Source organism: Chelonoidis abingdonii, chromosome 22 (genome assembly GCF_003597395.2).
Source record: "Chelonoidis abingdonii isolate Lonesome George chromosome 22, CheloAbing_2.0, whole genome shotgun sequence".
Classification (NCBI taxonomy): domain Eukaryota; kingdom Metazoa; phylum Chordata; order Testudines; family Testudinidae; genus Chelonoidis; species Chelonoidis abingdonii.
In genome coordinates this window covers 29482164-29551346 of record NC_133790.1, presented here as the reverse complement: position 1 = coordinate 29551346, position 69183 = coordinate 29482164, and the positions used below count along the sequence as shown (strand labels likewise).

Genomic DNA, 69183 nt, shown 5'->3' with positions numbered 1-69183 from the left:
CTCTAGGAGAACACATGGGCCAGGGCAGCTTGACTTCACTAGCAGGGCTGGTCCCCCCAGTCCCCTGCAGGACAGGGCAAGGGTTAGGGGTCGGACCATTCCTGAGCCCCTGCCTGCCCCAGGGCAACACTCAGGGCTGCCAAGCCCCATGGGCCATGGAGGAGCGTCCTGGGACCAGCTGGAGCTGGGGACAGAAAGTGGAGTGGAGGGGGAGGGGAGGGGAGAAGTCTTTCTGCTGTTAATGGCATTCAGGGCCAGCTCACATGCCCCTGGGAAGAGGAGGGCAAGGACACCAGGGCTTTGCTCCAAAGAGCGCCCAGGGTCAGGTCAGAGATGCTGCACCACGCCAGGGGCTAGGGGAGGGGGCCAGGAGCAGAAGCTGGGGGCTCTATTCTGGGAGGTTTCATCACGTGATGTAATGGCATTAACGCCTGACCTACTGTGCTCTGAACCTCACTCACTCCAGAGCCGTCACTGCCTTCGGCTGAGTCACAATGTCACATTTTAAGCGTATTGCATAAACAAACAATGCTGCAAAATCGCCCGTTGCAATGTGAATCTTATTTTTAAATAGTGAGATGGGGTTCAGGTTCCTTTGCTTGTTAATGCACGTTTAAACGTGTGCACGCGTGTGGGCCCGGGCGCTAGTTAATGCCATTGTTTGAAAATACAGAGAATAAAATAGCATCACCTTAGAAAATGAGAGATACAGCGAAACCTCACTGATTAGCCTTACGACTGGAAAATACTTGACAACACACCATATAAGTTCATTGACTTTGTAAAGCCAGATTTTATAGTCAGGGTCTTTATTGTAACAACACCAGGACTTTGTCTTTTCAATGAGCCTTTCAGAGCTGTTCTGTTCTGACAAGCCCTCACCAGCATCCGTGGCTGGTCCCGTTTCTTGAACGTGAGAGGCCATCGCAGCATAGCGCAGGCACAAGCACTGTGACTGTGCCCCTGTGCATATGTGGCTCAGTTACGTGCACAGACTTTATGGCATGACAAAGCTGCAACCACACAAGGTGAAGAAATGCATGTATGGTGCAACTGCTGGGTAGGCAAATGCACCCCCCCCTGGCATTTTACACCCCAGCTGGCCTACTGTATAAATGGAAGGAGGCCGGTGGCACCTTAAAGACACACATATTTATTTGGGCATAAGCTTTCGTGGGTAAAAAACCCACTTCTTCAAACGCATGGAGTGAAAATTACAGCTGCAGGCATGAATATACTGACACATGAAGAGAAGGGAGTTACCTCGCAAGTGGAGAACTAGTGCTGACAGGGCCAATTCAATCAGGGTGGATGTGGTCCACTCCCAATAATAGATGAGGAGGTGTCAATACCAAAAGAGGGAAAATTGCTTTTATAGTGAGCCAGCCACTCCCAGTCCCTATTCAAGCCCAAATTAATGGTGTTAAATTTGCAAATGAATTTTAGTTCTGCTGTTTCTCTTTGAAGTCTTTTTTTTAAGTTATTTTGTTGAAGGATGGCTACTTTTAAATCTGTTATTGAATGTTAGGGGGCTTATTCCTTCACCCTCTCACTTCCCTGGTCCTTCTCGCATGAACAGAGAGCAACAATGATACCATCAGAGGACCCAGCCACACCATCAGGGACTCTATCACCTGCACATCTACTAATGTGATATGTGCCAGCGATGCCCTCTGCCATGTACATTGGCCCAAACTGGACAGTCCCTACGTAAAAGAATAAATGGACACAAATCGGACATCAGGAATGGTAACTAATACACCAAACCAGTGGAACACTTATCTCCCTGAACATTCAATGTTAGGATATAGATATCAGGCCTGTCTGCAAAGGCCTATACTTGTAAGAATTTAGCTGTATTCTTATCACTTAGGCTAGTTACAGAGGTATAAAAGAAAGATCAAAAATCACTGTCTGTGTAATGGCCTTCGCTTACTGTGACAGTCTGAGGCCCTGTTAAGTCACACTGAAATAAGGACAACCTGGGCTTGTTACAGAAGTGATCCGATCTATCATTCCAGAGAAAGGGAAGAGCTAGAACATGTAAAAGGAAATTTAGTTTGATAGTTTCTGTCTGGTAAAAACTCACTATCAATAGACACAGCTGGAAAACCCTTATGTCTGTGCAGATGTAGTTGTGAAAGCCTCACTCTTGTATTGTTTTGTATGTTTATTTGCATTGGTCTGTCTGGTTCTGTGATTGTCTTTCGTGTCGATGTATAATTAATTTTCTGGGTGTAAACCAATTAAGGTGGTGGGATATAATTGGTTAAATAACCATGTTACGTCTGTTAGGATTGGTTGGTTAAATTTCAGTAAAATGTTGGTTAGGGTATAGCTAAGCAGAATTCAAGTTTTACTACATAGTCTGCCGTCAATCAGGCAGTAAGCGGGGGGGGAGGGAATGGGAACAGGGTCTGGGGATGGGGGAATTGGGATCATGTTTTGCTAAGGGAGGAAATGGGACAGAAACAGGACACTGGCAAGGCTCTGTGTTGTCAGAGCTGGGAAGGGACACTAAGGGTATGGCTACACTCACACTTTACAGCGCTGCAACTTTCGTGCTCAGGGGTGTGAAAAAACACCCCCGAGCGCTGCAAGATACAGCGCTAAAGTAAACGTCAGTGTAATCAGGCGCGCAGCGCTGGAGCAGGCTCCCAGCGCGGCACTCTACACCCGTTAAGGGATGTGGTTTACATGCAGCGCTGGGAGAGCTCTCTCCCAGTGCTTGCCGCTCTGACCATACACACTTCAAAGCGCTGCCGCAGCAGCGCTTTGAAATTCCAAGTGTAGCCATACACTAAGAAGGAAACTTGAGTCGTGCTTGCTGGAGTTCACCCCAATAAACATTGAATTGTTTGCGCTCTTGGACTTCGGGTAGATGTTGCAGCGGTGAATGCAGTCCCTGATGCTGTGTGGCTGGGTCCTCTGATAGGTTATCGCTGGAGTAGATATGGGGACAGAGCAGGCAACGGGGTTTGTTACAGGCGATTGGTTCCTGGATTAGAGGTTGCTGTGGTGTGGTGTGTAGTTGCTGAGTGGTGAGTAAAACATTTGTTCAGGTTTGGGGGCTGTCTGTAAGCACGAGAACTGGCTCTGCTTACCAACAAGGCCTGTGAGAGTGGAGGATCGTTTTCCAGGGATAGGTTGTAGATTCACTGATATTGCCGCCTGAGGGGGCTCTATTGTGATGGCCAGTGGTGGTGTTGGTTTTTTCCTTTGCTGGGCCTGTCCTGTGGTAGGTGATTTCTGGTATCTCTGTGGTAACCTATCTCATTCTGTCAGTCTGTTTCCATCACTTCCCCAGGTGGGTATTTAAGAACACTTGATTAGAGATCTCCACTGTAAGGAAAGGCAACCATCCTTGAACCTCTGGTTCTTCTTCCTCCCTGGCTGAAAAATTGAAGCGGGCGTTTGGGGACTCAAGTCCAAATTTCCAGCTATCTATCCTAATCTAACAACTTGGGGTAAGTGTTTAAAAACGAATTCTACTTGTTATATATCAGCCAGAATGAAAAAGGAAATAACCAAGCATGTTCAAAACTAAAATTCCGTAAGAAGATATCTTAATATTGACGAGATGAAAAGCAGCTCGGGGGGAGGGCACCTATTCTAAATTAATTGACCCTTGTATTTTAACGTTTTTCAAGTAGCCGCTAGCAGTAACGCCATAGGCGCATGGAGAGTGCAAAACATCAGAATAATTCATAAGACGCTAGTGGTTTTTGTTTTTCTATTTTTTTTTTTTATTTTTTTCTCTGTAGATACCAGGGTTTAGTGTGGTGACTTCATGCAAACTCGCGTCTCACTGCAAACGAAACTGGGTCCCCGATTGATCTGTTAATCCCGGTTGAAGTTATTTGAAGCGCCCCAGCTAATGGAGACAGCTCACATGATATTCATTGTATGATTCTCTGATACACAATATACACTGGAAAGTAAGATCAGAATCTCTATGTAGTTCTAGTGTACCATAGTATAATTGATATGTATATTTGCCATTAAGATGGCCCATACAAAAGCCCAGATCCAATACCTTTCAGATCACTGGGTATTTTAAATTTGCATTCAGATCCTGAATTGATTTTGCAGCTAAGGCCCTTCTCTAGTGCATTCCATCAATTCGCCATAAAGCAGAGGGAAGTAGTGAATAATAACGATGATGCATCTGAATGTCAGTTTTGAGTCATTCACATACAGAAGGGACAGTTTCGTTGCAGTGCATGAGTCACACCAAACCCTGTTATTACAGAAAAAACCACTAGGCTGTGGGCTGTTAATTATGTTGCACTCCTGCCTGTACGCTACTTTGAAACTTAAATAAAGGTCAATTAAATAGGTCCCCCCGGCTTTCATCTGTCAATAAATATTTCTAACGGATTTAGTTTGACATCTTGCGTTATTTCTTTTTCATTTGCTATAACAAAGAATTTTTAAACACTACCCCACATGTAGAACTGAATCCCAACGCTTCATTTTAGCCAGGAAAACAAGAGTCAAGTGCTTTCCTCTAGGTTCTTTGTAGAGGTCTCTTCATGCAATGGAGATGCCCAGTTCAGATGACTTCATTGTTACATAAGCAGACAAACATCAGTAGCCTTGGGGGTTTTGCAGTCTTTAAGTAGACAGCTTTCAATAGGAGCAGACAGAATGAATGACATAATGGGAATGAAAATTAACCTTCCCTTTGTAGGTAGTTATTCCACTCATGCTCAGTCTCCATCAATAGGATTTTGATGGCATTATTAAAAATCACAGGCTTCTATGGAAAATGGGGCTTGGATGTCTCAAGGCAGCTCTTACGGCTCTTTTAGTAGGGCCAAATTAGTTTCTGCAAAATGGCTGCCTCTCTAAGCAATAAAATCGACAGGGGTGTTGACAGAGCAAACAACAGATCTGGAAATCTCCTATGCAATTCATGTTTAATGTAAGAATTTGGATTATAGGTCCAATATTTTCCAGAATCTGAATCCCTCAATTAAATGGTACAAAGAGAACTAAATGACACGATCATATCTTGCACCTGACATAATGAGCTAGGTTGCATCACTGTGTGGTGTTAGTGTTGTAACAGCAATGAGTGGTAGATGAGAAGTATTGATAAAGCTCAGAGTCAGCTCTCCCTGGACTGATTAAAGGCAGGTGGTCTTAATCTGGGATTCTACTCAACCCTAGCAGAAGGCACAGCTGATTCCAGCATTGTTATTGTTCTGTAGCTCAGACAATTTCTAAATTAGTTTACTGATCACCTGAAAAAGAAGGGTGCTCTCCCAGAATGTTTCCTGATATTCTGTCTCAAATATGTGTATTCGGTGAGTAACACTTTTTAAATTGGTAGAAAGTGCTGGCTTAATGCTTGCTCTTCCTGTAAAAGCAATGGCCAGCAGCAGATGTCTAGCATCTTATGAGACAACGGACAGATGTTTAGTGCAAGGTGCTGCCAAGTCTGCTCTGTGAGAGCAACAAGGCTGAGGGCCATCAGTACAGCAGTCAAACGTTAAGCTCCAAATGTAGATCTGTCGAAATATCCCTCACTAACTGGTTACCACTTATCCCCCCCCCCCTGATTATGTCTGGGCACAGTCCCTCCACAAGGCAATCGGGCCTCTATTGATGTGCAAGTGAAAGGCCAAATCTGTTGTTACTTTAGCTTACTTGCACATGGTCATCCTGCAAAACACTCACTGAGTGCCAGACAGAATTGCTTGACAAGTAATTCTTCCTGTTGGGCTGGGAAAAGCCCTACCACAATAGATACTGACATTTTACTTTTGTCATAAGGTACAAACGACCTTTCAGGTGACCCAGCAGCACTACTACCCAAGTCCTTCCTCACCACAAAAGCACATAGACCAAATACTCTGATTCTGTAAGTTGGAGCAGCTCTGCTGAGTGAATGGAGGATTTGATCCAGAGCTTCTTTTCACTCCCACCACTACTCTCTTTCCTTTTGTAAATATATTTACCTGTCTTATTCCCAAAGGCTAGCTTAGTTTCCTCTGAGATCTGCATTTAGATTTTGAGTGACATACATGCATGCTTTATCAGAGGAGTAGCTTCTTCTAAGGCACAAAAGGAATACATCTTTTTAGAAGGATGCTACGGGACCAGTTGTGCCTCAGCTTATATTCTTGCAACTTCTGCTGTCAATGCCTCTGATTCAGGAACACACTTAAACATGTGCTTAATTTTAAAGATAAGCACGTGCTTAAGCACCCATTCTGAATACATATGGCCCCCTGAATCAGAGTAATAGAGTTGCTTATATATGAGGGCAGAAATGTCATCAAATTCCTGGAGTCTGGTATCACGTATTGAACATTTTCCCTGTACCATACTATTATTAGCTTTCAGCAATAAATCTGCCTGATATTGGTTATTTGGCCTCTTGAATGTATTTCATAACAAACCAAAGTGTGGTCAAGTAATTCACTATATCATTTATCAACACAAGAGCAAGAAAGGAAGGAGAAACACACACAACCTCACTCACTCTCTCTCTCTTTAAACCATTTTCAGAGAGCAATGTGTTTATATTTCTTTGCCGCAAACTACAGTTTGTTGTTCTCCACCAGCTCTAAGCCTTTGTTCTCTTTTCTATTCTCCTCTGATTTATCTCCTATCAGAGAGAGGAAGAGTCTTTCCATTACATTGAACAGTAATGGATGAGCACTTCAGGGCCCATTCTGAGTTACTTGTTCATACAGCCCTTCACGGTAAATGGCAGAGATGCAGTATATAACAATGGACTTTCGGGGGCACACATACAGGAGAGAGGCAGCCAGGAGCCTCCTTCCCCATTGTGTGCATTAGAAAATGGAATGGGGGATAATGGCAGCTCTTTCACAAGGAAGTGCAAAAGCAGCGTGGCTGCTGTTGGTATCTCCTCTCCATCATCTCCTGGGGAGGCCTGGTAACTTAGCCTGACCTTTCCATTGCCTTCTGATGGTGACAGGTTGTCTCATTCCCCTCTTCCGCTCTGGAGCAGGTTAGGAAATCAGCCTACTCTCCTTCCCAAATCCAAAGACAGGGATTTGTAAGGATAAGCAGCCCACCCACTCTCTGTCCAGTGGGAATGGGGAAATACTTCACCCCTGTCTTCCCCAAAGAGCTCTGTAACTTATACCCCACCATCAGAACAGGGAGGAAAAGGGGAGAAATTGCAACTCTGAGTCACAACTCATTCTCTAGTGTGCTTCTTGGATAGTGCAGCTACCCTTTACTCAAGGCAAATTGTAAAGTACAAACTAGCCGTTAATACCTGTGCCTCAGTTATCTGTACAACTGGGTAATAATAGCTAAATCACGGAGATACTGTGTTAATCAACTAGTGTTTGGGGTCCTGGATGAAAGATGCAAATAAATAGAATTATTATATACAAGATCTATGCCAGAGCAGGGGAAACTTTGTCAATTCCAGGAGAGGCAAAGCTGCTTTTGTAATGAGCCAGCCACTCCCAGTCCCTAGTCAAGCCCAAATTAAAGGTGTTAAATTTGCAAATAAATTTTAGTTCTGCTGTTTCTCTTTGAAGTCTGTTTCTGAAGTTTTTTTGTTCAAGAATAGTTACTTTTAAATCTGTTATGGAATGTCCAGGGAGGTTGAAGTGTTCACCTACTGGCTTTTGTATGTTACCATTCCTGATGTCCGATTTGTGTCCATTTATTCTTTTACGTAGGGACTGTCCAGTTTGGCCAATGTACATGGCAGAGGGGCATCGCTGGCACATATCACATTAGTAGATGTGCAGGTGAATGAGTCCCTGATGGTGTGGCTGGGTCCTCTGATGGTATCGCTGGAGTAGATATGGGGACAGAGCAGGCAACGGGGTTTGTTACAGGGATTGGTTCCTGGATTAGGGTTGCTGTGGTGTGGTGTGTAGTTGCTGGTGAGTATTTGTTCAGGTTTGGGGGCTGTCTGTAAGCGAGAACTGGTCTGCCTCCCAAGGCCTGTGAGAGTGGAGGATCGTTTTCCAGGATAGGTTGTAGATCACTGATATTGCGCTGAGGGGGCTCTATGTGATGGCCAGTGGTGGTGTTATTTTCCTTGCTGGGCCTGTCCTGTGGTAGGTGATTTCTGGGTACCTATCTCATTCTGTCAGTCTGTTTCCTCACTTCCCCAGGTGGGTATTTAAGAACACTTGATAGAGATCCTCTAGGGTTTGTCTGAGGGATCGCAGCAAATGCGGCTGTATCTTAGGGTTTGGCTATAGCCCATGGATCGTGTGATGTGGTCTGGATGGAAGCTGGAGGCATGGAGGTAAGTATAGTGGTCAGTAGGTTTCTGGTATAGGATGGTGTTTATGTGACCATTGCTTATTAATACTGGTGTCCAGGAAGTGGATCTCTTGTGTGGACTGGTCCAGGCTGAGGCTGATGGTGGGATGGAAATGGTTGAAATCCAAGTGGAATTCCTCAAGGGCCTCCTTTCTGTGGGTCCAGATGATGAAGATGTCATCAGTGTAGCGCAAGCAGAGGAGGGGCGTTAGGGGATGAGAGCTGAGGAAGCGTTGTTCTAAGTCAGCCATAAAAATGTTGGCATACGGTGAGGCCATGTATGAACGGGATTCACCATTCTCAGCCTGCCCTACGATTTATCTCCCGGGGGGCTCTCTGCAGCCTCCTGGAGATTTGTATTTAATTCCTGGAGACTCAAGGGCAGTCCTGGGGGGTTGGCAATCGGGTTAGGATCCCAACATGGAGCTGGCACTCCTGGCTGCAGCTCTGCAGGAATCTCTACAGCTCCCCCTGCGCTTACCGTCAGCTGGGCCTAGCAGCTCCCAGACAGGCCTCAGGATGCGCTAGACACAGCGCTACGGTGAGCCTCTCCAAGGCCCTGAGGCCACTAGGAGAACTAGCTGGAGGCAGCATCGCCCACACTGTCTCCCTTGCACCCCTGCTGCCGCAGAACCGCCTGGGCCTGGTGAGCAAGCAGCCCCACACTGACCTCTGGCTCCCCTCAGAGCAAGGGGCAATCTTCCTACACCAGGAGGCCACGGGCGTGCAACCTCCCTCAACACAGCAGGGGATCCCTGAGACCCTTCAGCGCTGGCTAGAGGGAAGTAACCAGGCCCCAAGCTGGGGGTCAGTAACAGGGCAACATCAACCAGGCTCTCTCCATCCCTGCCCCTGGCTGCCCAGCCCCACCCCTGCTGATTGCACTGGTCTCCTGCAGTGGCACGTGGGAGCTGCCCAGAGCACCCCCCCCAGTATCTCAGCCCTCGGGGGGCAGCGCAGAGCCAAGCCCAGCTGGCAGGGTGGGTCTTGCCCAAGAGGAAGAGCTGGGAGCGTGAACGCACTAACCCCAGCCCCAGGGGGCATGCACCTGCCGGAACCTCTGCTTCCCAGAAAGGGGGGGAGGCAGCGCCTCCCGCTAACTCAATTCCATGGTGCGGCAGGCCCATTAGGGTCAGGTTTCCCTGCACTGTCCAGCCAGCTTCAGTTCCCTGATTCCTGCCAAGGGAGGCAAGGAGCGGCAACCACACTGGTTAATGGGCATCTGGTCCTTGCAAGAGGTGCTCCCTGCCTCTCCCTTCTGGTCACAGCCCCATCCCGCAGATGCTGGCAGCGGTGGGATCATATGTGGGTTTGCAGAGACAGGCCCATCATTAGGGCGGTCTGGGATCTGCTCAAAGCTCCCTGGCTGCCCTCTGCTCCTGCACTCAGTGCAGATTGGGGAGATGGGGTGCAGAGCCTGGGGACAGGAGGGGGCAGCGCCGGCTGGGATGAAACTGACTTGGCAAATGTTTAACTCAAAGCAGCTTCCTGCTCCAAAGGAGCAATGGGTGGGGGCAGCAGTTCTGAGTGTTTATTTTCTTTAATGAAAAAACCAGCAAGACTCAGTTTTCAGGCCACACTTTTGGCTTTTGATAAAAAGCCCATTTGAACCCCGGGCAGTTAAAATATCAGAGACTGTGGGGGACTTTGTCTGAGACACCAGAATTGCTTCCAAATTTCCCACAAACAATAGGCGATTGTTGAGCAGCTCTAGCAATGGCAGCTCCCGCCTGCCCCCGGCCCATCCCCTGGGCGTGGGTTTGCTTAGCAGGACAGGGCCTTGGCTTTCCCGACCAAGCGCGGAGGTGAGCAGGATAAAGAATTAGGGAGCAGGAATGGGAGGGTCCCTGCAGGCTGTTTCCATAACACAAGGTGGGGCGAGACTGGCCTCAAATGCCTGGGCATGTGGCTGGCCAAAGCGAGCTAAAGTGGGTCCCAAAGGGGTGGGGGTGGCATACAATCCAGCAGCTAAAATGGAGAGGGACACAGATGTTAGTCACATGCATGGATGAGAGGTGCCCAGAGACCCCATTGCTAGGAGCCTACAGACCAGACCATTCCCAGCCCAGGCTCCTGCACCAGACAAAGGAGGCTGCAAAGCAGGTCAGCAGCTCCTCCTGCTGGCTGCCAGCTGGAAATGCAGGGCCGTCCCCCCAGCAGCCTAGCACCCCCGGCTGGCTCTGCCCCCTCAAAGGATTCTGCAGGCAGCTGCAGAGGGGGAGCAAGGCATGGGCTGGGGGAGCCAGTCTCCACTTCCAGGAGTGTTTTTAACATCTAACCTCCCCTACCCCTCTGCCCTGAGTCAACAGCCCCGCTCCAGCCAGCCGGATGGCACCATGCCTGGCACAGCCCAGCACCTACCCCTCCAGGAGCCAAGTGGCTTCTCAGACCTGCTTCCAGTGAGACAGGACACCCCATCAGCCCCCCACATGCTAATACTGGGCATTAATCAGCCCTGGCAGTGCCAGGCTCAGCAAAGGCTGAAGATGGAGCAGGCTAGAGCCAAGCACCCTTTCTGGCTAGGCAGAGCCCCTCTGCCCCATGCATGTGGGGTTAACAGCTGATGCTTCACTGCCCCCTTCCCCTCACACACCCAAGCTCAGACCCAGGGCTTTTCAGCAGCAGAGCTTGGAGCACTTCACTAAGGTCAGCAGCATTAACCTCACTTTATAGATGGGGAAACTGAGGCAGGGCCCTGTCCCTTGAGCACAGGCTGGGGCGCCCATGAAGATGGGTAAAGGCTGCCACATGAGCACAAGCCTCGGGCCTGGGCAGGGGGCAGCCTGTGTGAAGAACAGAATGGCCCAGACCTGCAGTCAGTGCCGTGTGCTGCAGCTTCCACTAGGAGAGCTCTGCCAGGGGGCACTCGAGCTGGAGCGAAGAGAGCAAATCCTCCAGCAGCCCAGGCTGAACAAAACGATGTGCCCGAGCCCCTGGGGTCAGGATCCAGGAGGCAGGAGCTGACCTCCCACGGCCAGTGTCCCCTCTGTTCTCCCACACATGTGCGGAATGAATTTTGTTATGTGCACCAGTACGGAGGTGTTGTGTGACACATCACCTGTATATTGGTGTATAAAACAAAATTCATGTGGCAGGGGTGGGGCCAAGGGGTTTGGATTGTGGGAGGGGGCACACTGGGGCAGAGGGTTAGGGTGCAGGCTGTGGGGTGGAGCCAGGGATGAGGGGTTTAGGATGGAGGCTGCCCCAGGGCTATGACAGGGAGAGAGGACTCCCCCCCCCCGTACTCTTCCCACAGCAGTACCTGGGCTTGGAGGAAGAAGCGCCTGTCCCCTCGGGGGCAGTGCCGAGGCTGGGGGTGCTGGATAGGTGCCCCCCTCCCCCAAGCCATGGCAGGTCCCGTGCTGAGTTGAGGACGAGGAGGGGCTCCCCTCCCCCAGCTACGGCAGGTCCCGGTGGGGTGGGTTCCCTGAGCTCCTACGCAGTGCTTAATAGGCTGCTGCATAGCTGCAGTTTACAGTGAAATGAGCCCATGGCTCCTTGGCCCAGGGACTCTGCTGGGAGTGGCGTATTTAATGGGCCACCATCGGGCACCCCGGCGTGCAGAGCCCCAGCCTGCCAGGAGAGCACCGCGGTGCCACCCTGCCCAGGGAAAGCAAGGGAGCTGTAGGCCAGGTAAGGCTGTGGAAGGAGCTAGTGCCCTGGGGAGGGAGGTATGCTGGCTCAGGGATGGGCACAGTTGGGATAGCAGGTGCCCTGGCAGGGCAGGAAGACGTGTATCAGTCATAGACTCATAGACTAAGGTCAGAAGAGACCATTATGATCATCTAATCTGACTTCCTGAACAATGCAGGCCACAGAATCTCACCCACCCACTCCTGTAACAAACCCCTAACCTATGTCTGAGTTATTGAAGTCCTCAGATTGTGGTTTGAAGACCTCAAGCTGCAGAGAATCCTCCTGCAAGTGACCCGTACCCCATGCTGCAGAGGAAGGAGAAAAACCTCCAGGGCCTGACAATCTGCCCTGGAGGAAAATTCCTTCCCGACCCCAAATGTGGCGATCAGCTAAACCCCGAGCATGTGGGCAAGACCCACCTGCCAGCACCCAGGAAAGAATTCTCTGTAGTAACTCAGATCCCATCCCATCTAACATCCTATCACAGACCACTGGGCATACTTACCTGCTGATAATCAAAGATCAATTGCCAAATTAATTGCCGAAATTAGGCTATCCCATCATACTATCCCCTCCATAAATTTATCAAGCTTAATCTTGAAGCCAGATATGTTTTTTGCCCCCACTGCTCCTCTTGGAAGGCTGTTCCAGAACTTCAGTCCTCTTATGGTTAGAAACCTTCATCTAATTTCAAGTCTAAACTTCCTAGTGTCCAGTTTATATCCATTTGTTCTTGTGTCCACACTGGTAGTAAGCTTAAATAATTCCTCTCCCTCCCTAATATTAATCCCTCTGATTAAGTCACAACTGTACACCTTGGTACCCGAGATGGGACCGGGGGATCAGCCTTTGGGTGTGAACAATGCCCTGCCCTCAACCCCCTAGGCCAATCAGAGCACAGAGACCTGTTCCCCTGCCCCCCTAGCCTCAACACCCTGCCCATCCTGCAGGGGTGGGGGCAGACTAGTCACTCAGTCCCTCACCCCCACGGGGGGCCAGGGTCTGGCACCCAGGAGGACACCCAAAGGCCCAGTAAGTGCCGAGTAGCAGAGCTGGGCTCTCCTGTGACACCACCAGCCACATGTGAAATCAAGGCCAGTGGCCCTAGTGCCCCATGCGGCAGCTGCCTCTCCTCAGTCCATGCCAGGGCTGCAGCCCAGCCCAGCCCATAGGGAGCCCTCTTCCCCCACTGCCGGCCCCCATTCCTCACTGCACCACCAGGCTGAGCGGGAGGGAGCCCTGGGCTGCGGGAGGGGAGGGGAGGACACTCAATTCCCAGGTGCTCCCTCCCTCCTGCTGAGGTATGTGCACATGCTGCCCCCCACCCGTCCTCAACAGCCTGGCACTCGTCAGAGCAACTCTTTATTCACAAACATATCAAAAACCCTCATAAAAACCAGCAGAGCCACCCACCTGCACCCAGGACTGCGGGTGCAGAAAGGAGCCCCGCTGAAAGGCAGGGCTGCCCCTGGCTTCACTTCCGCTGCTCCTCTACAAGGGCAGCCAGCGAGAGCTTTCAGTCAGTCAGTGCCAGGGCAGCATGGCGCTGCCCAGCCCTCAGGCTGCCCTGCACCATGGAGAGCTTCAGTCTCTTCAAAGCCTCCAGTGCTGGGCACGGCTGAGCTGGCATCTTGACCTCAGTCACACTACAGGCCTCGGAGCTGGCTGCAGGAAAGCCAAGGGGCAGGCCGGGGGTGCCAACAGCCAGTGGTAAAAGCTGCTGCAGCGCAGGGCTCAGAGACTCCCCTGCTCCTGGGGCCCATGGCAGCGGGGAAGGGGGCTGGTCTGTCATCACCGGAGCTGCGGGTTCAGCTGCAGCAGCCACTCGATGGTCTCGAGCAGGTGGGTCATGCCGTAGTGCCGGGCAATGCTGTGGAAGACGTTGATCTGCTCCACGAAGGCCTGCGGGAGCAGAGGGAGCGGTTGGGAGAGGAGGCTGGGCTGCAGCCCACAGGGGAAGGCATGGCACTGCTGTGGGGGGGGGGGGGGGAGAGCGCATGTACCACCACCAGGCACAGGGCAGGACGTGAGGAGCCAGCGGGGACAGGGAGGAGAGGCTGGGCCAGGAGGGGGCTGGGTTTGCTCGACTCCTGGCCACCATTTCCATTGGAGCACAGTGGGTCTGACGGGGGCAGCACGTACCTTGGTCTGGATCAGCAGGGTGAAGTCTCCAGCACAAGTGCAGTAGATGGGCATGTGTGTCTCCTTCACGCCTTTGCACTTCACACACACCTGGGAGCAGAGGAGCTTTGCTGAGGTGAGGGGCTAGCCCTGGGATTGGGCCCCAGCCCACAGTGCCAGGCCGAGGGGACAGCCTCGCTTTGTCTGGCCCCAGTCGCCAGCAGGGCCCTGCAAAGGGGGCTGTGTCCCCCTGAGGCTGAAGCCAGCTCCTACTCCCCAACACTGGCTGCTAAGCACACTGCAATCATGCCCAGCCAGAAGGCACTGGGCTCAGTCTTATAAGGTAGATAGAGAGTTGGCTAGATCATCGGGTAGTGACCAATGGCTCCATGTCTAATTGGCAGCCAGTTTCTAGTGGAGTGCCCCAGGGGTCGGTTCTGGGGCTGGCTTTGTTCAATATCTTCACTAATGATCTGGAGAATGGCATGGACTGCATCCTCAGCAAGTTTGCAGACACTAAACTTGGAGGAGTGGTAGTTATGCTGGAGGGTAGGGATAGGATACAGAGGGACCCCGACAAATTAGAGGGTTGGGCCAAAAGACACCTGATGAGGTTCAACAAGGACAGGTGCGGAGTCCTGCTCTTAGGACGGAAGAATCCCATGCACTGCTACAGACTAGGCGACCAACGTGGCTAGCAGCGAGGTATTCTGCAGAAAAGACCTAGGGGTACAGGTGGGGATGTAGAATGCTGGATATGATGTCAGCAGGCGTCGTGGCCTTGTATGCCAAGAAGGGCTACCGGCATTGGTCTGTATTAAGGAGCTGGAAGGTGTCTGCCAGCAGATTGAGGGACATGATCATTCCCCTCTATATAGAACAAATGGTGAGGATCGGTCTCATCTGGAGGTACTGTCCAGTTTGGGCCCCACACTACGAGGGATTGGAGAAATTGAAAGAGTCCAGCGGAGGGCAACAAAAAATGATAGGGGTGGAAGCACGTGACTTTGAAGAGGGCTTGAGGGAACTGGGAAATTCGTTTTAGTCCTGAGGAAGGACGAAAATGAGGAAGGATTTGATGAGCTGCTTTCACACTACCTGAAAGGGGTGTTCCATAAGAGGATGTAAAATCTTAGACTGTTCTCAGTAGGTTGACAGATTGACAAGGAACAAGGAGCATGGTACTCAAGTTTGCAGGGGGGAGTCTAGTGAGAATATTGAAACACCTATTCACCAAGGGGTGTGTTGAAGCACTGGAATGGTGTTTACCTAGAGCGTGGTGGATCTCCGCCCAGGAATGTGGAGTCTCTCCTGTTAAGGTCAGGCTTGACAAAGCCCTGGCTGGGATGATTTAGTTGGGAATTGGTCCTGCTTTGAGCAGGGGGTTGGACTAGATACCTCCTGAGGTCCCTTCCAACCCTGATATTCTATGATTTATGTGCCTCAAGTGGACGCCCCATTCCCCTGCCGCTGTGCGGACAGCAGCCCCATGCCCAGCAGCTGGACATTAGCAGCAGCAAGGGCCCCACTGAGACAGTCCCTCCCTCCGCCTCTCACCAGGTCCTGCAGCATGAAGGCCATCAGCTTCTTCTGCAGGGCTTCCACCAGGGCCGCTTCGATGGAGCCGCGCTCATACTCCGCCTGGCAGTTGGAGCACACCCAGCTTGGGGGCACACCGGCATCCTAAGGGCAGAGACAGGGTGAGCAGGAGCGGGGCACTTGCTAGAGTTCAGTGTGGGATCCCAGCAAGCTTCCGTGGCAGCCTGGTACCTGGCAGGGGCTTGGGTCTTTGCAGAGGTCCAGGTCCCTGCAGAAGTTGCAGTTGCGGCAGATCACCTCGGAGAGCACGTAGGAGCGGCAGGGGTCCTGGAACTGGGCTTCCTCCGAGAACTCACCCACGTCCACCAGGCGCAGCAGGTCCCGCTTCAGCTTGTTCACCTGATTGGTTATGTTGGCATCCAGAGACAGCACCTGCCGGAGGGGAGAGCTGCATGAGCCACCGGCTGCAAGGTGGGGGTCTGTGCCCCTCTCACATGACCTGCAGAATCCCTGGGGCAGTGATGGCAGCTGACTGGGGCAGCAGGGGAGGGGTAAATCCTTCCTGGGGAAACTAGCGGGCTGAAGCCCTGTGCCAGGGCCTCCTGCTCTCTGCAGGAGGTGAGTGGCATGGGCAGGCTGCAGATTAGAGGAAGACCGCAGGGTAGCTGTGCCTCCTCTGGCTGGGGCAGAGTCCTGGGCACAGGGGGAAGGAGAGAGCCCTGCTGACTCAGTAGGTCCAGGGCTCTGCTGCGCAGGAGGCGCACCGCTAACCTTGCAGACGTATTTAATGAACTCCAGTGCCGGGTTGTTGAGCGGCAGGTAGGATCCGGGCAGCGCTGGGAACATGTCTGAGGGCAGCGTGGCATGGCGGGAGCCAGTCACCTTCTTCTGGATCTTCTGGGTGATGGTGAAGAAGCTCTGGGTGAGCTCATTGGAGACGTAGTCCTGCGAGAAGGTGATCACGCCTGGGGGGAGAGGGGAAAAGGCGCCCTGAGCCAGACTGCAGCGTGACGGGGCCAGCTCGCCTCACCCACACACCAGCGTCCGGCAGGCCGCAGCCCAGGGCAAAGGGAAGAATTTAACTCACCAGGCATGGTGCCCACCTCGCCCACAGCCTCTTGGGAGGCCTGGCTGCTGGGCCTCCTCCTGACAGGCGTGCTCCCGGGGGCGCTGCGCCGCATCTCCTCCTTCATGCTGTGGTACACGGCGACGATGTAGGCTAGAAAGAGGGGGCAGAGGCAAGGCTCCAACCACAATCTCAGTATGGCACCCCATGTTGCCTCGGATTGACCCCCGGCACAGAGCCACCTGATGGGCGGACAGGAGGGGACGCCCTGGCAGGCATGCACCACCCCAGTCCCCGGGGAGCCCCCTCAGCTGGAATGCCCACCCGCACAGCACGGTGCTGTCTGGTTGGGGGCTCCCAGCTGCTATCACAACACAGTCACCCTAATGGACAGCATCCATAACAGATGGGCAGAGATGGGAGCCCTCATTGAGCACCAGGGGGCAGCACTGAGCACCTCAAGGGGCAGCAGGGAAGAGCCTGGATCTGGCTCCTGTGGGGTGCAGTAGTAAGTGCTGGGGGAGAGGGCCCCCCATGAGCTCTGCAGGGGGTGCATTTACCAGACACGATCATGAGGAAGTAGTTCTGGCAGGAGGCTGCCTGGGGCAGGTACTGCACAATGTTCCAGTTGTTCTCCAGCAAATCCTCCACACTGGCCTCCCCCGGCTCTTCCTCCTCCTCAGCCTCCTCCTCTTCATCCTCATCGCCCTCCTCAGCACCCGCTTGCCTTTTGCTGGTGCCCGTCTAAACCAAAGGGCCAAGTGCTGGACAGTTACACGCCTGATTCCTAGCCCCATTTCACCTCCCGCAGGGGCTAACAGTGCCTGATGCCCAGCAGAGAAAACCCATCCCCCTGCCCCCATGCCTGGCACAGCCCCTGCTCCCCTCTCCACAGTGTGCCCCAGCCTGCCCTGGGCGCTTACCTCCCCAGAGGGAATTCTCCCCTTGATGCCGCCGTAGTTAGCTGGGTCCATCCAGAGCAGGAACTCCCAGCAGCGGGAGAAGGAGATGGTCAGGGAGTGGAAGATCTCCTTCGAGTGGATGCTGGAAGGGAAGAGATGATGGTGACCCAGAGACACACGGAGACTTCAGCCCGCCCAGGGTCTGCCTTCTACTCTGCACCTTGGAGGAAAGTCCCCTTGGGGCCCGAGAGAGGAGGGCAGTGTGGGATGTGTGCCCCATGTGGGGGTGCCACTCCCTTGCCCAGCCAGCCAGTAGAGCCCCCTCAAATCAGACCCTCTTCAGGGAGTGGGCCTGGCATAAGATGACTGGAGCATGGCTCTACTCTGACCAGGGGCATCATGGGTGCCGGGCCTGCCCCAAAGAGGCTCCAGGACTGGGGACAAAAGGGCATGTTTGATCCAGGGGCTCCGGGACGACACACTGTGCTCATCAGGCTGCCCCCTACCCGAAGCACCCCCCAGACCCAAAGGCCCGTGGGGAGCCCCTGCACTCTAATGGCTCAGACACAGCCAGCTCCGGCATGCTGAGAGTCAGCCAGGCCAGGGGGCGTAGCTGGCACTAGGGGAAATTCACTGGCCTGGGGTATGCAGGAGTCAGACTGGCAGATGCAGTGGGCGAGGGAACATCTTTGATTGGCCCAACTTCTGCTGGGGAGAGAGACACTGCTACCTCCCCCAGCTGGTCTGCCCACATCCGGGCTAGAGCCGTCGGCTGCAGCCTTTCCGCATGCCCCGGCTGTGGGGCTCAGCCCTGCACTGCAGGGCCAGGGGAACTCGGCCGGCTGCCCAGACACACCTGTTCGTGATGTACTCCACGTAGGCAATGGCGTCCTCGATGCGCCGTTTCTTGGTGCATAGGATGATGCGGTTGAAGTTGGCATAAACCACGGAAGAGCCGAGTCGCTTGAACTCAGCCACCAGCCTGGGGGAAGGGTGTGAAAGAGAGAGAAGCATGTGAGGCCAATGCTGCCCCATAGAGAGCTCTGGCCCATGCACTGCTGCCCCAACCTCCTCCACAGGTACAGCCTCAGGAGCAGACCCCGCCGGGCATCGCATCTCTGAAGGAGCTCCCCTTGGCAGGGTGCTGGGCACAGGAGTCCTGGCCCAGGGCATGGCCAGCCCAGCCGGCTGGGCTGCACACACTACCCTTTGGCTAGCATGGCAGTGCCCTGACAGCCACGCAAAGGTGCTGCCATGACCCCTCCTGCATTTAATGGGAGCAGGCCCTGAACCTCTCAGCCTGGATCACCTGTTCTGGGCGCAGGCGAGTGCAGGGTTCCCAGATCTTCCAGCCCTTCACCTCACAGCCATTGTTCAAGGTGCTACATGAACCAGTGATGTTTGAGAGCCGCTGGACCCAAGCACGGCTCCCCCCACCTGCAAATCTCACCATGCCCCATCCCCCTTGCTCCGGTGCGGCCCCCCACCTGCAGATCTCAGCACGCCTCATCCTCTGGCTCTGGCGCCTCGCCCTGCCCCCAGGTCTCAGCATACCTCATCCCCCCCAACTCTGGTGCGGCCCCCTGCCCAAAGGTTTCAGCACCCCTCACCCCCCCAGCTCCAGTGCCCCCCGCCCTCAGGTCTCAGCAAGCCTGACCCCCGCCAGCTCCAGTGCCCCCCGCCCACAGGTCTCAGCATGCCTCATCCCCCACAACTCTGGTGCCCCCCAACCGCAGGTCTCAGCATGCCTCCTCTCCCCAGCTCTGGCGCGGCCCCCACACCCGCAAGGTCTCAGCCCGCCTCATCCTCCCAGCCCCAGCACGGTCCCCCCGCCCGCATGTCTCAGCCCATCTCATCCCCCCAGCTCTGGTGCCCCCCACCTGCAGGTCTCAGCATGCCTCATCCCCCCAGCTCTGGTGCCCCTGACCTGTCGGTCTCAGCACGCCTCATCCTCCTGGCCCCAACACGGCCCCCACACCCGCAGGTCTCAGCATGCCTCATCCCTCCAGCCCCGGCACAGCCTCCCCCGCCTGCAAATCTCAGCCCACCTCATCCCCCCAACTCTGGTGCCCCCCACCTGCAGGTCTCAGCACGCCTCATCCTCCCAGCCCCAGCACGGTCCCTCCGCCCGCAGGTCTCAGCCCGCCTCATCCCCCCCAGCTCTGGTGCCCCCCACCTGCAGGTCTCAGCATGCCTCATCCCTCCAGCCCCGGCACAGCCTCCCCTGCCTGCAGGTCTCAGCCCGCCTCATTCCCCCAGCTCTGGTGCCCCCTACCCGCAGGTCTCAGCTCGCCTCATCCCTCCAGGCCCGGCACAGCCTCTCCTGCCTGCAGGTCTCACCATGTCTCATCCCCCCGGCCTTGGCGTGGCCCCCCCAGCAGGTCTCATCATGCCTTGTCCCCCCAGCTCCACTATGGCCCCCCAGCAGGCCCCACTTGTTGAGCCCATTAGGGGTGCTTAGCCTGCGATGCAGTCCCATAGCACAGCAGAGGCTGTCCATGCTTCCAGCCCTCTCCCCAGAGCCAGAGGAGTACAGCAGCGAATGGAGTGACCAGGTCCACTTTGGGGCCTGCCCTACCCACCTGCAGCTAGCTTCTCAGGGGACCTGGCAGCAGCTGGCACCGTGACCTATAGTGCCCCCCCGGCCCTGCCAGCCGCCCGCCCTCACTCACTGCAGGAAGAGCTTCTTCATCATGTTGTGCAGGGTGCGGTGCAGTGCTGGGTCGTGCAGCAGGGAGGCCGGCGAGCGGAGCCAGCGGTAGAAGTGGATCACTTGGTTGTCGGCATAGACATTGTGGTACTGTGTGATCTCCTTCACCCAGCCCACCACCATGCTCTTCAGGATCCTGCCAGGAGAGCAGAGATCAGGCCCTGCTCAACTCTGGGCCAAGTCCACAGGCCTCAGCTGGAGCCTGACTCCTCCAAATGCTCCTGGAGGAACCCAGCAGCACCCACCCCCCACCCACAGCTACAAGGGCAGCACTCTGGTGTCCCTGCATAGACCAAACCTCCAGGTCCCCTCCTGCCAACACCTACAGGCCCAGGGAATGGGGGAAGGTCCCTGTCCCCAGAGCCCAGAGTCATGCTCCTGGCTACCCACAGCCATGCCCTTCGAACAGCTGCTCCAAGATGCCTGCTGGGCAGGCAAATACCCCCCAGCCCCTGCCAGGCGTCTCCCAGTAGAGCACCTGGCAGATCCTGGCCCGTACGCTGGCTGTGTGGCCACACCTGAACGTGTTGGAGCAGAGGGCGGTCTCGTCGTAGCTGGCCGGGATGCTGGCGGCCTGGTTCCCTGTCACCATGTCCTCAAGAGACGCCTGCTGGATCACGTCGAAGCTGATGCTCATGCTGGAGGCTCCCTCCATGTCGTTGATGTGATGGGACTGCAGGACGGTGTTCACAGCCAGGCTCTGGATGTCCAGCTCCAGGCACACTGTATACAAGCAGCCTGTCAGCAGGAGGGAAGTTCCCTGGCCCCAGCATGGCAAACTCCTGGCCCCACTGAAGTCTATGGCTCAACACAAGCGAACCCCACGTGGAGCTATTTACAGTGCAACCGTTGCAGAATGCAGGTACCCTGTGGCTTTGTACAGAACGATGCTTGGGGAGGGTGGTAGGGACTGGTTATCTGGAGCAACGGCTGCTGTGGAGATGGAGGGCCCTGAACCGTTTCAGATGAAGCAGGACAGCCGCCTGGGTCTGCACAACCACTAGCTGGCTGATCAGTCGCTAGCCGCAGCCAGGATTTCATTGTTTGCTGGCGTTTAAAGAGGCTCAGTGTCTCAGTCGCAGGGACACTGGCCCGGGCAGCCTGTTCGGTATTATTCAGCCTCTGGCTCATTTTGCCTGGTTCTGAAGGTTTCACGATAATGGGCTGACTTTCCAAGGACAGCTGGGGTGACCATGGGGGTGCCTGCAGCCCCCGGCATTCCCTGGGGGTTTCTGGTCTCCAGAGACCAGCACAGCCCATAGCACAGATGCAGCCTACACTTCTAGGTGGGGTTTCTCAGTTACCCTGTGTCTACACCGTGGGCTCTGTCGGCACGGCTGCATCAGGCGGAGGGGGTGGGTTCACAACGTAGCTATGTCCATGTCACTTTTCACCAAAAAACAGCCTCAGTATCAACCACTTTGACCCCGGCTTAGCCAAGAGGATGGCAGCCCAAGGTGGGCTGGTGGCAGGGCGCTGAGCAGTCCCCCAAACACTCTACCCCTGTGGGGCAGCAGGCTGGCTCCCCACCCTGCTTCTCACTCCCCGAGCAACAGTCCAGCACCCCGCAGCCTCCTCCTCACCGGTGGAATAGCAGCCCGGGTTGTTGATCTCCACCGAGGCTCTGTCGTCGAACTCCATGACCAGCCGGTTGTCGTCCGCCTCCTTGCCCCCGAGGTCCGGGCGGGCCGTGGGCGAGAGCCACAGCAGGTGGTTGTGGCAACGCAGGTGGCGCGAGAAGAAGAGGTCGGAGCCGAAGGTGGAGATGTCGTCGGGGAGGTTCCCGATGGGGATATGATAGTACCTGGGGCGGGGAAGGCGAGGGGCAGGGCTCAGCCCAGGTACAGAGAAAGCGATTGACATTGGCCTGTCCCATTTCGGGGGCACAGGACAGAGCCAACCATAGCCCTCCCTCTGGGCCAGGCACCTGTCCCCAGACAGGGGGCAGCAGCAGCAGCTCACCTGCTCATCTCAAAGGCCTGCGACAGGCAGGTGTCTAGGTTGAGGTAGTGGCGGATCATGCGGCGGGCAGCATGGCGCTGCCAGTCCAGGACGGCATAGCTGATGTCATCTGTTACCCGCATAGGAACCAAGGGGAACTCTTCGAAGACAGGAATCCCGCTCACCAGCCGCTTCACGTCCCAGTTGGACTGCACAGCGATCAGCGTGGGGCCCCTGCGCTCGTCCTGCATAGAGCGGGAGGGGAGTTGGGGCTGGCTGGGGCGGGGAGTGCGGAGGCCTCTGCCTAGGGGGAGAAACTGCAGCCTGGCCAGTGAGTGCCCATGGCTGATCACACCCGCCCTGACAGCGGGTCAGAGCACCCTGCAGAGCTGGCGGGTCCGCCTCTCCATCGCGTTGGTCACCACGGCTGGAAGCAGAGGCTATGGGGACATGGCCCCAAGGAACGAGTTGGGAGGCCTACCTGCAAGGCTTGTCCTGCACTGGGAGAGACCGCACCAGCCTAGGGCGATGGCTGGCCAGCCAGGGCTTGGGGGTGGGTATAAAGTGCTGGGTTGCCCGCCAATGGTCGGCTGCCGAGTCTGCGTGTCTAGCCAAGCGGCGGTGCCTGAGGTGGCTCCTACCTTGTAGCCCAGCAGCAGGCGCTGGATGGCTCTGGAAACTGTCTTGAGGTCGGTCTCGGCTCGCACCTCAAAGGTGTGCTTGCCCGGAGGGAGCAGCTCCCCGCCCACCTTCTCCAGCATGGTGCTGCGCTCCGTTGAGTACAGGTTGGTGAGGTTTGGCATCTGGTTACTGCGCACCTGTGCCAAAGAGAGAGAGCAGGTCGGGGGGGGAGCAAGGCCCCCAGTCCTCACATCCAGGGGCCAGCGGCTCCAGACGCTACATTTCTCTGTGCTGAGAGGGGTTTGGAGAACAACGCTGCCGCGCTCCTGCTGGAGCCCACTGGGAAGTCACAATCCAAAGCAGCACAGAACATCCCAGCCCCTCTAAAGACACCCTGCAGCCCCCCCCCTTACCGTGTCCAGCACGAAGACAGAGGCCTTGCGCTGCGATGGGACGAAAAGACCAAAGAGTGCCTTGCTGCCCTGGGAGTTGTGATAGAGATAGATGTGCCGGATGCTCCCTAGGAACGCAGAGCAGACAGGTCAGAGCCGTGGGGCTGGGCCCCACAGCCCTCCTGCCAACACACCCAGCCTCGGGCCTTACCTGGCTCTAGGTAGCTGAACTGGGCCAGCGAGCGCATCTCCAGGTGCTCCAGGGCAAAGGTTTCAGCCTCGCGGCTGGTGAAGTGCCTGACCAGCTGCCTGCTGACCATGCACACGCAGCCCAGATGGATCAAAGCGCGCAGCAGTAATGGCACCTGGGGAGGGGCAGAGCTCGTCAGCCTCCATCACAGGTACTGACACTGGGCCAGCAGCTCTTCACGTGGGTGGAGGCAGGCCAGAGGGGTAGTCGCCGGTGGAGGGACCATGGCTCGCTCAGGCAGGTCTGTTGCCCTGCCCCATTTCCCTGTGTGATCTCACTTGGTGACCTGCTTCCCCTCCCCTCACCCCACAGCTCCCAGGGAAGAGGGGTGGCACATGCTGCTGCATTTCTGTGGAGGGACAGCCCTGTTGAGCCCACGACAGGACACCTGATGCTGCAGACAGGGGGTTCCCAGGCCTCAGGCAGGTTGGGGTAACACCCGAGTAGGCCACGGGAGCCTGTGTTCCCATTCCCAAGCTGAGGCCAGGTTTGCCCAGCAGTTTAGGAGCCAGGTCTGTCTCTGGGGCAGAACCCTGGTGGGTACCAGGCATGGTCACCTGAGTCTCGTACACTCCCTCGATGTCTGGGGCAGACAGGCCGGCGTTGATCTCGTTGATGTGCTCTTGATACATGTCCTCGGGGACGGAGTACTCATACAGGTTGTAGAGGAGATTCGAACGGGGCAGCACCCTGTTCACCTGCCAGGAAGATGCACACACAACCGTCCACCAGTCTGCACTCCTCCCATGGGTTGGGGGAGCCCCAAACGCCCCAAGGAGAGCTACATAACTACAGCTACTCCCAGAACTGGCTCAGGCCCTGGCAGAATAGGCCACCCACCTCCCAGTGCTAGCCCATTTCCACCTGGAAAGGAGTCCAGTGGATTCATCCACTGTGCACATCTCAAAATCACCATAACTGTCTGCCTCTGCTCAGTAGGCCAGTGCTGGGATAGCAGGGGACTGTGGGTCTGGATTGAGGAGTGCTGACAGCAGGAGGTGGGGCAAGGCTGACAGAGCAGGGGGCTGTGGGTTGGGATTGAGGAGCACTGGGTGGGGCAGGGCTGGGACAGCAGGGACTGTGGGTCAGGACTGAGGGGCACTGGTAGAGCTGAGGGAGCAGGGCTGGGACAGCAGGGGGCTGTGAGTTAGGACTGAGGGGTGCTGGCTGAACAGTGGGGGGGGCAGGGGCAAGGCTGGAACAGCAGGGGGCCGTGAGTAGAGACTGAGGGGCGCAAGCAGAGCTAGGGGGCAGGGCTGGGACAACAGGGGGCTGTGAGTAGGGACTAAGGGGTGCTGGCCAAACAGTGTGTGCGTGTGTGGCGGGGAGAGGGCTGAGACAGCAGAGGCTGTGGATCAGGACTAAGGGGCGCTGGCAGAGCTGGGGGGCAGGGCTGGGACATTAGTGGGCTGTGGGTTGGGACTGAGGGGGGCTGGCAGAGCAGTGGGGGGGGCGGTGGCAAGGCTGGGACAGCAGGGGCTGTGGGTCAGGACTGAGGGGCGCTGGCTGAGCAGTGGGGGGGATGCAAGGCTGGGACAGCAGGGGGCTGCGGGGCAGGACTGAGGGGCGCTGGCTGAGCCGAGGGGCGGGGCAAGACGGGACTGAGGGGTGGGGGTGGGGCTGGGACAGGAAGGGCAGTGGGGCAGGACTGAGGGGCGCTGGCCGAGTTGGGTAGAGGGCCCCGCACAGCACACTGTCTGCACTTGGCCTCCATCTGACAGGATTGCCCTCCTCGGGCAGTAGACTCGTTGCCCGTGTGCAGCCAGTGGAGCCGAGGTCGCTCCCCTCACCTTCCGGTAGGCGGCTCCCTCCTCTGGCTTGGCCACCCGCTGGTTGACGTAGAAGACACGTGGGACGCTCAGCTTGATACAATGCAGGTCGCTCCCGATGACGGCCCACAGCCTGAACAGGCCCGGCTGGCTGGTTTCAGCAACCTGCAGGCAGGAAGGTGGCTCAGAGGCCCGGTGGGAGGCAGCGCGTAGTGTTACTCACTCTTCACCCAGGAGCTTGTAGGGCCCCCTGCTCAGGATACCCGACCCCAACCCTGGGCACCTGCCTCGAGAGAATGCCGCTCCCTCTGGGGCTGCCAGCCACACTGGATGTTTTCTCAACCTTGGGACTTGAGAGGCAGAGGTGTTCTGGCCATACCATGCCTTCACCCCCTGATCCCCTGCACGTGCTCAGTTACTGCCCCCCAGGGGTGCTCTCTTCCTGGACCTGGAGGCCAAACCCTCCTAGCTCAAATCCAGGCCCTGAGCTAGGGGAGATCCCCACTGAAGTCTGCTCCCAGGGAGCCTCCAGTCCGTGACACTGCTTCTGAAAGGAGCCGTGCACATGCCACCAGGGCCAGCAGATCCTCGCCAGTGCCGGCCTGTGGCCAGGCATTCTGTGCTAGGGCAAGGTGTGGATCATTGTCACACGCTCAGGCTGCAGTTCCAGGCCAGCCAGGGGCTTTCAAAGGCCACGACCGGCACCGCAGCAGCAAGAGGCTGGGTGCCCAAACGCAAGGAGGAGCTCACAGTCCAGGTCATGGTCCAGATACCATTTTCCTCCCTGCCCCAGTCAGCTGGGCTCAATGGCAGCACCACAGGGGATGAGCCGGGTTCTCCCACCCAGCAATCCTGGCCAGGGACAATGGGTCGAGCCCCCTCTCTGCCATACAGAGCCACCTGACCCCTGGGCTGGGAGGTCCCGCCTGGTCCACCTGGGATTCACCAGCTTGGGAGTCTGCAGGAGGGATTTCCAAGCGGAGGCTGAGCACCCGTGACGGACTCAGCAGAGACACTCCACCTCCTGCTGTCTAATACCTGCACAATCTGCCAGGGAAGGTCCAGGATGCTGCGGGCTGTCCTGCGCAGGTAGCTGCTGAGCCCCTTGGAGGACCCATCCCGGATCACACCCCCACCCAGGACCACCTCGCCATCCTCCAACCGCCGCTTCTTCCGGCGGGCCTGGCGTTGACGTGCTTGCAGCTCCCACTTCTTCTTGTGGTACCGGAGCCAGGCCAGGCGCTCCTCCTGGGGGCAGAGCAAAGGGGGGTGACTGGGGCGAGGATCATGGAGGTACTATTAGCTGCAAACAGACCCAGCACGGTCAGGGCAATCCCCTGAGGTATGGATATGTGCTACCACCCAGCCCCTCCAACTCCCCAGCCAGGACAGGCTCTGGGGCGTGGCTATGGAGCTGGGCTAAGCCTGCCCTCCCCCTGCCCCCACGACTGCCCCCTCTGCTCCCCAGACAAGTGAGCATCTCAGCTATTGCCCTGCCTCCCACCAGAGCATCTTTACCTTGGTGGTGCCAGTGGGCGGGGGCGGGCCCAGGATCTCCCGCCAGGACTGGGTCAGCTCCAGGTTCTGAGACATCTCCTGGCTCTCCCCTGCCACCGGGACCCGCTTGCGCTTACTGGCGATAGGAACCGATGGCTGCACGGGCTTGGCAGCCCCAAAATCCTCCATGTCGGCAATCTGTGTGCAGGGGGTGTCCTCCTGGGGCTGGTTGGCAGTGACCTGGGGTGGGAACAAGGGCAGGGGGGCTCAGCTGTGGTGGCCAGGGTGTGGGAACAGACAGGGCTCCACATGGCCTAGGCAAACAGCATTGGACAGTCCCTCTGCTGTGTCTCAGCCCCACCCACATTACCTGTCTCTTGCCTTCACTAGTGAACAGCTCATTGATTTTCTTCTGCTTGTACACGTCATTCTTCTCCAGGAGCTTCTTGTGCAGCCAGTCGGGGTGTCGGACACGGGGCACAGGGTTCTTCACCTGCAGGGACATGGCCTGTCACGTCAGCCACAGCGGGAGAGGCCAGGGCCCAGCCCCTCCAGGCCCAGCTGTTCTCTCACCTGCTGCAGTGCCGCAGGGATAGTGATGATCTTCTGGATGGTGCTGCCCAGTCTCTCGATGTAGTAGTCCCAGTCCAGGATCTGGGTGCAGAGACAGGGTGACAGTTAGCACTGGGGAAGGCAGAGCAGCAGGCTCCCTAGCTCTGCCTTGCTGAGAGGCACAGCTGCAGGGAGTTTGGGTCCGCACAGCCCCTCTGTGCCCTTGTACTAGCCACACCCCTTGTCGGGTGCCAGTGATCGGCAGTTGGTACTGGTGTCTCCGGATTACTTACTGTCCGGATGTTGAAGTCCTGCAGGGATGGGCTCTTCAGCCATTTCCGGAGGTAGTGCTTCCGCACGGTGAGTTCGGCTTGGAAGATGGCCAGCGGGATGGCCCTGGGGCACATCAGAGCATTCATCATCCACTGGGTGCTGGCAGCCCAAAGCTCCCTCCCTGAGCCTGCACGGAGGCCGAGGGCCATCATGGCTTGTCCCCCTCCCCAGAGCATCCCATTAGGGCTCATCGCAGCAGGCAGGTACAGGCTCCATCTTACCCCCATGCCTTCATTATGGTCTGCCCCCGCCAGCAAAGACTTCTTGCCACAGGCCCTCTGTGGTGAGCCCCAGTGCCTCTCAAAGTAGATTTACCTCTCGGTAACAGGGGACCCTTCCGGTTTCTTGGAGATGATGAATCGACAGCTCAGCCCAGCGTCCTTCACCATCTGATCCCCCAGGAACTCGGCCAGGCGCTTGGCCGTGCTGATGGAGGTGGATTTCTGCTCCCCATAATCCTCCAGCTTGCGGGACATGGAGCGGTTCTCGGAAATCAGCTCAAATAATTCAGAGTCTGGCATGTTGGCAGCCTGGGGAGAGAGTGTCTGTGGGATCCCTGTTGCTATTAGCTAGTGCTGCAGGAACATACGGTCCTCCATGGGGGGGCGCTATACAAGCTGTGCTCTGCCACAGAGCGTACAATCTAAGGCATACTGAGAACACACTGACTACAGCTTGGCTCGCTGGTGGGTGTGTGTCTGGGGACAGCCCTGTTTTATACTGTCATGTTATGGCAATTCAGGAGCATTTATCATCCTGATCAGGCACGAGAGTGGCCACTGGAAGCTCCCAAGTGTCTCTTGGGGACCCTGTGCCCCCTTTGTTTCCTAGGATTACCCACTCTGCCCAATTTCTTGGCTTTGTCCATGTCAGCGCTCTCTGATTCTGACCCAGGGAAGGTGGCCAGACTCCACAGAGCCCCACTAGCCACATCCTACCCTGCAAAGGTCCCCACAAAATGAACCCAGTGAGAGCTGAGCAGCACTGCCTTCCTGGGAGAACTCGCAGAAGAATCAGAGCTGCTGCAAAGAGACGTTTACTTAACCTCCTGATTACATCCTTTGGAAACGTCTCTTATGGCGTTGGCCAAGACTGGGTGTGTTCGACCAGGCCTCCCTCCTCCTCCACGGGCAGAGATCAGGACACCCAGTCTGACACCACCACTTCCCTGACAACAGCCTGATGTCAAGACAGGCCTCTGACCTCCCTGCAGGATGGGGAGAGGGGAAGCCAGTCTCCTGGCTCTGCCTTGCTACGAGTCTTTGAGACGGTCACTCTCCAGCTATCAAAGATGGGTGGATGGGAATGACCTAGTGACCCAGCTCTGGGGAGGGGGTTATACTCATCCCGGGATGGGAGCTGCTGGAGAATAAGGGCAAATATTAGCCCAACATGGACAACAGCAGCCAAGTGAGTGCTGCAAGCACAGGCCGCCGACAGGTCCTGTTCTCCTCCGACGTCAGGGACAGCAGAGAGAACTAAAGCCATAGAGCTGGGATGGTCCTTGGGGAAACAAGGGGACAAGCAGGTCTCTGGAGAGAAGGTCCGCCCTCCCCTTGCAGCTCTCCCTTAGCTCCTGACGGCAAGGCATTCACCAGTGCATACCTTGTCTTTCCATCCAGGGGGCTGCACCCATCTCCACTCCTAGGCCCACACTGCAGCACAGAGAAGCAAGAGGCTGGGCACTCACCTTGCTGTAAAGCACATCCAGCCAGTAGTCGGCCACCTTGGCCACGGAGGCGTAGACCTCCTCCAGCGTGGTGCCCTTCAGGAAGGCCTCGAACACTGACGACTGGAAGATCTTAACCAGTTGCAGCTCCCCTCGCCGCTTCACTTCAAACCCCTTCAGCTCAGCCAGGGACCCGTCCTCATTGAACACCGCGTACCTGGGAGACAGCGCTCGTGAGAAACTGCCCAGCATTCCATGGCATGTCCTTTCCCTGCCAGTGGAGATGGGCCTCGCTGTGCTCCTAGACACCTCCAGCCGCATTGCCAGGCTGGCCAAGGACTGGGGTGCTTGAAAATAAACCCAAATTCACGCAGCTCAAAGTCAAGGCGCTGAGCGGTAACAGAGCCCTGCTCCACAGAGCTGCCAGCTGGGATCGTTTCTCACCGGAATGCTTCAGGCAAGGAAGGGCTGTCAGGAGTTGTGTGGGACAGAACAGGCAGGGGGTGGATACTGAACGGGGCACTGCTCCATGCCTAGTGAGCAGGGAGAAGTGGATGGTGCAGGACGGGGGTGAGGAAAGCAGGGCAGAGCTCTGGAGAGCTTCCCAGGGGAGGATGAGGAAGCTGCCTGCTTGTGAAGGGGCAGAGGAAGCTGATGGCGCAATCAGAGAGGAGAGATGTAGCATCACTTGTTAAAAGGACACATCCCTCCAACTGCCAGCCCTGGCTCTCTCTGCAGTTCGCATCCTCTGCCCCAGCCAATCACCAGTGCACATGGGTGCACACAAACCAGCTTGAGCCTCCCAGGGTCACGCTCTCCAAGCAAGCTGGGTGCATGGAGCAGAGGTCATGAGTATCCACATCACTCTGAAGATGCCAAATGAAGGTCAGTCCCACACTGGGGCATTCAGGGGAGTGTGAATGCAGAGAATTATGGAAGGCCCTCCACCATCCATGTGACTATAAGACATGTTGGCAGGGCTTCTGGGCAGCAGTTGGTTCAATGTGTGATAGGCCAAGGTGCCCACACAGATCAGCAACTGCACCTGCCCCTATCCTGCAGCTACTTGGTCTCAAGGAGCCCAGGATGCTCGACATCACACTGTTCCATGGTGATGGACTGTACCAGAGCTGGAAAAGGCTGCAAGTTACTTGTGAACAGGAAATGAGCAGCGTTGAGCAAGGAGATGGCCCTTCAGTTTAACAGGCATTGGCAGGCCCGACTGGATTCCCTGAATAGGAAAATGAGATGGGAAGGCAAAGGTGAATTTTACTATGATGTAAATGTGACACCCACAGCGGGAAAAGAAGATGGTGGGCACGAGGATGAAGTTGCATTGCTGCTAAAGCTAAAGGCAAGCCAGGTTCTTACAATAGCTTGCTATCTCCTTGTACATCAAAGATGAGAGTCAGAATCAAATCCGAGCAGTTACAATAGTACAAATATATCCACCAACCTCAGCAGTGCCAAGGAAGAAATTGACAAATTTTATAAAGAACTACAGAAAACAATACAAGGAGTTTCAAGAAATTTTAAAGCAAAAGTAGGATCAGACTGGAATTCCTGGGCTGGAGCAATAGACAGAGGTAGATGAAGAAAACAGAAGAGGAGAAAGGCAGAAATTTAGGAGCCTAAGTAACAGCCTGGTGATAACGAACACACTATTTCAACAAAGAAGGTGGTAGAGGAAGTGAACACGGATATCACCTGAGGGGCAAACGAAGAACATGACAGACTCTGTACTTGTGAATTACAGATATAAATTAAGTGTGGAGATCATCTGAGGGTGTTATCAGATCAGATCATAAATTAGTCCTGGCATCAATGAGGTTGAGGCTGAGAGAAATCTAAAAAGTGCCAAAACCCAAGATTCATGATGCAGACAAATTGAGAGAGCTGGACATCAGGAAAGACTAAAAAGACGTCATGTGGAAAAACATCACGTCTCTGCTAAAAGAAGAAATGAATGTTGAAGAGACATGGGAATTGTGTAAAGAATGGGATGATCAGAGTGGGTGAATAAGCGTTGGGCTGCAAGGCCAAAGGCGAATAGCAGATGAAATGCTTCAGTACAGTGACAAGCGTAGGAAGCTAACGGAGAATGAAAAGGATGATGTAAGTTTAAAAGCAGAGTACAATTGGCTGACCAGAGACACAAAACAGGAAGCAAAGAGACAGAAGAAACTGGAGAAGAGAACAATGTAAGAAAGCAGAAGAATCCACGAAGAGAAATGTGACAAGTGTTATATTTCAATACAAGAGAAATTAGTAATACAGGGGGACAGATGAGATGAAGATGTCGGCAGTGAAAGACAAGTGTGGAATAGTAACTGGGGGTGAATAAGCAAAGAGTAAGAGATGGAAAGACCAATTTGAATAGCTGTACCACATGCAGAACACGTGGGGGAAACTTCCTGGAGAAGCTCCTCAGCACAAACCAGGGAGAACAGACGCTGGAATTCTTAGAAGTAGCGAAAGATCTTGATAGGCAGTTTGAAAAGGAAAAAGGTGCCGACGTAAATTCAGAGCTGCTGCAAGCAGGCAAGGAACACACGGTGAAGGTGACACACAAGCCAGGCATGGGTCTACATGCAGCAAGTGCCAAGCAAATGGGGAGAAGCGATAATAGGACTGATATGAGTCACTGGAGCAGACAGAAGAATCAGCTCATTGAGTGTGCCAGGAAAGCATTCCCCAATGCACTGCAGACGAGAACGAAGTCATCTATGGAAGCAGCGCTTGCAGAGAAATGGGCTGGATTTCGACCAGAATGAATGAAGCATAATAGATCAGTTATTTGTGATGAGCCAGATATCAGACAAGTACCTAGAACAAAGTCAAATCTGCCACAACAGACTTCAGAGTCTTGATTGCATTTGGCAGAGGGTTATGGCAAGCTATGAGAACGTGTGGCATCCATGAAGAATGGAGCAAACATCCACAGCAAGTTTTTGCATGTGGTGAGAGCAGAAAAGAAGCAGATGGAATGGTGCAGGGAATCTGTAGAAGTGAGACAAGGCTGGACGCTCTCCTCAGATCTTGGTACTGGATGCAGTCATGGCTGTAGCACTGATAGACGAAATGAGAGGAGTCATGTTACATGGTAGGACAGTGCATAGCCTTCAATTCGTGGAGGATACTGACTCACAGCATTGACCTAGGATGATTTATAGAGAATAAGTGATGAGGTCCACTGGGACAGCAGAACATTTGGATTGAAGATCAGCATGGAGAAGACTGGAAGACAAGAGAAAGAGGTAAAGATCAAACTTGGAGGAGAAAGAACTAGAACAAACAGTATACCTTGGAGGACTAGTATTGAAGAACGAGATTTGGGAAGATAACAAAAAGAAGACTCTGTCTAGCTGTTACCACATTGGGATAACTCTAGATCTTGCAGAAGGGTAAAGACATTTTGATAAAAGCAAAAGTCAATGTATCTGAGGCTCCCTCATGCCAATACTGCTGGAGTATGAGAAAAGCCGATGAACAAAGGATCTTGACTGCAGAAATGAACTGGCTGAGGGGAAAATGGAAAACTGCAGAAAACAAACAAAGAGAAGAAAATGGTTAGGGCAAGAAATAACGCTGTTACAGAAAATTCAAGAAAGACAATGACGGTTTGGACACTTCAAGAAGGATACCATGCCAGAGTGCAAGGAACTAGAAACAGAGGAAGACCAAGGATGCATTGGATAGACACGGTGAAGAATGACACGGAACAGACAGGATTAAAGATCACCAAACCCATGAAGCCAGTACAAGACAAAGTGGTGGAAAGACATCATTTGGGCCCTGTTGTTGCTGCTGAGCTGACAGATGGGAAATCCAGGAGAAGAATGGCCACAGCACATCCCTGGGGCCAGGTTAGTGGGATTTAAACAAGGATCAGATATTTGTGTGGCTCAGGAAAACAGCAGAGTTACAGGGAATTGGAAGGGATCTAAGCCAAAGTCTCTGAGCCATGCTCTCCTCACTGGGAAGGAGTATTTCGTAACTGCACGTTGCGAGTTTCCTTGCTCTGTCCTCTGAAGGACACTAGACTAGATGGGTCACTGGTCTAAGCCCATCTGGCCATTCCTGCGCTTCTAGGTTTCAGTGGGGTTGCCTGGGCTGCAAGTCAAGGGAGAATCGGGTCCAACATAACTCAAAAGATTCTGTGGCTGTAACAGGGAGGCTGCCCAGTTAAAATCTCTGCCAGCAAACATATGAGCTAAGACTGCCCCCCAGCAATGCCAGGCACTCTTCTGGCCTACTGGCACGTTTGACAACTCTGGTTCACCCCCAGGAATGTAACAGTAGAAGATGCTCCCTAGGCCAGGCTCACGCCCCTGTACTGCTGGTGAAGTCAGTTCAGTCTCATTCACATTGCAGCTGGAATCTGGACTGTTGCATTTCCTGAGTTCTGTGCAGCGCTGAGCAGGTAAGGAAGCAGGGACTGGCTTGCTTCACACCCCATTAGACTATGAGAGCACAAATAGCCAACCTGCTCATCTCCCTCTGAGCAAAGTGGCACTCACCGTTTCTTCAGTTTCTTGCCCTCCTCCTTGGAGGCTGGGAGGATCATGGCCAGGTATGGCCCATCCACTTCAAAGAAGATGCTGTTCTCTGAGCGGGTAACGTAGGTGAGCGAAGCCGGGTCCACAAGCTCCTGGTACTGATCATTCGTGAAGCCTTCCTGTAAACACAACGTCATGGGACCACTTCACTGGACAGCTGGCTTGACAATCCGTGGGGCGAAAGGGGGACATTCCCCCAACACGCCCACCAGGAGTGACCCCCAAGTACCTGCTGCTCCCACAAATGAGCAGGGAAGGATAGCAAACACTCTCTGCTCCCTCACCAGGGTAATGGGCACCAGCCTGGCACCCCACAGACAAGCCACACTCCCCATGGCCCTAGGGTGAAGCATCGACTTGCCAGCCAGCTGAGATGCCTGACTGAGCCTTGCCTCCTGATCTGTCCTTCAGCAGGACACAAAATAAAAACTTTACAGAACACCTCACTCTGGTTCCAGCCAGTGAGGGGCTGGCATGTGGCGGGCTGGACAGACAGCAGCAGAGTGCACTGGGTTTGGACCAGAGGAAAAGAGAGTGGCAGAAAGCTTGTTAAAGTGGCTGTACTGACAGAGGCTTTAACGAGGCAGTAATGGGGTATAGGCAGCCATCAGCGCTCCGCTGTGTTAGAGCGAGGAGCAGAGGTGGGCATGCTGCACTCCAGTCACTGAAGCCAGGCTCTATGCTGGCAACCAGCAGACAGGCAAAGGGTATTGCACAGGTCCTTGGGGTCATGACGCCACTCAGCCAGCGTGCACAGATTGAAGGGAGCGTGTGCACACACATGCACGCACTAATCCTGGGCTCCTCCTCTCTATGAGCTGTCATCTGCACCATGCTGTGGGGTTCTGGGACTCTCTCCCCCATCCTCAAGGTGCCAGGCTTGTGCTAAAGACTCCCTAGGCTGGCACTGGGCAAGCAGCAAGTGAGGCTCCAAGGGCCTGTTCATTCGCAGTGAGACAGTACTGGAACAGAAGCTGCCGTCTGGGTGGCCCCGGCAGCTGTAATTCCCAGTGAAAGCAGAGCAGCCTTCACTGGCTCCATGCGTGGGTGAAGGCCAAGATCACTCTCCCCTTTGGGAGAGCACGTCTGCTGGAGTCTCCTTTCCCGTCTTTCCCTCTCCACCCCCTCCCAGCTGGTCTACGGTGGGGCTGGATTTACCTTCACCAGGATGTTCAGCATGGCACCGGGATAGGAGATTGTCACCTTGGGCTTCTTTGCATTGGTTGATTTGATGACAAAGTTTTCTGGGAAACTGTTGGGAAGGACGCACCAGATTCCGTCTGTGTCCAGCTCCAGCGGCCTCCTAGGAAGGGAGAGCACAGCTTGGCAGAGAAGGGCAGGGCCTTTCTGCAGAGCCCGCCCAGTTAACACAAGCAGCTGGATGGAAGAACCCGCAGATGGCAGTGGCTTTCTATCCTGCATCTTGGCCGTGATTCACAAGCCTTCATACAACATGTCTCACCAGGGCGGTCCTGCAGCCAAGGCCTCTCCCCTAGTCCTCCCACAGGCCCATGTCCTGGGTCATTTCCCCCCTCCCGGCACTTACCCAATCTGCTCGATCAGCTCCCTGGCCTGGGTGATGATGTTTGCTCCAGTGAAGCAGACAATCCCGGCCATCTCCATGGAGTACCAGCGGGCCCTGACGGAGAAAGGGGCCAAGTATGAACAGGAGCTGGCAGCGAGCTCATGCCAACCTTTGGGAAAAGGGTATAGCAAGGAGCCCCAGAAGGGAAGGTCCAAGAGCAAGAGAGTGACGCCCAGTGATGGGTTGTATCCCCTTCCCCTCTCGTGTCTTGTCTGGTTAGGCTGGAAGCTCTTCTAGGCAGGGACTGTCTATTGCTGGTTGTTCAGGGCCCAGCACAAGGGGTCTTGCTCTGGGTTGGCCTCTGCGGGCTGCCAAAAGAACAGCAGTAAGGGGAGTGGTACAGGGATCACTCACAGGCTTGGAGACCAGAGAGGAGCTGGGGAAGCAGGGGCAGAATCACAGGAGTGACCCTCCCTCCTGCAGCCTCTCCCAGCAGGGGTCTGGCAGGGAGGAGTGTGTGTCTAGCTCCCATCGGAGAGGGCTGTAGGCAGCACACACCCTTTGCGCATCACGTAGCCGTAGAAGGAGTTGAGGATACACTTATGTGCCAGCTGCAATGAGTCGTACAGGATCTCCATGTTCTTGCAGCGTTTCACTTCGGTGGCGTCTCCCATCTCCGTGGCGGCAGACAGCTTCTTCTTCCACACCTGAGAGAGAGACACAGACAGCCGCAGATGGGTCAGAATGCTACTGCCCGGGCACTACAGACATTAGCAGCGTCCAGTTATTCCCCAAGATAACAGCCCCCAGTATGGCAAGGGTGCTTCAGGATCAATTGCGCAGACTCTACATTCCTTTCACCTGGACCTAGGGAACAAGATCTCACGCTAGATGGAGAGGAGCTTTCCTGCTTCACACTTGGCTCTGAAGGATGTGCTCCTCACAGACGTCACACAGCAGCCGAGCTGCCTCCGATCAGCTCTGCCTCGCTCTCACTGCACAGATGGCAGCAAGCTGCGCAGCGGGAGGAGACAGGACAAAATCCAACAGCAGAGCCATGTGGGTTGGCAGGGCCTTCTAGCCCAGCCCTGTGCCTGGGGGCAGGACTGAGGCAATTACTAAAGATAAGCTGCAAAGCAAAAGATGGTTTGGGCCTTTGCAGAGCCGTTCTGGAGACAGACTCAAGGGTCTTTCGTTTTTTCCTACATGTATTAGGGACACCAGGTCCCAATAGCCCCCAGCTGGGGGTCCGACTGGCGTTGGGATGGATGGTGACACACAAGAGGCTGACAGCTGAGTTGCAGCTCTCTGGGCCTGAAGCAAGGGGCTGCAGTGTCTTAGGCAGCGCATGGCTCAGCAAAGGGAATAAAACCAACTGATGGGCTTTGATTCCCAGCCCCTATCTCTGGGCCATTCCCTTCGAAGAGCACCCACAGCCCAGCCCCCATCTCCCATAGCTGGGACTCCACAGCCAGCTCATCCCAGGACCTACAGGAAACCTCCTCTTGCTGTTTTGCTCTGCTGCAGCATTTCCCTGTCTCCAGGGAGGAGGGGAGCCAATCCCGGTCCCCTTTAGAGCAGTTTGTACGCTTAGGGTTCCCCTCTCCCTCAGCCAGCTCTCAGCCTTCCCCTCCCAGCCCGGCCCTAGTCTGCAGTCCTCTCACCTCACGGCTGTCTCGGTTTAAATGTGCTGCCCCAAATTCAACCCGGGGCAAGGAAACAGGATGCCTGGGTGCAGAGTTGGCTAAATCCCAGATGAACTAAACATGCAGCCACTCAGCTCACTGGTGTAGCAACTGATCGGGTCTTGGAGCTGTTCATGCCTCACCACTGCTGCTTACTGAGTAAGATGGATCAGTGGGGAGAGCCAGGTGAGTCCCCCCGGCCCTCCCAGAACTGCCACATAGAGGGACCCGTCTCTGTTCTGAGCTTGGGTCTGATTCAGCAAGCTGGCCTCAGAGCTCCTGAGCACAGCTGCTCATGCTCAGCTTCTGGAAGCAGAGATCAGCTGTTCCAGGAAAAGGGCATTCGTGGCTCCCCCACTGACACCCAGAGCAGAGGGACCCAACCGCCACACCTTGTGCAGGCCCTTGAACTCGTAGCGACGGTCTCTGAAGGCTCGCACGGTGTCCACGTAGAATGAGTTCTCCCGCTGACAGATGGTGGTGATGCGCTCCTCCACCTTGGTGACGTGCAGCTTCTTATAGGCCTTGCGGCAGTAATCTGTGCCGGAGAGAGCAGAAGCAGCTTAGCCAGAGACCCGTGTGCCCATACAGACGCTCACTCCGACTGGAGGGCACAGGAGGATGGTGGTAGCAGTTAAGCTTTGCATGGGGCAGGCCATAACAGCAGGGAGAAACAGCACCTCCCAACACAGAGGTCAGGATGGGGGGCATACAAGAAGAGCGATGGTGCTCTTCTCACGCTCCACCCTCAAACCCAGGCTCCACCTACAGCCCCAGAAGAGGGTGATGGGTTTGCTAAACAGTGCCTCCCAAGCAGTAAAAACGCTCACAGTGCTGACATTCCTATTCATCATTAGGTTTCAGAGTTAAAACTAATCTGAGATGAATGGGGCTGTTCATGTCTCAGACAGAATCCAGAGCGCTCTCCACAGACTACAGCAGGGAGCCTTGGAGGGTTTTCTTCACAACCCACAGGGTTAGAAACTCACTGCCCAGGCTGTCATAAACAGATAGCTAAGGGTTAATGTCTCTTTCTCCTGGAAAGGGTTAACAACACCTGACCAGAGGACCAATCAGGAAACAAGATACTTTCAAATCTCTGTGGAGGGAAGCCTTTGTTTGTGGTTTTTGGGCTTTGCTTTGTTCTCTCTGAATCCTGGAAGGGGACTAGAGGTGCAACCAGGTTTCTTGCCAATCTCCCTGCTACAGTCTCTTATATATTCAGAATAGTGAGTATTGAGTAAAAAGGTGGTATAGTCTTTTGATATTTCTGTATTGGCAACTGTGTATCTGGATCGGTAGAGTTTTAAGTGTATTATGGGTGAATATTTTAAAAATTGTATTTTCGTGCTGGAGAAACTTTCTCTATTGTCTATATAGCTGAAAAGAACCCTGTATTTTATCCATTAGATTACACGAGATAACTTGTACATTTATTCTTTCTTTTTAATAAAAGTTTGCTTTTTAAGACCTGTTTGATTTTTTCCTAGTTGACGCTCAAGGGAATTGAGTCTGTACTCACCAGGAATTGGTGGGAGAAGGAAAGATAAATTTCTCTGGTTTTAGATTCACGGAGCTTGAATCTATAATTGCCTCTGGGTGAGGGGAGAGAGGAGGGGTAAAGGTGGAAGCCTCTGTTTTAAGATTCAAGGAGTTGAATCACAGTGATCTCTAGGGTAACCCAGGGAGGGAAGCCTAGGAGAGGCACTAGTGAGGGGAAATAGTTACTTTCCTTGTATTAAGAGCCAGGGGGTCTGGGTCTTGGGGGTCCCCAGGGAAGGTTTTGGGGAGACCAGAGTTTATCAGGTACTCAGAATCCTGACTGGTGGCAGCGTATCAGATCTAAGCTGGTAATTAAGCTTAGAGGATTTCATGCTAGTACCTCATTTTTGGACTCTAAGGTTCAGACTGAGGAAAGTATACTATGACACAGGCCCACTGGGGACCTCAGAAGAGAGCTGGCATACACCCTGCTGAAAGCAGACGTGATCTGCCCTGGCACACAACGTAACTCCAACTTCAGCAGCTAGGAAGAAGCAGCCCGTTACAACAACACTCAGGACATGGGCAGAGGAGGGTGTAATGTAGGGTGTATGACGACAGATGGAAGGGCGAAAGCCAGTTGTGCCCGCATAGCCAATGTTTACATTACAAGCTGGCAGTGCGTTATCCCTTAGAGCCCGCAGATTGTACCAGCATGGACTAGGCAAACAGGGGGAGTTAATCTGGAGAAATATCTCCAGGGGAAGTGACCCTTCAGCACCCCGATGGGGCAAACTGAACCACAAGGTACCACGCTCTCAGAGTTCAGTAAATGTCATTTTAAGCTCGTTCTCACCCGCCAGTCGCTTCTTCTCAAACTTGGCCTGTTCCTCACGGGACAGCTCGTGAAAAGCACGAGGCGGGCCGTCTGGGTAGAGCGGGGGCAGTTTCTCTGACTCCAGCTGCTGCTGGATGCGGTGGTACTCGCTGCGGCTCGCGGGCACTGCAAGGGAAGGAAAGCCATGAGCACGTCTGAGCAGGAGTCGGGGGAGGACTGTTCCTAGGTCAGGCTCCAGGGTCTCCCTGCAGCGTAGCACAGCAAAGGGACCTCTGCAAGCAGAGCAATACTCACTGAATTCCCCTCTCCACTGCCAGGTCATCCGGCGCTGGCAATTGGCACCTGGCTTGTTAAAGTCACAGGCAGCGCATGTGGCCTCATCCACTATTGCCGAGGGCTGGATGGAGAGAGAGAGAGCGCGAGATCAGAGAACCTGGCTCTACCCCTGGCTTAGCCTACAGCCCAGGCCTCTAACAACTGGGTTCAGAGCTCTGCCTCCTCAGAGGCTTCTCTCCTCTGATCCGCTGGGAGCTGTAGGTATAGCAGGCCCTTCCAAATGCCCGACTGGGCGTCATTACCCAGCCCTGCTTCCGCACTTCCTCCTGAGCAGGGAGTTTGCTCTCGCTGGCTGGGAAGCAGGCAGTTTCTTTGAGCCCTGTCCCACTGGGATGCGAACCCAGGAGGAGGCAGCCTGCTACGCACCTGCAGCCTGTTTGTAAGGATGATGTTGGGGTACATGGCCCCCACATCCAGATGGTAGATGAGGGGACACTCGATCCGGTTAGGAATGTCCTTCAGGGAGTTCAGCTTGACTTTGATTTCCTCACATACCTGCGGTGAGGGGAAGAGGCAGAAACCAGACAGGAATGAATCAGCAATTGAGCTGAGCATGCAGCATGGCCTCCCCTCCACAGGGACAGGTACTCAACCTTCCCATGACCACAGAGCGCACAAGGACCCGGAGTAAGAGCCAAAGGAGCACGAAGCTTAGAATGAGCTGCATTTTGATCTTCACCAGCACTGATTCCCCTTAGCCTCAGTCACAGGAGACTGTGTCTGATGTCAACTATTTCAGACAAGGGAATGGGGCCAGGCACAGGTGGGGGAGGAGGGAAGGTGGTGAACTCAGGGCTGAAAAGAACAATAGCTAAAGGCGAGCGGTTATATGATGCTAACACACACAAACAGGAGATGGGCTTGTCTAGAGAAATTCCACGTACTACCCCCTACAGGCCCCAAGCTGTGCCACACCCCCACGTAGGCAGGAATCAGGCCTAGGTCCAAGCTACCTCCTGGAAGTTGGTGACTTGATCCAGCGGCAAACCCTCCTCCTCCTCGATGGCATGGCGGAGGGTCTTCTCCACGCGCTGCAGCAGAAAGTCGAAGGCAACAGGGTTCTGAGGGGACATGGGAATGACAGTAACTATGAGGCTGTCTCCAGCTCCTCTCACCCAACTTCCCTCCCTGGCCGGAGGGGGAGGAAAGCAACTATAAATTCCTCCTGAGCTGTCCGTTTCTGTGTCTTCTTTAGATGGGCCTAGGACAACTGAAGGCATCCATGACACAAGCCACTCTCCCCACTAATCTACAGCTTACTCTAGGGTGTGTTTCCCTCCCCTTGGTAAGAGCCACACATTTGCCTGTCTGTGATGAGGAGACAAAATCCATCCCAGGGTCTTACTGCACTGAAGGAGATGGGGGCACAAGCAGGTTGTGAGCAGTGTAGGTCACTGGCAGACCCTTGGCAGGCACTGTGCATCCTAGACACAGATCCAGCCAGAGGCTCCAGGCAGATCCGGCGTTTCCCTACAGGGCTCTACAACTGCCATACGGTCTGGGCAGCACAAGGCTGGCATGAACCAGGAGGCGCCCCACAGCCAGAAAGCCACACTCCCAGGATTACGAGCACACCCACACACCAGCGTTTCACTTGGGACAAAGCTGACCTAGCCACCAGCTCCTAGTACACCCTTGTTGTCCCAAGCACCTAAGGCTCAGCTCGAGCACTCAAGGGTCACCTCTTATATTCAGCCTGTGCTGCCCAATCTCTGCAGGAACGATAGTTGTTGGGCTGGCCTATTCCATAGCACTGGATGCGTACAGAGCACGTTACACCAACCCCCATCCCCGAGGAACGTACCCTCTAAAAGCCCAGCGAACACACAGTGAGCGGTGTGCACTCAGGACTGCAGGGAGGGGCTGAAGGTGGAAAGGGTGGGTGGGCACAGGGAGTGCTGCGGAAAGCAGCACCCATTTGGGAATGGGTGAGAGACAAAGCAAGGAGAGGCATGGCTGAAGCAGGAGAGAGGGCAGGAGGTTGTGTGTTATCTTGACAGAGAGGAAGGCAGGGCCTTCCCTGCCAGGGCGGCTGAGTCCAGGACACTCTCCAACGCTGAAGTCTCAGATCCTGGCGTTCTTTTTGGCTTGGCTGGTTGTTAGTTTCAGCTGGGGAAAGGTTTTTGCCTGTCTGAGCTATGTCTGGATTCAGGAGCCCAGAGCCAGAGGATCCCAGCACAACAGAAAACATGGGGGAAAGTAACTACTAATGGGGGAGGGGGAAGAGACGCGGGGGGGAGGAGATGGGCTCTCTACACTCCTCCTCACCCCACAGATGGAGGAGGGGAGATCAGACCTAGGCTCTCACCATTTTAAAGCGGCAGGGGATGTCGCTGCGGAAGACCCCTGACTCTAGCGCCTCCACATGGCCCCCGACGTAGGTCTCCGAGTCTAGCACATGCCCATCCTCTGTGAGCTTGTTGAACTCCTGCTCCTGCTTGTTGGGGAAGATGATGTTGGCGTGATAGGCCTGGACCATGAGCAGCGCCTCGCACAGCGTCCCTGAGCCTTTCCGTAGCACCTGCAGGGAGAGATGTAGGGGGAATTGGCATCAGGACACATGGCCGAGACTGAGCCATGCAGGAACCCGGGAGAGCCAGCCCTGTCACAGCACCATGTCAGTGAGACAAGGTGCTTGGCTTGGCAACACTCAACTTGTGGTAACAGTGGGGAGCAGAGAACACCCTGCCCTTAGGAGAGCCTCGCACACTGCACCTATAGTAGTGACAGGGAGGGAACTGTGGCTGTTGCATTAGCACCGACACTGCTGCCCTGCAGGCCTACGTGGTGTGAACTTGTCCGTGTCGCATCTCCCAGCACTCCCATCGTCACCAGTATTAGTGCAACAGGGGAAGACTTCCTCAAAATTGCTAGCACAGACAGCTCTCCCTCAGCTCCCTGAGTGAATCTAGCCCACAAGAGAGCCCTCTACTGGGTAAATGCCCAGAGCCCTGGCTAACACCGCTGGGAGCCTGATCTGCAGACGTCCTGAGCGCTCAGAACTCCAGCTGAAGTCACGGGGAGCTGCCAGTGCTCAGCATGTCTGAGCCCTGCAAGAGTTACAGCCCCTACTGACAGACATGCCCCTTCCCCCCCAAAGTCTACTCTCATGCCTCAGCCCCTTGGCAAGGGGGACCCTCTGCCAGCCTGGCCACGTTCCACTGACACAGAGCACTCAGCCTGGGCTCTGGCTCCTGAGCACTCACCTCGTCGGGCTCCATGGGGATGATGGTGCACAGCGCGAAGATGAACGGGTGCACGTACTTCATGTACATGTAGTAGGTAGCAACTGCGTCAGACACCGAGTAAGTGGCCAGCGTCTGATGGGAAACAGCAAAGAGCTGAATTAGTTCAAGTCGAGCTCAGCACAGGAGTCTAGCAGAGCAACGCCTGTCCCATACCTGTTCCCCGCTGCACACAACACAGCCCGGGGGGACGTGGGCAACAGGCTGTCACAGACAGTAAAGGCTGTCTACAAGCTGTATGCTCAGAGGCCCCTCAGCCCTGAGGGGACGGGGGAAAGGGCCACTTGCCACGTAACTGCCCTTATGCCCAATAGTTCTGGGAGTGAGGAGCTGCTTCCTGTCCACGCGAATGCCCCATAGCTGATGCCCCACCCTGTCCACGTGTACACGGAGCCTCCCCCAGCTGTAGTGGGAGTGAAGCATTGCACAAGACTTCTACAGCACAAGTGCTTCACTCGCTGTAGATGAGTGAGAGGTCCTCTGTTAGTGAAACCAACATGACAGCACCAGGAAGGATCCCTCACCCCGCCCCGGGCAGGCTCTGCTGATTACATGGGAACCCCACCCAAGGCTGCCAGAAACAGAGGAGGCCAAAGTGACTCTCCAGCATCCTTCCATGCCCACTGCATTAGCCGAAGGCATTTATCCCCGCTCAGAACTAGCCCAAACGATCAGTCGCTTCCCGGGGCCTGTCTCCTGACCACTGGGTCCAGAGGTTGCAGAACAGAGAGTACCTGAGGCTCTTCTGTAGCCATCCGGCACATCTCTTCGGGGTCCAGCTCCACTGGGTCGTAACCCAGCTTTGCTTTGGCTGCTGCTTTCAGGTTGTGGCTTCCTACGGGGAGGTAACTGTCTCTCTTCACCCACCTGGGGAAAGGAACCAGAGCACCAGCCTGTGAACGGAAGCCATGAGCCACCCTGCCCCAGGAAACCCTGAACCACATGGGCAGCACCTTGATTACTCAGACAAGCGGGGAGAGGGGGCATAGCCTTCGTTCAAGGTACCAGGAGCCAGCCCTAGTGTGGGGAGGGGCTGGGCATCTTTGCCAGTGCCCTCAATCCTGCTCTTCTGCATCCTCTGCGACTCTTAACCCACCCACCAGTCCCAGCACACTTCAGCCCTCCTACTTTAAATCCCTGAGTGAAGGGGACGGTACCCTGGGACTGCCAGCAGGAGGAGAGTGGTTATCTGGACTGTGGATCCGTTCCATAGAACTGGACCAACTAAAAAACACTCGCTCCCGTTCCAGCTCTCTGTGGAGGATTTGCTTCGCTGCACAAATGCCCCTCCTCCGCCTCTCCTGGGTGCCGGAGCTCAGACTACAGGCTGAAATGTCATCACTTGCCTGCTAGGCAATGGGCTGAGACCAACCCCTCTGGGACTCGTCAGCCAAGCCAGAGCACTAGCAGATATCTCCTGAGTTGCCAGGTCCAGGCCTTAGCTTGCTGCACTACCCAGGCCCTAGCATACCCAGCACTGGACACTGAACAGCCAAATAACGGACTGACCCACCAATGCCACGAGGCACCATGCATGAAGCCAGCGAGCAACGTCTCCCAAGGGGCAGCTCACTGGCCAGTGTCCACGCTCCTCCGGGAACAGGCACTTTACAAACCCAGAGCCACAGGTGAACAAAAGGGAGGCAGCGTCTGGTACCTTAGACAGTCCATGTGGATGCACTGGGAGGCTTTGTACTCCCCTTGGCTGTCCTTCTGGAATCCGATCTCTTGATACATATTCATTCCATGCACTGCTGCTCTAGCTTCCACAAAGGGCCTGGGGAGAAGGCGGAGCATAGCACAGAGGGGACACAAACACAGGCACCTTCACCCCTCCTCCCCTGGAGAAGTGCTTTCAAACCTGGCTTCCTTTACAGACCATGTAAGTCAGAGCTCCTCCCTGCCCCCTTCCCTTCCCGGCTACCATTCTGAGTATGGACCCAAAGAGTCCCTTCGGCACAGCGTTACGCAGAGGATGGGCAGCTAACTCAAGCTGCATAGAGGCCCCCACTGCTCTGCTCCCCCAGGTCACTCTGCAGTTTTCATCATCTCCTCTCTGTTCACTGCCCCACCAGTTTTGGGAGCAGCAGCATAAACATGGTGGTATTTACACCAGAGACAAGATGCAGCTGTGCAGATGGCAGAGCAGGGCTTGGAAAGCCAGAAGTAACTAGACTGGAATGTCCAAGGTCACTGCTTCAAAGGCAGGAGCCTGAGACACGCAGCTCTGCACTCCACCTCCCCCACATCGCAGGGCTCTGTAGTCTGGGACCCACTGGCTTTGAGCTGTCCCACAGCATGGAGAAAGAGCTCATCAGAGGGTGTTCCAGACACAGAGTGGCTGAATACTCAACATGGATCAGAACAGCCTTGCACAGTCACCTTGTGACTCCTTGGAAGAAGGATGGACAGATGGTCTAGTGCCTGCTCCTGCCCCCAGCTGACTTTTGCCCTATGGTTTCCACTTCCATCCTTACCAGTCAAAGAAGTCCCCATTGTAAGTGACCATGATGGTGGGTTTGGTCTCCTGGACATGTTCAAACCACCTCTGGATTAAATGGGCCTGGATTTAAGAGAAAAGTGAGATGTGGATATAGCGTAACCAACCCTCTGCTCTCTTTCTCGCAGAACCTGATCTGCTCTAGTGTGACTAAACACAGGAAACAAAACCTGTTCATGTGTTGTGACCGACACTATGATCACATTGTAATCCCCAAAGGAAGCAGACAACTCTCTCTGGTCTGCCTAGACCTGGGTGGATGATTGGTAGCAATTTGAATCTCATCTTCCAAACCGAATCTACTCACCTCATCCAGCTCGTTGAAGACACAAAAGGGACCCTCATACTCCGGCTTGGGAGTAAACTCAAAATCTTCAATATCCTCAGAGACGATCTCCCTGTTTGTGATCAGGTAGCCCTAGGAGGCAGCAAAGGAGAAGTGTTAGTGAACGCGTGCATTGCAGGTGCAGGGTACTTGGGGAGACCTCCACAGAGCCAGCTTGGCCAGTCCTTGAGGCTGAAGATGCTAGTGGTGCATCAGCCAGTGCAATCACCAATTGTTTTGGACAGACAAGGGAGGAGACAATGGTGGAGAGCCCTGGATTTTCCTCACACTCTCCCATGTATTGCTGCTTATCTAAAGGGAGGGCCCCCCTAGCCCCAGATGGGAGGAGTGCAAGGCTCTGTAAGAGAAGACTGAAAGGAAAGCCCTTAGGAACCCTGCAGTCTCTGGTGTAGATATAAGTTTCACTCCCTGAGCCATTCCATAGACACTAAGCAACATGCAATGAGACAAAAAGGAGGTTAAGCTGGCTGAAGTCATGGGTGGGCTCAGAGCCTGGCTCTGCTGCTGGAGTGTGTGGAGGCAGCAGCCCTGGCTGGACAGTTACCTGGCCATCAATCATGTAGGAGATCATCATGATCTGGTCTGTCTCTGCATCAGGGAACTTCAGGGGGAGTTTGGTGGTTTCAATGTCAAAGGCCAGTACAACAGGATCCTGAAAGAGACCCAACACCTCAAGGTCAGCATGGTAGCCTGGATCCAGACACCGTGATTCCAGGCTAGTGCAGGCAGAGATAATGTGCCAACCAAGTGAACTGAGGCAGAAACACTGCTTGATCACGTCACCTCCTAACCAACCCAAGCCGCTACCTCAAACCCATCCTCTAACCTTGCACCATGATCCCTCTGGAGCCTGTGGTACAAGACCAGCCACATTTGGGAAAACTTCACCATTTCACTGGTGGAAGCTAACTTCAAGCAGAGAATAATCAGCCACGCAGGAGAGGCACAGACTGCCTCACCCTAATCGGAGCACTCACCGGTCGCTCCACCAGGTCGTCTCGGCGAGTGATCTCCGGAGGGTAGATGCTGCCCCGATAACGGACATTGTACCAATGAGCCTGTCGCAGCAGAAGAGAATCAGAGGAGCTGCGTTAACACGGCATCTCCCAAAACCATGAGCTGGGTGTTGAACTGACACCTAATACAGGCCATCTGAAAGAAGGGCAGCATGGGCTAAGCGGTTAGAGCAGGGGGCTGGGCGTTAAGGGTCCCAGTTCTGTCACTGGATCAAGCTGTGGCCTTGGGCAGGCTACTTAGATGCTGTGCCTCAGCTTCCACAGCTGAGAAACAGGACTAACAGCAATCGCCTACATCACAGAGACTGACTCATCGCCATGGAGACTCTTGGATGGATGAGAGACAAAGAATTTCCATTACCTCTGCCCCTCAAGGGCACAGCGCTAGAACAAACGTGCTACCCCCTCCTGGCTTCTTCACTCACCACATGAATCTTCAGGTCGATGGACAGGCGGATGTGGTACGGCACATCGTACTCCCGCATGTCCACTATGTTGTCCATCTGGTTGACAGTCTTCTTCGAGGGCCCCTCATCATCCATGGTCAGGCTGCCACCGATCAGAGCACTGCAAGGCGCAGGGGAGAGCGATGGTTTAAATGCACAGATCTCAGATTCAGGGGGAATGAAGATAAGAAACAACACTGCAGCAGCAGCTCTAGTCAGTGAGACTGGAACAGCACAGCAGGAGGTTTAGCACCAGCAGATGCTAGGGCAGTCACCAGAAGGAACTCTTCCCTATTAATCCAGCAGCCAGCTTCAGAAAAGGAAAAGAACAGCTACTTACCCTAGGGTTATGGTGGTTCTTTGTGGTATTCTGTCTGTATGGATCCCGCTCAAGGTGCACATGCACCTCACGTGCGAGAGATTTGCACATATGAGGCTCATGCTCACCTCGAGTGGGAGCCACAGACAAAGGAGAACTGGGACATTTGCTGTTGTCACCAGAGCGAGCGTCAGCTCAGGGAGTTCCCTCCCTATCCAGAGGAGATGACATCAGGACCTGTGAACTTAACACGGACCAAAGGAAACAGCTAAAGTTAAATCCTTTCAGTGCTGGTTAGAGAAGAGGTAGGTCTGGGTCACATGGGAAACACCTCACTAGGCACAGTACAAGAACATAAGGGAATCCTGCTGGGCCCTGGGACCAGCTCCCCCAGGTGCATTGCCAAAGAGGAGAACATCTACCTCGACAGCATGGATGTGTAGGTGTCTCTCGCCTGGTCCCGCTCCCTGTTCTTCTTCACAGCAGGAGAGATTTCCCGCCGCACCTTCACCAGGTCATCCACAGTGTTGAAAGATAGCTTGATGTAGTTCCGCTTCAGGCCCACCAGGTGATTTGGCTACAAAGGGACGGATCGGCCAATGAGGAAAAGACAGTGAGAATGGGAGGAAGAGACTGTACAAGCGAGAGGCGGTTGACAAAGGAGATGGACCAAGAAAGATAGCAGGAGTTGGGGAGATGGGGGTGAGAAGAGACCACAGAACAAGGGGCTGAGGGCTGGAGTGTGTGGATGGGGAGAAAGGTAGGGAAGAGAAAGTGCCTGTCAAGAGTCAACATTATTTCCCTTGATCAATGTCCAGGCCCTATGCCTGGTATGAGCTGAATACAGAACTAGGAGGACAGAGCCATACAGACCTGGCTGCATCTCACTCTCCCCCAACTTGTATGCCCCTCCCCCATTAGAGCTGTACAACCTGTCAGCAACTGGGCAGGGGGCAGAGCAGCTACTCACCAAGTCCAGATCCTCTTTGGGAACCGTTTCCAGCTTGGCGATTTTCCCCTGGTACTTCTTGGAGAGGAAGGAGGACACTTCCCGCTCACAGCCCTGCACAGAGACTAGAGCTTCAAGAGGGCAGCCTAGGGTGATCAGATGTCCCGATTTTACAGGGACAGTCCTGATATTTGGAACTTTTTCTTACACAGGTGCCTATTACCTCCCACGCCTGTCCCGATTTCTCAAACTTACTATCTGATCATCTTAGGGCAGCCAAAACCCTGCCCATCAAAGCAGAGCAGATTTACAGACACTGTCTCATTTGGGGCTGTGTCCTGCACCTCTACATGTACAGGGGCTTTAATAGCAGCCTGTCTGGAAACCAATCTCTTCCACCCTGGAGAGGAGTTTGGTTTTGTTTGTTTTTTAAACAAGGCTCCTAAATGTAAAATCCCAGAACTCTCAGCCAGGCCCTCAATTTTGCAGCTAATCAGGTGAGTTCTCCACGGGGCAGAGTGACAGGACAATAAACCCTCAGCTACTTACTGGGCCGTGAACAGGAATGAAAGGAGCATTTAGTCACAGGATTGTATGCAGAAGCCAAACAGGGCTGCTGATTAGGAGCTGAAGGGCTCACTGAGCAAGAGGACCAGGAGACTGGTACTTCGAAGGGCAGCTCATTCAGAAACACAAGAAAATCTCCTCCAAAATACTTCAGAAAGATTATGTACATTTGGTATAACTGCTTCCCATCTCCTTTCAGGTCGACAGCTGACAGACAGCCCCGGTGAGGAGTCAGACATCAGCACTGCAACTAGCACTGAATTTGATATTTTATCATTTGGATGGATAATATTACTAATCATTTTTAAATATTTTTTCAATTTGTTCCTATTTATATGTTCACAGTTGCAGGAAAGTAGGCAAAGGTGACCAGCCAATTATCTCATGACAGGAGATGTTGAAATTCAAGAAATTCAAGCTTTATAACCATTAAAATAGAAATTGTCAACATGCCATGTCAAAATATACAAAGTAAACATCCTTAAATCAAACTCTAGATTTTTCAAGCAGCAGTTTTGTTATTTGGTCTATCTGTAAATTTCGATTGTTAGCCATGGAAACATGTTTTCGTTGGTTTGTGGGTGCTCAGCAAAAGTCAGCATTTACTGATAAAGACCTGATCCTTCCAAGCCCAGCTATAATCCTGGATTTCTGTCTCACCAGCCAGGACCCCCATCCTCTCAGGCTGTTATCATGCTGCTGCCTCAGCCCAACACCTGCCTAAGTCATCCCTGGTTTATGCCTCCACATTCTATCTCAAGCCCTATTTGCCAGCCACAGAGTCCATACCCACCTTCCGGGTTGCAATATAGAAGTAGGGTTTATAGGGCAGGGCCACCTGGAAAAAAGCAGACACAGTCAGCATGGCACACGCCTGGGTAGGAAGGGAGAGGCATGCAGTTCAGCACATTCCCCTGCTATGGGTTCGTGTGTGAGACACACACAGACCTGCCTAAACCCACCCTGGTCTCTCTCTCTCTCACACACACAGACAATAATCTAACACACACCTCCCCATGTACCCTTCAGCTTGGTCCTGACACAGAAACCCACCCTCCTCTGGTTCTCAAGCAGAGCCCAGCAGAGGCCCTTCCCACCCCAGTCTGTGCCGACAGATTTCCATGGCGGAGTAAACTGCCCCACTTAAAATCCAATCAAGAAGGAATTAAAACATCTGGATGCCTAGGAAAAACAGGCTATGTTTGGGGCAAGAACACAGAAGACACTATATTAACACCCACCTACGCAGCAGGGAGGCACCACAAGATGAGGCCAGCACTGACCTGTTACCATGGTGGCCACTGTGAGCAAACCTCTGCAGGCATCCTCACCTGCCTCTGACTGAGGCAGATACATAACAATGCAGGCAAATGTTATGCATGGGGCCTAATCCCACCTCCAGCCAACCACCCCTACCTACACCTGGCAGCACAGATATGAGACTGGAATGGGATCAGACTGGTTCCTTAGTTGTATGCGATGTTGGCCCCAGGATGTCACAAAGACAAGTGGTGGGTAAACTCTTTGGCCAGCTGGTCCAATAACAGACATCATCTTGCCCAGTCTGTCTGTGTGTCTCCTTAGCATTCCTCACAGTGCCCTTTTAGGGATTAAAGGAGATCCAGGAAAGAGTCAACTGAACTGCAAGGCAAACTGCGGGGTCTGTATCCCTTAATGCAGTCACCCAACTCCCTTAATAAAAATAAACAAAATATATGGAGATATACCTCTTTCATAGAGCTGGAAGGGAGGTCATTGAGACCAGTCCCCTGCCTTCACTAGCAGGACCAAGTATTGATTTTGCTCCAGATCCCTATGCAGCCTCCTCAAGGACTGAACTCACAACCCCGGGTTTAGCAGGCCAATGCTCAAACCCCTGAGCTATCCCTCCCCCCTTCTTTGTCAATGAGACTTGCGCCCAAAGAAGGAGTAGCCCTTTGGTGTCAGTCGGGAAGCGGTTTCCAGTGTACAGCTCTGCAAAGTCTTCCCCCAAACCATCCAGTTAGGCTCCTCCATCCTCTGCACCTAAGGTGAAAGGGACTCACCTTAAACCTGCTCCCATCCTCCTGGATGAAGTAATAATCCACGCTGCTGACCAAGCGCTTGTCATCATCCAAAACCTCTGTCTGCGAGAGGGGGAGGCAGCACATCACAGCCCCTCCCTGGAGGGCAGAGCCCGAGAACCCCGCCTGCCCTCCTCCCCGCTCAGCCTCCCGCCCCAGACCCTCCCCAGCATCACAGGCTGACCCGGCTCAGCCCCCACTTCCGTGCGGCCTCGTGACCCTCCCCTTGCCCGGCAACCGGACCCCAACGCGCCTCCCCGCCCCAGACTCCCCCCCAGCAGCACAGGCTGACCCGGCTCAGCCCCCGCCCGGCGACCGGACCCCAACGCGCCGCCCCGGCCCGGCGCCGCCCACCGGGTGCATGTTGACCAGCCAGCCCGTCTTCTCCCCCGGCTCCTTGGCCCGCTCGAACCCGAACTGCGCGTCCAGCCGGTCGGTCCGCTGGCTGCGCTCCAGGCGCTTGAGGGCGGAGAGCCCGGAGCCATCGTCCCTGCGGAGAGCAGCGCGTCAGGCCAGGCGGCTGCGCAGGAGCGGGCCGCGGACCGCCTCAGGCCGCAGGAGCCCCCGCCCCGCAGCCCAGCCCCGCGCGCCCTCACCTGGGGGCGTCGGGTCCCCGCCCGCGGGGCTCCGCGCGACGCCGCCCGCTGTTCCTCAGCACCATCGCCGGCCCGGGCGGGCAGCGAAACTTCCCGCGCTGCACCGAGATCCCGCGAGATGTGCCTGACTCCGCCCCCTTCGCGAGCGCCTGGCCCGTTCTCCGCCTCCGGACGCTACGCCAATCACAGGGCGCTGCCTGGGGCTCGCCCCTCTGTCAGCCAATGGGAGAGAGGCCTCCCTCTCCATCGGCCCGCCTCGCCACGGGCAAGCCCCGCCCTTTAGCCTCACTCACCTCAAGCGATACTGCCCGCCCACCAAGGATAACCCCGCCCCCCGTGGTCTGGTCCCGCCCCGAGCTACCTGCCCGGACTTTCGCACTCAGAGCCCTACGCCTTGGCTCCTGGGCCGTCGGCGCATGCGCGTAATTCAGCCAGGTAGCTGGGGCCGCAGCGGTGTGTCCCGGCGCTCTTCCAAGCGCCGCCGGGGCCGCTGCCGCGCAGGCTGCTCGCCCGGTACCTGCTGCTGCTGCGGCTCCGCCCGCTGCTCACCAAGGCGGCGTCCGTGAGCGCCGGGCAGAGACGGACTGACCCCCAGACCCACCCCTCCGGGAGAGGCGGGACCGCCCCCACCCCCCAAATCGGGAACTGCTCCACCCCCTGTGGGAAGAAACCGGGACAGACCCTCCCAGCTGGGGAACCAGACCCCCGGGAGAGAGCGGGACTGACCCCACGCTGGGAACAGACCCCCCTGGGAGAGAGCGGGACTGACCCCCCCACCGCTGGGAACCAGACCCCCCACCCCAGGAGAGACTGGACCGACCTCCCAAACCAGGAACTACTCCACCCCCGTGGGAGAGACGGGACAGACCCCCAGCTGGGGGACCAGCCCCCCGCGGAGAGATCCGCCCGGCCTGCCCTGCCCCCAACCAGGAACCTACTCCCCCCGCGGGAGGACGGGACAGACCCCCCAGCTGGGGACCAGACCCCCCCGGAGATGAGCGGACGACCCCCACCGCTGGGAACCAGGACCCACCCAGGAGAGACCGGACCGACCCGCCCCCAAACCAGGGAACTACTCCCCCCTGTGGGAGAAACCGGGACAGACCCCGCCCAGCTGGGGAACCAGACCCCCCAGGAGAGGACCGGACCGGCCCCTGCCCTGCCCCAAACAGGACTACTGCAACCATCCCGTGGGAGAGACGCGGACTGACCTCCCGCAGCTAGGAACAGACCCCCGGGGGAGAGTCCGGGACCGACCCCCACCGCTGGGGACCAGACCCCCCCCCCGGAGAGATCGGACCGGACCCTGCCCCCAAACCAGGAACTACTCACCCCCCGTCGCGGAGAACCGGACGACTTTCCCGCCAGTAGGGGAACCAGACCCCCCTGGGAGAGAGCGGGGACGCCCCCACCGCTGGGGAACCAGACCCCCCACCCAGGAGAGACCGGACCGACCTGCCCCAAACAGGGAACTACTCCACCCCCTGTGGGAGAGACCGGACCGACCCCCCCACCAGGAGAGCGGACCGACCCTGCCCCCAAACCAGGGAACTACTCCACCCCCTGTGGAGAGACCGGGACCGACCCCCACCCCAGGAGAGGCGGACCCCACTGCCCAAACCAGGAACTACCCACCCCCTTCGTGGTGAGAGACCGGGACTGACCCTCCCCGCCAGCTAGGGAACCAGACCCCCCCGGGAGAGAGCGGGACTGACCCCCACCGCTGGGGAACCAGACCCCCCCACCCCAGGAGAGACCGGACCGACCCTGCCCCCAAACCAGGGAACTACTCCACCACCCTGTGGGAGAGACCGGGACAGACCCCCCCAGCTGGGGAACCAGACCCCCCCCCGGGAGAGACCGGACCGGCCCTGCCCCCAAACCAGGAACCTACTGCACCATCCCGCGGGAGAGACCGGGACTGACTTTCCCCGCCAGCTAGGGAACCAGACCCCCCTGGGAGAGAGCGGGACCGACCCCCACCGCTGGGGAACCAGACCCCCCACCCCAGGAGAGACCGGACCGACCCTGCCCCCAAACCAGGGAACTACTCCACCCCCCTGTGGGAGAGACCGGGACCGACCCCCCACCCCAGGAGAGACCGGACCGACCCTGCCCCCAAACCAGGGAACTACTCCACCACCCTGTGGGAGAGACCGGGACCGACCCCCCACCCCAGGAGAGACCGGACCAACCCTGCCCCCAAACCAGGAACCTACTGCACCATCCCGCGGGAGAGACCAGGACTGACCCCCACCCTCAGCCGGGGAACCAGCCGCCCCCCCCACCGCCTGGGAGAGACCAGGACCGCCCCTCCCCCAACCGGGAAACCAGCCCCACCACCGGGAGAGACGGGGACCGCCCCCACACTCAAACCAGGGAACTACTCCACCACCCAGTGGGAGAGACTGGGACAGACCCCCCCAGCTGGGGAATCAACCCCTCCCCCCCCGGGAGAGACCAGGACAGACCCTGACCCCAAACCAGGGAACTACAGCACCACCCCGTGGGAGAGACTTGGACTGACCCTCCCCCGCAGCTGGGGAACCAGATCCCTCTGGGAGAGACCAAGACAGACCCTGCCCCCAAACCGGGGAACTACTCTGCCACCCTGTGAGAAAGACTGGGACAGACAGACCCCCCCAGCTGGGGAACCAGTCCCCCCCTCCAGGGAGAGACCAGGACCACCCCCTCCAACCTGGGGAACCAGCCCTCCCCCCTCCTCCTGGGAGAGACTAGGACTGACACCCCCCCACGCTTTGTTGTGACTTGCGCTGTTGCCCTGTTCCAAGCCCTTAGCCAGGCGCAGCTTGCACCTCCCTGGCCTGGCGTACCCAAGGGCAGAGTCCTGATTAATACAGTGCCAGCTAACACCATGCTCCCCCCCTGCCCCGTGCAGACAGAGCGCCAGGTGTCTGGCAGGGCTGTCTTGAGGGCAGAGGCCCAGCTGCAGTGGGATTGCAGGATGCTTGGCCCTCACCCCTTGCTCTTCAGGGCTGGGTGCACTCCGTGGGGCTGGCACACCACCTGTCAGCCAGTTCTTGCACCTGCTGGTGAGGTGCAGCAGCAGCCTTGGACAGATGCTTCCAGTCCTCTCACCCGTGTGGCTGTAATGGGCAGTGAGGGGAAAGCGGGGCTGTATGTATGCACGGGCTGCGGGGGATGTTAACTCTGGGCCGCTTTCTGAGCCAGCTGCTGTCAGGAATCCCACAAGACGCCACAGTGGGCAGGGTTCAGCAGCCTCTGAGCAGTGATTTGGGGGCAGGGGGGTTCACTCCTGCTCACTCACTGAAGGCATCGGCACAGCCTGCACTGGTTGCCCTTCTCAGCAGAGGCACCACGGACTCTCGGGGTCACGGACACCAAGCTCCTCTCTAAACCAGATGGGTCCCTGCAGGGCAGGGATGAGGTGTGTTGCTGGAGCAGGAGACGCTTGCCCTGCGGCTGCCCAGGCTGTACCTGCTCTGTTGATAATGGTGGGCAGAGGACTGTTTGTAGAGCACCTAGTGCAGTGGGGCCCTGCTCCTACGATTGGGGTCCCTAGGTGCTACCACAGTCTAGATAATAACATCAGTCTCCACAGCCGTCAGTTTGGCACCTCTTGCCAGCACTCCATACACCAATTTAACCCTTCAGCTCCCTCCAGAACAAGAGAAAGCTGATTGTCGGGCCAAAATTCAGATTGGATCCAACATAATGCCCTGGTCAGAGATCTTAAGGCATTTTCTCTGCTATTGATTTAATCAACTGATGATCTCGGCCTTCGGGAGCTTGTCAGCAGGGCCATTGCTGTGAGGCCCGGAGCACATGCTGAAGGGGGAATTGAGATGAAGGGGTCTTGCTCCCATGCAGTACAAAGAGGGGGATGCACTCTGAAGCTGTGCTACAGACGTATCTGGCTTTGAGTGCTGGAGGTGGGGTAACTCGCTGGCCGAGTTTCTGAGCTGGAAACAGAGATGTTGCACGCTGCATGAGGGAGAGTGCTGGCCAGAAGCAGATCTGTTGTTGAGCAAGTGATAGCACAGGGCTAGGTGGGGCTGGCAAACCAAGCACCCACACGTTCAGGTGGGGACATGTCCCAGCTTGTGATTTGCAGCTGATTGGTGCTGAGGAAGTGAGAGTCAGGACTCCTGTGTTCCATCGCCGAATCTTGTGACAAATTGTTTCAGCTCTGTTCCCCCAGCTCTAACATGGGAACACAGTGGCCTTGCCTCACAGGAAGGTATGGCAGGTCTGCATTACTGCTTAAGTTGATGTAACTTACATCGCTGAGGGGTGTGAAAAACCCCCATCTTGAGTGACACAAGTTTTGCGCTGTCCACACGGTGAGAACCGCTCTCCTATTGACATAGCCGCGCGTCTCGCCGAGGTGGAGTAGTGCTGACGGGAGAGTGCTCCCAGAGCATGTCTTCAGCGGACGCTCTGCAGCAGCGCCGGCGTAGCTCTGTAATGTAGACGTGCCCTTAGTGTTTGTAAAGCACTTGGAGACTCCTGGCTGAAGGTGTGGTGAAGAGTGAAGCACTCACTGTTTGCCCCGTGGCCACCTGATATGCTGAAGAGTAAATAGAACCAGCCCAGTGTGAATAACCTCAGAGCGCTCTCTTGCTTTTTCTTCTCTCGCTGTTCCACTCTTTAAACCCTCCCCTCCTGTTTTCCCCATCCCCTTCTCCCCTTGGCCTCTGACTGGGTGGGCCAAAGGAGAACTGTGGCCTAGTGGTTAGGGTGCTAGCCTAGAATTTGGGGGACCTTGGTTCAAGTCCATGCTCTGCCACAGACTGCCCTCTAACTTTGGGTAAGTCACTTTAGTCTCTGCCTCAGTTCCCACCTGTACAATGGGGATAAATGGCACCTCACCTCACCAGGGCTTGTGAGGGTAAACACACTGAAAACTGTGAGGTGCTCAGATGCTATAGTGATGTGTGCCATGGGCATACCGTGGAGAGATAGACAAGCTGCTCCCTCTCACCAGCTACTGCCTATTCTTCCCATGGGCCTTGGCCTTCCTTCCCCTCCCTGAGGCACTGACCAGCCAGAGGGAGGGGAAGTTAGGGCTATGCATTTGGGAGCAGGGAAAAGAATTTCTATGTCCCTTTCTGCTCTGGCAAATGAGACTGAAACGCTACCCACAGGCAGGGTATAATCGGTGTCTCAGAGACGGTCGGTCACCTAGGGCCATCGATAGGCAGACTTGTTGTGTTGCTCTCCGCTGGCCCAGCACGCTCCCCATGGCTGAGAGCCGGGCTCTTTCCTTCCCACGCACCCTCCCCTGTAATAAAGGGCCGGGGCTTGTGATTCCACTGCCCCGGTGAGGGGGGGGGGTAGGTGTACGCGAATGGAATTTAGGGCTGATCAAATGCTCATTGCAATCAATGCAGAAGGCTGCTGCAGATATCAGTGGAAGCAGGATTTGCTTCACAGCAAACGATTCTCTTGCCCGCGCACCAGCAGGAGACTTTATCTCTCTCTCTCTCTCTCTCTCTCTCTGAGCCAGGGGCTCTCAGACTTTCGTACTGATGACCCCGTTCCCACAGCAAGCCTCTGAGTGTGGCCCCCCCTTATACATAAAAAATGTTTTTATATATTTAACACCATTATAAATGCTGGAGGCAAAGCAGGGTTTGGGGTGGAGGCTGACAGCTCGCAACCCCCCATGTAATAACCTTGCGACCCCCTGAGGGGTCCTGAACCCCCAGTTTGAGAACCCCTGCTCTTAGCTGTGTTGGCTTTTCAGGGCAGCACCAACTTCCTGTCCCCCCCCAAGCCTTCAGCTCTGACTAGCACACACCGGGAGCAGATCTCCTGGGGCCATTTTCAAAGCAGAGCTGCAATCTAAAGGACACTTGCAAGTGAACGGATTCCACAGACAGCATGACTGTCAGCTCGGCAGCTGGCAGAAAAGTGACCAGTTTACAGGGGGGTTTAAGACCCTGCTGAGTGGATGGGGTCTCAGTCCACAGAAGCAGGGCTCAAAGGGCCTGGGTGAGGTGATGGAACTCTGCTGGTACCTCATTCGCCACTTCTTCCTCCTATAACCTTTCTCCTTTGAGGGGTGGTTGCTGCCCTGCTCTTCTCTGAGTGCCGAGACACCCCTAGGAGTGAGAGGATGAAACTGAGAAGGAAAACGTGGCTTAAAGATCAGGCAGAGCAGAGCTGTGTCTGGCCATGGGATTTTCTCTCCAAGGTAGGGGGTGAAGGGTCCATCACTGGGGATATTTTAAATGAGGCTGGCTGAAGCAAAGGAGAGCTGTAGGGAACAGGGAACCTGACCCAGTCTCTGATTTCCATGGCACTGCATGTGTGAACTAGCCAGATACTGTTGCTATTGGTCAGTAGTACAATAGTTACCGACACTGCCATTTGTTTTTATTAGTAGTCTTCAGAGTCAGAGTCAACACATCACTGAGATAAATAGGAGCAGGTCACACAGGTTCTTCGCTGAGTCTGGAAGGCTGCATCATGTGGGGGAGGGGGTTACATCTGGGCATGTTTGCCCCACAGCCATAAGGGTCAGAAGCTTTAATTTAAAAAACAACAACAAAAACCATTCTCTTCCGTTGAAAGTGGTGGGCCCCAGAGTGGGCTACTGGGAGCATTTCCCTGGTCACGGGCTGCAAGCCAGTGCTGTTAAATCTAGATGAGGGATGCCGAATTCCCCCCGCCCCATTGGCTGGGTTTCGTTGTGAGCGTGCAGGAAGCGTGATGTCTCAGAGCTTGCTGCACCTATCAGTGAGTGCTCTCACCCTAATCTGACGGGTCCTGGAGCTACTGCACTCTTCTCCAGTGGCTGTGCTCAGAGCTCAGGTTCCCTCGGACTCTGGGTTATTTGGATGGCTTCTGATCTCATCCCCTTCCTTCCGCCTGCAGTGCTGTTTTGTCAGCGCTTGGGAGCCTCCTGTCCCAGGTCATTGAGAGGAGCCGGAAGAAGCCAGGGTCATCCAAAAGCCTGGACCTGAGTGAGCCCTTGAGATTCGCCATCTATGGGTAAGTCACAGGTGCTAGTTACATCACTTAGTGCACTTCTGAAAGGTGCTCAGGTACCATGGTGATGGGTGTGAACTTGACCAGAGAGGATGTTGAGTTGCTGGTGCTCTCCTCCTGGAGATCTGTGAGAAGCAGGAGTGCTTCCCCCCTCACTATTATGACATCACTGACATCTCTCCTGAGCAAGAGAATGGATGGCCTGGTTAGAGCAGTAGCACAGCACAGCACAGTACTCTCCGCCACAGACTTCCTTTGTGACCTTGGGCAAGTCACTTGTCTCTTGGGACCTCTGTTCCTATCTGTACAATGGGGATAAGAGCCTTGCCCCTGTGCACTGGAGTGTTGTAAGGATAAACACATTCAAGATCATGAGGTGCTCAGATATTGTGGTAATGGGGCAGCTAAGCACCTAAGCTGGGGCTGGATGGAAGGCTGGAGGACAGCGACGAAGCACAGTCATGCCCTCTGGTTTGTCAGGTTCCTGTTCACAGGGCCACTCAGTCACTATTTCTACCTGTACCTGGAGCAGCTGATCCCATCAAATGTCCCCTTTGCCATGGTCAAGAGGCTTCTGCTGGACCGTCTGGTTGTTGCTCCACCCTTCCTGCTGCTCTTCTTCTTCATCATGAACCTGCTGGAGGTAGGTGCCTATTTCCAGTGTGTGCTCAAGTCAGGCTGTAGGGTTTGGTGTGTGGTTCTGGATACTGCAACAGGTAGTGAAGATAGACATATCTGTGTGCTTATGTGCCTGGACGGAATCTAGATCCCAGTCACCTATGATCTAGGACAGGCCCTGTCGGTCAAAGCAGGGGACCTTCTTGCTCTGCTGCTGTCTTCCTGTGAACTCTGAAGTAGCTCCCTCAGCTGCTTTGGGCCTTGGCTTGCCCTGCTATACAGAGGGATGCTCGTGTTTAACATCAGCCGGGGGTTTGTGATCTCCTAAGCGTGCTGCATGGCCAGTCGCTCTGGTCCCCTCTGCTGGAATGGCCAGCTTTGGCTAGTGTGATGTGCCTCTGCGCACATCGTGTGCACCTGGATCTCACAGGTAGTGAGTTTTTCTCTCTGGCTGTGCTCTCTGTTAGGATTTGTCTTTGTAACCCCTTTGCCTACATGGCTTAGGGCTCTGTAAGAGAGAGAGTCGGGGCCTCTTCTGGAGTTTAGGCCTGGCCCTCACCAATGTCCCTTGTGTTCCAGGGGAAGGATCTGTCTGCGTTTGCTGAGAAGATAAAGAGTGGTTACTGGGTAGCACTCAAAATGAACTGGAAAGTGTGGACCCCAGTCCAGTTCGTTAATGTCAATTATGTCCCTATGCAGGTAAGTCTCTGCCTGCTCACGTGCTGTCCTTGCCTGGGAATTCTGACCACTTTTGCAGCCCTACATCCGGGTTTATAGCATGGGCTTTTTCCCCACTAGTGTATGTCCAGGGTCCCCTTATCAATCACCCTAGGATCCCCTTCCTTTAATACTTCTGTCCTCCATACTAGCAACCCCTTCCATTGCTCTTGTGCTTGAGATTTTGGCCTGTATCTGTTACCGCTCCTCGGCGAGCTGCAGAGCTGAGGTCCCCGTTGCCCACAATCAGTTGTTCTCGTGTGAAGGACTGCACAAATCCAGACAGCCCCTGACACATTTGTCAGTAAGACATGGGCACTCGCACCTGTATCGCGGCCCAGTGCAGTAAGTGACCCAGGAGACTGTCAGCCCCAGGCTGGTCTGTATCTTGACACTTCTCTCTACAGTTTCGGGTGTTGTTTGGAAACCTCGTTGCTCTCTTCTGGTTTGCCTACCTGGCCTCCATCAAGAAGCGATAGCATCACAGCTGTAATTTTGGGCTGGCCTGCATCGCCTGTTGAGGCAATTGTGCTCTGAGAGCCCACAGCCCCCACTTCAATCTGGGAGCATCTGCAAGAACTGACATCACTGCAAATCCTCTGTGATTCAACACCGCGCATGCTGCCCTAGTGCCGACGGTGCATAGGACAATGAGTCAGGCGCCTGTCCCTGCCCAGGAGCACTGGGCACTCTCCTAATACAAATAATACTTTTGATTCTTTTCTGACTAAGACCGCGAATAACTGCTTTCTAATGGTGCTTAACAATAACCACACAATCAACTGATAGGGTGAGAAACCAGCACAAAGTGTTCTGAGTCTTTTATTCTTCATTTTTAAGTATAATAAAATTGCTGTTTCACTCCTTTCTTGTGAAGTTTTATTTTCCCTCTGGTGATTTGCTAGTTTTGTTTGAGATTGATTACAAATCCAGGCAGAAGTGGACAGTCTCTTCTTAGTTGCGGGAAGGAATAAGATAAATCTCATATGCAAGAGAGAGACGATGGAAAGCGAAGGCCTCCTACTTAGTGGGAAGGAGAGCTAACAGCTGACAACATCAAAAAGTTCGATGTGCCCCATTCCTCCCAGGGATCCCCTGCTGATATCCCAGACCGAGATCTGGGAAATACAGACCCACGTGTGTCTAGAGGAGCTTCTGGGGAGCCTCTGGCCAGTACCTTTCTGGAGACACCCCGGTCTATGCGCAGGAGGGGAGACCAGCTCAGGCTCTTGCGGGGCAGGGAGATTGCTAGCCCCTAGAACTGTTTTCAGAGCAAGCTGAGCTTAGCATTGCTCCCCAGCTCAAGGCAGAAGAGGCCAGGCCGTAGCCATGGCGGGACGCCTGTGTAGGTGTGCAGCCCCCTCCTTAGGGCAGGGAAGCGAGCAGAGCTGGAGGACCAACGGGAAAATCTGCATATTAAAACCAACCAGAGGCAGAGTACGGAGCGCTGTGAAACGATGTTAGGAGCTCTGCCGCTGCCATGGGCAAGGAGAGCGCGTATTCCTCCTCAGGCACCCTGGGAATGTGTAACAGGGACAGGGAAAGGCTGGAAAGTAGCTGGCTGTTGTCCCCAGCTGTTGCTGCGGGTCACCCTGCCCTGAAGTCCCTCCAGGCATTGTTTTTGGCTTCTCCTGCAGGTTGCCACGGCTCCCACCCCCTGCCCCAGTAGAAGGCCTTGCAGCGATGAGGGAGAGCAGCCCAGTTGTTGAAGAACAGGCTGGCAGGAAGGGGCCTATTTCTTCCATTTTACTAGGCCAGAAGGGTCCCAGTGTGCACCCTTCCCAGTTCAGCAGGCCCTTCACAGGCAGCTGGGTCCAGACAAATGCCTCAGCCCCCTTCTTTGGATGTGAAAACTCCAGGTGGGGTCAGGCCAACAAGTAGGAGCTGTAAGCTGGCACCAGCTGGTAACGGGTGGGCAGTACTGTGGCTGTGGTCCCTCCACCTGGCCAGCTCTCAGCCTCAGGGCTACTCTCTGAAAAACACAGTGGGATATAAAGCTATTTCACGCAGGTCCATGGGGCTTTGCTCCTCAAGATCAGACACTCGGGCACATCCGTTCCCAGCACTCTTAATGGTACTGCAGGAGCCTGTCTGGAAAGCTGAGGCTATCCAGAGTCATTGGGAAAGGCAACGTACACGTCTGGCTCCTGCCAGACGCTATAGAAAGGAATACAGCTGAAGCAAGCCATGTAGTATGAGAGGAGAGTACACCACTCCACAAGCAGTTGCTGGACCAAAGACAGGGTGCTGAGGCCAGGTCCGGGGCTGCCCTCTCTTGTCTCAGTGCTATCTTCAGGACTCCCAGCCAGTTGGTGCTAGGCCAGGAGCAAACGGCTACCTATAGCTGTGATCCAAATGGTCACCGGCCATTGTCCAGAGGGGTATTCCACAGAACTGTGCATGAATCATGGGAACAGCTTTCCCCCAGATGGAGTTTCAGCAGCGCTTGGAAATGGCGGGACATGAACGAAGTCACCTGTTCTCCACTTTAGATCAGATTGATACAACCCACTCCCCAACTTACGTTTAGCCTCAAAACTGGGAACACACACAGCAGGGCTCCCTCTGAAACATCTAAATAAGGTCCTAAAAGCAGCTTGTCTTCAAAGCATTTTATCTGGGACGGGGGTGCTCTACTGACTTCAGGATGGTGCCTTCTCCTGGCTGCTCTGGGAATTAGCTCTGCCAGGCCAATGGCCCTTCCTGCGGCACGCTGTCACTCAGTGTCTTTCTCTGTAGCTCCCTCTAGTTCCAGGAGCTGCAGCTTCCTCTTGGTGATTCAGCCCTCCAGCCAAGTCACTAGTAACATTTTCCCCTTCCGGAGTGTCTTCAGAGTCTCTTTCTATGCGTGGCATCAGGCAGGCTTCACACCCACTGTCCTGACTCAGCCACTCCGGCAGTGACACGGGCAGTCTTCCAGCTCACTGCCCCACCAGTGCCACTTCCCTAGTGGTGGGTAGGGGAACCTGGGCCCACGCTCTACTCTGGGTTCCAGCCCAGAGACCACACACGCCACCAAGGTCTGTTCAGTCCTTGCTGCTCACTCTCTAGACCGCCTCCTACCTCATGTCCCATGGGCTCTGTTTTCCACTTGCTCTCTTCAAGGTCCACCCTTCCTGCCAGGCCAGGTCCTCAGGGTCCTACTCTTTCCCTGGGTTCCCTCCTTTCCTCTCTAATACACAGAGCGTGACCACAAACTTCCTCCCAGCCTACTCTGCTGCTGTCAACTTCCAGGACATATAGTAGCCCAGCCCACCTCTACTCAGGTGAGCTTCCCTCTAGTCAAAGTTCCCCACTCAGCCTATATTACCCTTTGCTACTTAATTGGCTGATTGGGCCCACCTGGCCTACCTCAGCCCTCAGAGCCAGTGTATGGAGTATACCCCTTTGCACCATCCCACAGACTAGTCCTCCATTTTGCATGTGGATAGCGTGGAGAATGGCACTCTTCCAATGTATTCGTATGGATAACATCTGTCACTCAGTTTCCCCTCTCCCTTGTATTGTGACCCACTGTCTTTAAAGGGTTAATTTATTTTTGGAAACAGGACAAGCAATGCCATTCTTTGTTCCTAGATGTATACATTTATATTTAGCCATATTCAAATGTATATTGTTTGCTTGCACCCAACTTCCCAAGCGATCCAGATCGCTCTGAATCAGTGACCTGTCCTTTTCATTATTTACCACTCCCACAATTTGTGTGTGATCTGCAACCTTCATCAGTGATGATTTTATGGGTTTTTTTCCCAAGTCATTAATAAAAATGTTAAGCAGCACAGGGCCAAGCACCAGTTCCTGCAGTCCCACGCTAGAAACACACCCATTTGATGATGATGATTCCCCCTTTACAACTGTATTTTGAGACCTATCAGCTAGCCAGTTTTTAATCCATCTAATGTGTGCCACGTTCATTAAATAGCTTTCTAATTTTTTAATCAAAATGTCAACTAGTACCAATTCAAATGTCTGACAGAAGTCCAAGTATATTGCATCAAAACACTATGACCTTTATCAAACAAACTCGTAATCTCATCAAAAAAAAGATATCAAGATAGTTTGACAGGATCTATTTCCCATAAACCTATGTTTATTGGCATTAATTATACCACCTTCCTTTACTTCTTTATCAAGTTCTGTATCAGCTGCTCCATTTTCTTGCCTGGGATCAATGTCAGACTGACAGGCCTATAATTATTTCGGGTGTCCCGTTTACCCTTTTAAAATATTGGCACAACATGAGCTTTCTTCCAGTCTTCTGGAATCTTCCCAATGCACCAAAACTTATTGAAAAATCAACATGAACAGTCCAGTGAGCTCCTCAGACAGCCCTTTAAAAAAAACAGTTGGATGCAAGTTATCTAGATCTGCTGATTTAAAAATGTCTAACTTTAGTAGCTGCTGTCTCATATCCTCCTGAGATCTTAGGGAATAGAAAGTGTTATCATATGATATGACTACGTCCTCTGTTTTTTCCCCTCAAATACAGAACAGGAATATTTATTGAACACTTCTGCCTTTTCTGCATTATTATTACTAATTAATTCTACTATTTCCTTTTAGTAACAGACCAGAACAGAATGTAAGGATTCCTTTTGTTCCTGATATACTTAAAAATCTCCTTACTGTCCTTGTCTCCGCTTGACATTTGTCTTGACATTTCCCCTTGTCACTTTGCTTCCTGTATCAGTTTTAGCTTCTGATTTATATTCATTACTATCAACTTCCCCTTTCTTTCACTTGTTATATTTTATATTATAGCTGCCTTCACTTCACCGCTCAAAGAGGTTTTTTTAACCAATACACCCTTCCTCAATTGTGGCTTTTTGGGCATTTAGTATGAAGTGTCTGTGGTCAGCTGTTCAGCTGCGTGCGTGTGTTCTTTGTGTGCTGTCCCAGCCCTGCGCAGATAGCTGGCACAGCAGACCTCAGTAGAACTACTCAATGATCACAAGACTTGGTTTAGTAGCGAAGGCGCCCAGCCAGGTTCACTGTCGACAAAGCACGGTAATAGCACCTGGCAGATTCTATGAGGATACTAAGATGTGTCTGCCCATGACAATGGACGCAGCTCAGTTGGTGATGGGTATAAACCGAGACAAACAATCTGGGATAAACAACTTATCTCCCTACGCGTTTCATGGTGTGTGTTGTTACCTTCCCTACTTTCCTCCTGATGTTTCAGACAAAACATTCCTATTCACCACCTGGCTTTGTACTTTCACTCTTGATGTTTCAGACAAAATATCACCATTGTCAAACCATTTTATTGTGTGCTAGGTTGGGGTGTTCTTGTGCTGGCCTGTATTGGCATATTCTGTGTGTTTTAGCAATACTGGCATCGAGTTCGTGTCCCAGACACTGGCTTGCAGGCAAGCATCTGCTTTGACAGGGCCTGACTGTTGCTCATAGCATAACTTCTGCTGACTTTGGTTCAGGCCTCAGGCTGTGCACCAGGCCCTTGCTTCAGGCTCTTTCTTTCTACTACAGTGTCTTTAAACAATTCTCAATTGTCATTCACATTTTCTGAATGATTTTTTTTTTTCTCCCAGCTGATTTGGCTCATAATTGTTTACAGCTTTGTGAAAACTGGCTCTTTTGAAGCACCATCATTGGTCTGGACTTTATTCTGTTTGCACATTGTAAGTGTGATCAAGTCACGATCACTTGTATGTAAGTTACCATTAACTTTAGTTCTGTGATCTGTTTATACTGCTCTACATGCTAACACTGAAATGTAAATACAATATTTTTATTCCAATTGATTTATTGTTTCATTTTATGGTAAAATGAGAAAGTCAGCAATTTTTCAGTAATAGTGTGCTGGGACACTTTCGTATTTGTGTGTCTGATTTTTTAAGCAAGGAGTTTTTAAGGGAGGTGAAACTTGGGGGTACGCAAGACAAATGTGAAAGGGGTACAGTAGTCTGGAAGGGTTGAGAGTCCCCTTTCCAGATCACTCCGTGGGGGGGGGGGCATGCACTTCCTCTGTCCCAAACACCCTTCTCTGGCTGCAAGTGTTACTATAATGTTGGTCTGCCACAGGAGAGTGGGTGGGGAATATCCCTCTGGCTAGGAGTCTCAGGGGTAATTCCCCTGTTTCTAGGGATTATCAGTAGTCTAAATAGAAAAGAGAACAATATAACCATCCTGTTGTCCCCCAGTCAGCCTAAGTTCACCCGTTGTCCTTGTAAGGTGAATGGAGTAACAGTCTCCAAGCAAGAGCTGAGTCTGTAACGCCTTATCAGTCTGAGAGGTCCAGGCTCAAAGAGAAAAACAAAAAAAACCCAAGGAAAAAGGTCCCTTTACTTATCTAGAGAGTCCAGGCAGCTGCGGCTCTAGTGGCCAGTCCCTGCTGGGGGTGGGTTGGGAGCTCTGCTATGGAGCTCTGAGTGCCACCTCCCACTGCCCAAGGAGCCAGCCTTCCCCAGGCTGCAGAGGCCTCACAGGTGTATTGGGTTTGAGCTGAGTGTGCAGGGAGGAGCTCATTAATCTTTCCTGGGTAGGATGGGAACTTGTCACATCACAGGGGCTTAGGATTTAAGCATTATTCTGGGGGACACTAGAGCATCCTCTGAAATAAGTTACCCTCTCTCTGGGGCGCAAGGTGGTGCTGTTTAGAGCTCGCTGGACTAACTTCCTTAGGGAGGATGCAAAGTGTGTGAGTCTCTTCACACTGACTATGATATTGAGAGGGTCAGCAGCTCTTGGCAGAGAAACAGAGAGATTAGGAACACAAAATCCTGTCTCTCATTCTCAGCTGAATTTAACTAGAAGCCCTAATGAATGGAGTCTTTCCAGATGTTTGAGCAGAGAATTCATCCCCTCTTCACGTCGTTCACCGCACATCAGCCACAAACACAGGTTTGTTGTTCCTCTCTTTGCACTTTTCAGTGACACTTTCCATTCCTAACAGTGTGTTTTCTACAAAGGGCGAGGAGTACTTGTGGCACGTTAGAGACCAGCTTTTTGCTGATACAGACTCACATGGCTACCGCTCTGGAGTGTGTTTTCTCTCTTTTCTCGTCCTGTCCTGTCCGTTGTGTGCCTGTTCAGTGCGTGATACAAGTTAGCAAGTCTCTGTAATTCCTGCCTGGGATCACCTGCTAGCTGATGCTTTCTCTCCAGCAAGTTAAAAAGTGATGGAGAGTAGAATGGATGATTTCGGATTTTTTTAAGATGGGCCATGTACCGTAAAAGGGGGATATTCCTCTTATCTCTGCCTGTAGTGTGGAGCTGCACTTTCCCTCTTGTGCTGTGGTGTGTATCCTGGTTATTTTATTTTAATTGGAAATTGAAGTTAAAAAGTCAGATGCATTGCTATATATGCACTGGGAACCTTGGAGACCAGCCGTGCATGCCCTCCCCCCACAGTTGGTTCCTCTCTCCCTTTGGGGTCTTCAGGGATGGGACCTGACAAAATTAGGATTCACTTTTGGGCTCCTTTTCCTTAGTGGCAGACTGCTGCCCACGTCACATCTGCCCTCCCTGCAGGGACCCCAGATGAGCCCCACCACGGAGCAAGCCTGGCTCCCCTCAATGGATGCAGATCTCGCTGTTGGAGAACAAACTGCCCTGGTTAAGGGGAAGGAGATTTAGTGGTGTTTGATCCACAGGACTCAGTTCAGTTGAATAAGATTATTTGCCTCAGTGATGGAGATTGCAAATCTTTGACAGCTTATTTAGGGCCCCAGCCAAAATCCAATGAGGTCAACAGAAAGTCTCCTACAGATGTTTATGGGCTTTGGATTGGGGCCTCTGTACCTCTCCCAGATCACTGCTCCCAGCATGAGCATGACTCACAATAACCACCCCATCTCCCCTGAAGTTCTGCTCAAAATGTCATCCACATGGAACTACAATCTGCTGATCCTACCTGGCCTCACCAAGGCCTCCCAGACCAAGTTGCCATCATCTTGACCATTCACATGGAGCCTGATTTCCTTCTCCAGCTCCTTGGTGTAGATCTCAATATACGACTGCTGCTCACCTGGGCTCCGATAGCAGAAGTGCAGTTGCTGAAGCAAAGAGAGAAGGGGTTGAGAGAATCTCCCTCATCAGCCAAGAGCAGGAATGAACAATCACATGCACCAGGTCACATCTCCTCCCAGAACAGCAAGAGAATTGCCAGGGGAACATACAGCTGCCAAGGCTCGTAAGGGTCTCTCCGAGCTTGAAGTACAGCCGTGGCAGGGCACCTGCTTACAATGTGATTGTTCTAGAAACTGTTAAAGCCGGGTTCCAATTTGTACAGTAGGTGGGATTCAGCAGTGTCCCTGAGCTGTGCCAAACCCCTGGACAATTTAGGGCTGCTGGACAGTTCTGGGATATGGTTAAGATCATGTCTATGCTGCAAAATAGAACCATGTCAGGAAGAAACTTTTGTAACCAGTTCATGATATGGTAGCACTTGTAGAGGAGGAGGGCCCTGAGTGAGTACATTCAGGAAATCACAAATCTCAGGATCCCAGGAGTGACATGTGCCAAAGCCTCTGAAAGGCCAGCTGCTGCAGTTAGCCTGGGACCGAATGTAGAGGTCTGCACGAAACCCCGCAGAGAAACACAGAAGATCTCCCAGAGCTGATAGTGGGACACCCGTAGGGGCTGATCTCTGCCCAGTGCTCCAGATAAAAGTGAACCCCCACCTTCTAGGTCCCTGCCAATAGATCTTTGGGACAAATTCCTTCTTGATCCCTGTGTAAGGTATACAAACCCTACTGGGAAGGAAGGGATTGAAGGACAATACTGGGCCCAGCTAGCCCCACCCCTCCAGCCCTGCAGAGCAGGCTGCAGCTGGAGATGGGGTTGAAAAGGGAGCAGCCCAGGTCAGACGGAGGAGACTGGGGCAGGGAGGAGGCTCATGCAAAGGAGTCAGAGACGCCTCCCTGACACCTCCAGGACCATGTGCTGAGCCTGGTTTGGGCTCACAGTTTGGTTTCCCTTTTATATTTTCCTTCTGCTTATCTGGGAGCAGAAGTGGCAAGAGCAGTGGTAGGAAGCGACCCAGGGAGGGTAACACAGAGGGTCCACAACCCTCCGTGCTGCTGAGCCTTCTGGGTCAGAGCCCGGTGGAGTGGTTGGGCCTGGGCTCCCTTACCTCTACCACACTCCCAGCCGAGTGGACAC

At 54.4% G+C, this 69183-nt stretch overlaps 3 protein-coding genes across 4 annotated transcripts in view; 1 reads left to right on the top strand and 2 right to left on the bottom strand.

Annotated features, from left to right (window-relative positions):
- Positions 1-13259: 13259 nt before the first annotated feature.
- Positions 13260-51865, bottom strand: POLE (DNA polymerase epsilon, catalytic subunit). Its single transcript, XM_032768303.2, has 49 exons — positions 51745-51865; positions 51503-51638; positions 51131-51211; positions 49879-49923; positions 48540-48632; positions 47992-48146; positions 47230-47371; positions 46766-46846; positions 46333-46440; positions 45750-45860; positions 45420-45505; positions 44600-44719; positions 43677-43809; positions 42904-43017; positions 42006-42218; positions 40651-40758; positions 40064-40192; positions 39656-39758; positions 39380-39526; positions 37434-37579; positions 35915-36063; positions 35378-35470; positions 34990-35134; positions 33793-33950; positions 29294-29489; positions 27919-28133; positions 27564-27666; positions 27292-27372; positions 27089-27211; positions 26740-26958; positions 26260-26469; positions 25243-25386; positions 24010-24150; positions 23414-23567; positions 23224-23330; positions 22831-23007; positions 22211-22434; positions 21832-22052; positions 20767-20971; positions 20211-20384; positions 18395-18520; positions 17560-17680; positions 17197-17380; positions 16658-16789; positions 16342-16535; positions 15802-16002; positions 15589-15714; positions 14053-14142; positions 13260-13812 (listed from the first exon to the last, which is right to left on the bottom strand). The coding sequence occupies exons 1-49, from the start codon at positions 51807-51809 to the stop codon at positions 13702-13704; spliced, it is 6840 nt and encodes a 2279-aa protein (XP_032624194.2). The 5' UTR covers positions 51810-51865; the 3' UTR covers positions 13260-13701.
- A 3017-nt stretch (positions 51866-54882) lies between these two features.
- Positions 54883-60925, top strand: PXMP2 (peroxisomal membrane protein 2). The gene is made up of 5 exons (XM_032768333.2): positions 54883-55966; positions 58609-58725; positions 59203-59365; positions 59920-60039; positions 60465-60925. The coding sequence occupies exons 1-5, from the start codon at positions 55935-55937 to the stop codon at positions 60534-60536; spliced, it is 504 nt and encodes a 167-aa protein (XP_032624224.1). The 5' UTR covers positions 54883-55934; the 3' UTR covers positions 60537-60925.
- A 4893-nt stretch (positions 60926-65818) lies between these two features.
- The window catches only part of LOC116817861 (NACHT, LRR and PYD domains-containing protein 1a-like), a 20152-nt gene continuing 16787 nt past the window's right edge, over positions 65819-69183 (bottom strand). For both annotated transcript variants that reach the window (XM_075060135.1, XM_032768323.2), the window contains one exon: positions 65819-68075. In XM_075060135.1, the coding sequence (XP_074916236.1) occupies positions 67914-68075 (162 nt within the window). In that variant the 3' untranslated portion in view covers positions 65819-67913. The remainder of the gene's footprint in view (positions 68076-69183) is intronic.

Excerpts from the sequence above, each read along its gene's own strand:
- POLE (XM_032768303.2), bottom strand. The coding sequence starts at position 51,809 with ATGGTGCTGAGGAACAGCGGGCGGCGTCGCGCGGAGCCCCGCGGGCGG. Across the intron at positions 49,924-51,130 it reads AGGATGGGAGCAGGTTTAAG|GTGGCCCTGCCCTATAAACC; the intron begins GTGAGTCCCTTT and ends GCTTTTTTCCAG. Across the intron at positions 14,143-15,588 it reads CCTTCATGCTGCAGGACCTG|GTGTGTGTGAAGTGCAAAGG; the intron begins GTGAGAGGCGGA and ends CTCTGCTCCCAG.
- PXMP2 (XM_032768333.2), top strand. The coding sequence starts at position 55,935 with ATGGGAACACAGTGGCCTTGCCTCACAGGAAG. Across the intron at positions 58,726-59,202 it reads TTGAGATTCGCCATCTATGG|GTTCCTGTTCACAGGGCCAC; the intron begins GTAAGTCACAGG and ends CTGGTTTGTCAG. Across the intron at positions 59,366-59,919 it reads TCATCATGAACCTGCTGGAG|GGGAAGGATCTGTCTGCGTT; the intron begins GTAGGTGCCTAT and ends CTTGTGTTCCAG.